Source organism: Suncus etruscus, chromosome 17 (genome assembly GCF_024139225.1).
Source record: "Suncus etruscus isolate mSunEtr1 chromosome 17, mSunEtr1.pri.cur, whole genome shotgun sequence".
In the NCBI taxonomy this organism is placed as follows: Eukaryota; Metazoa; Chordata; class Mammalia; order Eulipotyphla; family Soricidae; genus Suncus; species Suncus etruscus.
The window spans coordinates 64,173,088-64,245,176 of record NC_064864.1 but is presented as its reverse complement, the minus strand read 5'-3'; the positions used below and the strand labels follow the sequence as shown (position 1 = coordinate 64,245,176).

General features: G+C 38.6%; 1 protein-coding gene and 1 non-coding gene across 2 annotated transcripts; one reads left to right on the top strand and one right to left on the bottom strand.

The window, feature by feature from the left end:
• Positions 1–26,591: 26,591 nt before the first annotated feature.
• Positions 26,592–63,349, top strand: RAB11FIP2 (RAB11 family interacting protein 2). The gene is made up of 5 exons (XM_049764470.1): positions 26,592–26,946; positions 32,619–33,061; positions 33,760–34,228; positions 56,628–56,673; positions 62,380–63,349. The coding sequence occupies exons 1-5, from the start codon at positions 26,597–26,599 to the stop codon at positions 62,605–62,607; spliced, it is 1,536 nt and encodes a 511-aa protein (XP_049620427.1). The 5' UTR covers positions 26,592–26,596; the 3' UTR covers positions 62,608–63,349.
• LOC125995536 (small nucleolar RNA SNORA5) lies at positions 60,293–60,420 on the bottom strand. Its single transcript, XR_007491039.1, has one exon. It is a non-coding gene; the product is annotated as a small nucleolar RNA SNORA5 (small nucleolar RNA).
• Positions 63,350–72,089: the final 8,740 nt, after the last annotated feature.

Below are 72,089 nucleotides of genomic sequence, written 5' to 3'. Positions count from 1 at the left end.
GAGCTGAGAAATTTGAAAGAGCCAGTGTCATGGCTGTATGTGTTTTGCACAGTGTAAATACCAATAATCAGACTTATCATTAGTTAGGTGAGGCATTTTGTCCAATACATTTTCTGGAGTTTTAAAGTGTAATCTATTCATTTCCTCCAGTTCTAAGGGTTATTCACTTGCATTAATAATATGAAAATCATATCAATAAGAACTAGGAAAACATAACAATTTCCTAGGCAATGAAACATGGTACAGACAACACATCTTTCTATTAGAATTATTAATAGTGGAAAGAATTGATACTTTGAATTTTCTGGTCCTTATTCCTTATTTCCCAAAAAGGTGCCATGGTGTATCTCAAATGTAGCCACTAATTAACTATATTGCTATGTCTACTAGTATATATGAGGAACAGATTAAAACAATACATGCTTCTTACTTCAAAGTTGCTGTGATTTTGGAGCTTGAACATAGCTTAGTGTGTCCTCTTAACATGCTTAACAGGGTCTCATACAACTATGGGTTGTGTTCTCATCTGCAGACTCGACTGGGGGAGACTCTGCCACCACCCCTCAGGTCATTGGCAGAAATTACTTCCTTGTTCTATGGCAGAAACCCCAGTTCCTAAAGGCTGCCCATAGTTCTCTGCCACATGAACTCTCTGTAGGAACTCTCCTTAGCAAGTCAGTTAATTCCTTCCAGAGTACAAGAGAGAGCTAGAAAGGTGGAGTCTTTTGTAATGTGATACCATCTTGGGAGTGAGATCCCCTCACTTTTGTCCTATAATAAAGAGTAGAAGAGAGTCACTGGTCCTGCCCACATTCAAGAGGACGCAGATTATACACCTGAAAGCAGGCGTGGTAGGTGGGTCATTACAGAATTTATCTATACGAATACCAAAATGAATTTTTCATATTCTTGTGTATTCTTAGATACAAAAGTATGTAGTGAAAACACCACATACTTAAAAGGTGAAAATGATAATAGGGCAAAGTGTTTTCATTGCAAGGGAAAAGCTAACAGAAGAAAACTTAGAAGACACTTTTTAGGAAACTCAGAAAATTGAATAAAATTCAAGTTTGTGCTTCAGCAATGAATTAAATGATAACTACAGAGATCAAGGCACTTGCTTTGCATACTGCTGACTTTTTCAATCTCCCACTACTGCATATGGTTCCCTGAGCACTACCAGAGTGATCCTTGCAAATAGAGGCAAGATAAGCCCTGAGTACTACTAGATGTAGCCTTCCCAAAATCAAACATATTTGGTTAGTTATGTTAGTTTATATGAATAATAGTATGTAAATAAATATGCCATATAACTAATTCTTTATGATATTTGCAAGCTAGTTATACTTTTACAAACAAATAAAATTCAGAATGTGTAAGTTAAAAAATAAGCATCACACTGGGGAACATATTAGCAACATCTATAGCATATGATAATGTATAACAGAGATAATTAATGAAGATTTTATATTAGCCAATCTCTAAAGAAAAAACAATACCCCAAATGGAACAAAACTTGAATTAATTCTCAAAGAACATATATAATAAGTAAAGAGATAAATGTTCAATTGACCTTATAATTAATTAGATAAATTATCAAAACAATGGCAAAAACAATGGCAATTCAAAAGAGAGAACAAAAATTATTTGAAATTTACAAAGCTTTTAAGGATATGAGAAAATAGTGACTCATGCAGTTAGTAAAAAGATAAGCTTTTTAGAAGGCAAACTAGCAAAAACTATACAATTTTAAAAAGACTTACTATTTGACCCAGAATTATTATTTTATTTTTTATTTTATATCCTCAAAAATACTTCAACTATATAAATTATTAATATATAAGGATATTCATGGCATAATTTTGTAAGAAAAAATTACTTAACAGTAATAAAGAATATGAACAAATTGAACAACAAGATGGTGTTATATTGATAATGTGAAATTCTCTATAGCCAGTAAAAGAAAGATGCTGATTAAGTCTACTTGACTTAAAAAAGCACCATGGCATATCAACTGGTAAGGAAAAACCCTGAAAAGTTTAAGCATCTAGAAAGATAGTATGCTTGCCTTGCACAGGGCTGACCCAGGTGCAATCCCTGGCACTACTTCTGCTCTTCTGATCACTGTCAGTAGTGATCCCTGAGCACAGAACCAGGAATACGTTCTGTGCACCACAGAATGTAGCCCTCAAACAAATGAAAAGAGCATCTTATGTTTGTTAACAATGTCTAGACAAGTAAATACATGAGATAAATAGGAAGGGGTTTGAAGAAATGCACATCCAACTCCTAACCACTTTGACTCTTAACAGGGATACTGTAGTAAGACAAAAACAAGGTAATAGAGCTGTCAAACTGCAGCTTTAGAACTGTGGCTCTGCCATACCAGACTGTGCTCAGGGCTTATTCCTATCTCAATGCTCAGGGATTACTCCTGGCAGGGTGAGTGGGGGATCCTGTGGTCCTGGAAACCAAACACAGGTTGTCTGCATGCAAGGTAAACACTTTTCCCACTGTACTATATCTTCAGGCTTCTCTCTCTTTCTTTATTTTCCCAGGTCACACCCAATGTTACTTAGGGTCTTCTGTGGCTTTCCCCTAACTGGACCACGGGGTGTTAGAGACTAAACTCTGGCCTCCCACATGCACACATGTCCTTAATGTTTTGAATCAAAAACTGTCCAATGAGTTTTTTAAATTTAAATTTTTGTATAGTCACAGTGAAATTACAAATTATCCATGATTAAATTTTAGGCATACAATTCAACACTTCGATGTCAATACTGATCCCTTCTTCAATGTTCACTTCCCTCCATCAATGTCCTACCCCTATATGCCTCTCACCAATGTGCTTCTACAGTAAGTGCTTTATTTAATATATAAAAAAATATATGTTTACATAATGGTTGATAGGGTTTCATTCATTTCACTTCACCATCTCATAGCAGCATATCCTTCTCCATTGTCTTTGGGTGTTACTTATTCTACAATTGTGGGGTTTTTTCCCTTCAAACTTCACTCGGCATAATGCTCTGCAGGTCTCTTCAAGTGGCAACAAATTGCATGACTTTATCTTTCCTTATGGCCAAGTAATATTACATTGGGCATATGGACCACCATATCTTTTATTCTTGAATATGTGGGTTGTTTTCAGATGTTTGGCTATTGTGGATCATGCTGCAAGAAACATAAAGGTGTAAATAATTTTCTCCATTTTGTTTTGGAGTCCTTGGGTATATTCCAAGAAGTGGAGTTGTTGTATCAAACGGAAGCTTATATCCATGCTGTTTTCCAGAAAGACTAGATGAGTTGGCATTCCCACCAACAGTGAGAATGAGAATCTCTTTCTCCCCACATTCATGCCAGCACTAATTGTTGTTATTCTTTTTGCTGTGTGCCAGTCTTAGTGGTGTGAGATCATATCTCATTGTTGCTTTGATTTGTATCCCATGTGATTAGTGAGATGTGATTGTATGTCACTTGTGCACATATGAGTGTTTGTTGTCAAGAGTTGGTGTTATAATACCAGCTTACCAGCAACAATTAAAATTTTTGAACCCATGTTTTTATATAACAAAGCAAGTAAAGTGCTTAAAATTTAAGCCAAATATGAAAAACATATGGCTTTGGCCCTTGGCATTATATTGAGAAAATATGTATATAAATTATATTTGACCCTGGAGGTACTCATTGCCCGTTCTTCCTTTATGATTAGCTCAAGTCATTGTCATGGCTTGTAAAACTGTACCTGCACTGCAGTCATTCCATAAACTCTATGAAATAAAACACATCTTTCCGGCTCAGTGAGGTTTGGAAAATCTGGGTCTTCGCTCCTATAAATGTATCATATTGCATTTACTGGCTAATAAAGTCTCAAAGAACAAGCTTGCCCTTCTTTTCACAACTTGATCCTTTACAAATTTACAAATGTAATGCTTTAACCTACTTGAACCCAGCTCTGGCTCCCTGAGGGAAGATACTAACCAAAGCAAGTGTCTGTTCTGGGTTAGCTAGGCCCTAGCTACCAGCAGCTGATCAGGATGGGTGGCTGGGAGCTAGAGGGGTACAGCTGGCCTGCACTAGCAAGGATGTGTTGTCTGAGTTAATGAGGTTAATCAACCAAGGTCAAAACAAGAGGACCAAGAGGAGCTCGAGCACGGAGAAGGTCTGAAACAAGGGGCGGGTATCAGAAGGTGAAGTCAGGAGTCTTGTGATCAAGCTGAAAGCCAACTCCCTGAAACCCAAACAGAGCTAAGATTGAAGATGAGGTGATTGAGACTCTGAAGACTGAATGTGTTCATTTCTCTTTAGCTACCAAGTGCAGAAAGTTCTCTCCAGATAGTTTCTAGAAGTTTCTAGTTTCTAGCTTGGCTGGCTGAATGTACAGGGACTGATCCTTGATCTCCCTAAGCATTGCTTAGGAGCAAAATAAATAATAAAAATAATAACAATAGCTTCATATAAGGCTGAATAGGTCCTGAATTTTCAGCCGCTTACTGAAGAGAGTGAATTATCACAGCTGTGGGAGAAATAACATAGAATGTTTCAAACTTTAAATTCAGTATAGACATTATTTGACTAATTTCAAATCACAGCATTTGCATCTAAAATAATCACCAATTTTTTATTTCACTTTGCTTGTTGATCTTCACTGGGAAAAGACCAAGGGTGTGTGCTTATATCTTGGAGGGGGGAGTAAGAAATGAAAATATAACACATATAATTAATACACATCCAACTGTATTGAAGTTTTTAAGGGGGCAGAAGTAGTCATTCATTATTAGTTATTAAAAACCTCTTCTACCTCCTCTACCTCAAAATGCAGTCCGTGGTCAGCCTCAGAATTCTGACCCCGACTGTCTCTCTCTGCTTCTTAACACAGGTCTAACGGTCATAGGAGGCCTGGCCACCTCAATCTGGTTTGCTCCATCTTTTGCCAATTTACATTGTGGGAAAAAAGTCATTTTCATCAAAATGGTTGGAGCTCAAGCTATTGAGATTTCAGGAAATAATAGGGTGCAAGTTTTCCAATGATCTAGGTGGAAAATTAAGGGACTTGATCTTTACGACAACCTCAAGGAATCATAAGGTTAGTTTGAAGGTGGCCACTAAAAGGACAGACAAGGACATAGTGAAAGGCTATACAAGCCTTGAACAAAGTTCTCAGGAAAACAAATATTCCTATCTTTTCCATGCCCATTCAATGCCCTGAAAGGAAAAACAGGGCACTTATTGTTTTTTTTTTAATGCACCAATACAATTTTTATCTTCCATAAGTCCCTGGGAGCAAGGGATAGGAGGCTGAAACAGCCATCCTTGATGTAAAGAGCAAGATTCATGCCTTGCATTGGAGATTAAATGCCTGTTAATCACTTAGTAACACATATTTTTATATTCTTTGCTATATATATGATGAAGTTGAAACACCTTGGTTTTGTTCTCTTTTAATGTTTTGGTGTTTGATTTTAGTTTATGGAGTGATTTACTTTTTAAATTATTATCTGAGGTGGGGAATTGGGCCATATCCAGCAGTGCTCAGGGGTTATTGCTCAGAGGACCAGATGCAGAGTCTGGGATAGAACTAGTTTCCTTCCTTCCTTCCTTCCTTCCTTCGTTCCTTCCTTCCTTCCTTCGTTCCTTCCTTCCTTCCTCCTTTCTTCCTTCCTTCCTACTTCCTTCCTTCCTCCTTTCTTCCTTCCTTCTTCCTTCCTTTCTTCCTCCTTTCTTCCTTCCTTCCTTCCTTTCTTCCTTCCTTCTTCCTTCCTTCCCTCCTTCCTTCCTTCTTCCTTCCTTCTTCCTTCCTTCCTTCCTTCTTCCTTCCTTCTTCCTTCCTTCCTTCCTACCTTCCTTCCTTTCTTCCTTCCTTCCTTCCTTCTTCCTTCCTTCCTTTTTTCTTTCACTTTTTCATTCTTTGTAAGATTTTGAGCATAAAAAAAAGCTTTTCAATGAAAAATCTGTTTGCAGTTTTAATGTGCTTGTCTGAACATTTGAGGAAATATTTGCTTATTCTTCACAATCAATATTTGGAAACAACTGTGACTTAAATGGCAGCTAAAACTCTGTTGGACAGTGGTAAACATTTCAATTCTAAGTCATATTACTCAGTGCTTAGCATCCACCAGACATTAAAAGAGTCTGAAGTGGCAGAAGCACTTTCAGCCTTTTTTGTCCCCCTTGATGTTACCCAAAAGAAAAGTAAGTAAATAATAGCTATGCCAGATGGCCTGTGATTAAGTATCCTACTGTGTCATGCTAAAACTGTAGTTCTTTTTTTTTTTTTTTTTTTTTTTTTTTTGGTTTTTGGGCCACACCCGGTGACGCTCAGGGGTTACTCCTGGCTATGCGCTCAGAAGTCGCTCCTGGCTTGGGGGACCATATGGGACGCCGGGGGATCGAACCGCGGTCCGTCCTAGGCTAGCGCAGGTAAGGCAGGCACCTTACCTTTAGCGCCACCGCCCGGCCCCTAAAACTGTAGTTCTACTTGAAGTACACAAGGGGAATGTTAGGGCTAACATTTGGCTAACAAAAATGGCTTCATTCTACCTTCCTGTGGACAGTATGGAACCATGTAGGGGAAAAGACATTAAAGTCAGACAGAACAAATTCAAATCATCAGTAGGATAAACAGGGTCCTGGTCACATAAGCTATGTCTACTCTCCACTTAATCGTTTTGTGGTATTGGAGTCTGTTGGAGTTCCCAGTTCCAAATGGGGATCAGAGCATTCTCCCTTTGACTTCTAAGTCTCACAGAGGTCAAGGTATAAAGACAAAATATAGCTTTGTTTTTTCCAAACCTTGTTTTTAATCTTGCTTTTAGAAAAGTCTAGCTCTCTCATTTGGGAATGAAGATCCTTTTGATGATTGATCAAGACAGGGCTGATGTTCTTCCCTCTGTTAAATCATCCTGATACCCCAGAGCTGAGCTGGCTTAGGGCAGAGTATCATCCTTGCAGGACAACACTCTGAGTGCCAGCCCTGATTAAGAGATCCAGCATTGGAACAAGAGTACCACCTCCTAATAACCACCTGTGTGTGAGCACCATGACTGAAGGGTGCAATCTCCACCATGGCAGCTCCACCACCACCAATACAGGGAAGAACTAAGTCACATGACTCTGCTTCTTTATCTAGGAAACTATCTTTCTGGCAGGAAATTGCAGCAACCCTTTCTGGAAGAGAGGACTCAACTAAACAGCTTATCCTTCAACATTAGCAACTTGATCAATACAATTCATTTCCAAGCACTGGCCTTGCTTTGTAAGAATCCAAACGATTAGGCAACAAACTTCCCCATTTCAATCAGCGACCCACTCTACTGCTTTGCAAAGCCCTTCATAATCACCAGCCCAGTTTCTAATCCTTTTTCCCAATTTCCCCACATTGAGACAGCAATGTTGCTTTGCCTGGGTGATGGTTTCCTTAATCACAGTGACATAACAAACTTAATTTGATTAAAATTTTTCTGTATGTGTTTTTTTTCCCAGAAATTAATACATTAATCATCAACACATCCTTTGGCAAAGTCTTCAGTTCAAATTATTCTGGTCACTCTAAAATTTGCATATCTACCTCTCTCATTGGCTAACAGTGCTCAGTGCTCATCCTCTTCACAGAATTCATTCAGTCTTATCTCCTTCTTTCTCCCCAGATGTGTGAGTCAAGGAATTGGGGTGCAGAGCCAGCTTGGCTTTTTTTCAATGGGAATGAGATAGGAGGAAGTGCAAACCAGTCATGTATGGTGATACTATCCCACTTTGAGGATCTACCATTTCTGGGAGAAAGAAGGATCTTCTTGGGTAACTATCATTAATTAGTAATGAAAAGAGGTTTTCTCCCATTTTGTCACTCTGGCTAGTTCCATATTTTCACTGGTCTATCAATATGGTGGCTCCAGTGGAGATGAGGCACATGGAATTTTTGGGCACAGAAGGCTTAACCAGAGGTCCTCAAACTTTTGTTTTTGTTTGTTTTTTTTTTTTTTGGTTTTTGGGCCACACCTGGCGGTGCTCAGGGGTTACTCCTGGCTGTCTGCTCAGAAATAGCTCCTGGCAGGCACGGGGGACCATATGGGATGCCAGGATTCAAACCAACTACCTTAGGTCCTGGATCGGCTGCTTGCAAGGCAAACACTGTTGTGCTATCTCTCTGGCCCCAGGTCCTCAAACTTTTTAAACAGGGGTCCAAATCACTGTCCCTCGGACTGTTGAAGGGCGATATTATATTATATTATTATACTATACTATATTATATTATATATTTTAAAACAAAATTGTGAACAAATTTCTATGCACATTGCAACATATATTTTTTGTTTGTTTGTGTTTTGGGGCCACACCCGAAGTGCTGAGGGGTTACTCCTGGCCCTGTGCTCAGAAATCGCTCCTAGCAGGCATGGGGGACCATATAAAATATTGGGATTCCAGCCACCATTGGTCCTGGGTTAGCTGCTTGCAAGGCAAAAGCCCAATCACTGTGCTATCTCTCCAACCACAACATATCTTATTTTGAAGTAAAAACAAAACAAAAAGGAACAGACACAATATTTAAAATAAAAAACAAATAAGATAAAATCAACAACTTACCAGTATTTCAATGGGAATTACGGGCTTGCTTTTGTAGGCCATAATTTGAGGACCCCTGCCCGAGACTTGAGAGAAGGAGTCCAGAGACAGAGAGGAAGAGGGGAGGAGTAGGAGAGTGTGACACACATTCCACACATGCACACTGTTGGCTGGGACAAGCCACAGCTAAGCAGGACAGGCAGTGGTGGCAAAAACCCATAGTAGGCCAGATAAATATTCTTGGTAGGCAACATGTGTCCTGCAGGCCATAGTTTGACTACCCCTAGCTTAACCCCAACTACTCCAGTGCTGATGTTCCAATCAAAGAGAACCAGCTATGCAATCAATAGCTGTTTCCTAAAAACCTTTCTTGGTGTATCAGATATCACTGCTCTATCCTTTCTTGTGAACATCATGTCCCTTTCATTCTTTTAGAACCAAAAAGGGAAAATGTGAATAGGAAAAATAAACATCTTTAAAACAAAATAGTGGCCCCTGGACAATAACTAACAATCTTTCTTTCGTGCTATTTACAATGTACTGTTTTGATGGTACTACTTTTATAATTAAGGATGAAACATAGTAACTAGTATATGGATTTACCATTTTTAAGAATATTAGTTAAAGTGAATTGATATTTTTACTTTAGAAAGAAAAAGCAGCTTACTTTAATTTTTATCAGTGAAAGCATGTTTACTACCAATACAATTTTATTTAAAAATTTTAGTCCAAAACACAGAATGAGCTCACTTATCTGTGGTATATAGAATAATTGGATGAGAAAAAGTAATGCGGTAAAGGGGGGATGCCTAGATCACTCTTTGAACCTGAAGCTTAGGGAGGAGAAGGACAGAGAAGCAAAGAAATTAAGATAAGAAGAAAGATGATGAGAAAGGGAAGTAATGAGAGAGTAGGGATTGGGACTTGAGGTATATGAGTGATATTGGAAAACAATAGATTTGGCAGCACTGAACACATAACCTGTAAGCTGCAAACACCAAACTCTGTAACGTGCCTGTCAAAGTGGCAGGCAGGGGTGGGAGGAGTGGAAGGTGGAATACGGAAGCATGGGTGATGGGAGTTAATGCTGGTAATGAGATTGGTGTTAAAATATTAAATACTGGGGACAGAGAGATAGCATGGAGGTAAGGCATGCCTTGTATGCAGAAGGTCAATTGTTCAAATCCCGGCATTTCATATGGTCCCCTGAGCCTGCTAGGAGCGATTTCTGAGCATAGAGCCAGGAGTAACCCCTGAGTGCTGCCAGGTGTAACCCAAAAAACAAAACAAAACAAAACAAAAAAAACAAAAAACAAAAATTAAATACCTAAAAATCAACTCTCAAAAGTTTTGTAAATCATGTTTTTAATTAAGCAAAAAAGATAAGGAAACAAAAATAAAATAAACCCAACATCTACTTGCCAAAATAAATTATTAAATTATTTTCAATGAGGAGAAATACTCTTTTAATATTTTGACACTAATTTGGTTGGCTATTATTGTTATCTTTTAACAGATAATCTTTAATTCTTTGTCTTCAAAGTAGATCCTTCATTGTTGATGTGGTTCAGCTCTATTCAAGGTGTGAAATTAATATGTAATGACACAAAAGGGACCTAGTTCTCCTAATAGTATTTTCAGTGACAATCCTAGAAGACTATTGCTATTTGGGGCTGTTCCAAAAGAGCAGAGTGAAAATATTTATAGCATATGAGTGTAATAAAAAAATGTAATCATGAACAAACAATACATTAAACTGGTAGGACATTGTTTACATTAGATCACAGGAATGAATATCAAAAAATACAGGCAATGTTTTTGAAAAAACAACCAGCAGTGAAAAATTTATTTCTAATACAAACCAGACACTCCAAAATAATTTGTGGTTTACTTAATTCTTACCGTTCATCCTATATTCTTTGGAGTAAGCTGAAGGAAGGCACCCGCGTAACGACCTCAGCTGGTCTTGATTTTGATGCTGAATTTTCAGTGAGATGAAAACTCGAGTCTATATAACAAAAAGAGATGGCATGTCAGCTCTAGAAATTTAGATGATCTTACCCCTCGATGTATATAACTTAGGAAGAAGAAATGTATTACAATAAGTTACTATATTTTCAAATTGTCTCATTATTTCTGGACAAACAACAATTGCATATAAATTCTGAATAAAGGATGATTACATTGCATCTTCTGCGTTCTGTAATGTGCACTCATAGAAAATCATTACAGTACCCAAACCAGCTGCATGTAATAGAAAGCAAATGATTTACAATGTTCCTATGTGAAACTACTTTATTTCATATTATCATAAAAAGAGCAGAGCTGAGTATTTGCATGACAAACAGAAAAATCCAGGAAATTCCATATGCAACTTAGTTATTTTTAAATAGGTATTAATGTTGGAAGGTGATTTAAAAAGTGTTGTTTTTTTTTTTTACTGGAGTGGCTATTAGCAATTGTAATTTGCAGTCACTGTTGTCCAACAACTGAAACAAAAAACAAACTACAAACATTAATGGAATATAGAAATAGATATAACATCTATTAACAATGTTACAAGAGTTCACATATAGTGATTTTGAACACTTGATTTCACTTAAGCTGAGAAGAATGCACAATTTTTTGTTCCTAGGTAAGCTTGATCTTAACATTTGAACTCCATCCAAAGTCTTCAATGTCTGTGTTTTAAGATGTTTTATGTCAATAGTCTATCAACCTACCAACAGTCAATCCATGTGAATCACATTATCCACTTCTCTAATAAAAGGAAAAAACCTATAAATGGTCAGAATTCCAACTCTGCCTGCCTGCCTGCCTGCCTGCCTGCCTGCCTGTCTGTCTGTCTGTCTGTCTGTCTGTCTGTCTCTCTCAGAGATGAACTGAGCACCTAGGAGAAGACTCACCTCAAGAAAAGGTGAACTGGTCCAGTGATAGAAGCTAAGTGGTAGTTAAAGAGAACATGCCATTGCCAAGCATGAGTCAACAGACACAGCTAAGTATCCAGAGAAAGACTGTGACTCGGGGACAAGCCAAAGAAGCCAAAGAAGAAGGCAAGTCAATGTTGTAGGAACAAGGCAGAAAGATTCCCAACCCCCAAACACCAAATCTGGTCTCCAAGGACTCTTAAGGACTGGCCCCATCTGTGAAATTTTATTTCTCTAACTTCCCTTCACACAAGTTAATAAAATAAAACCATTCCAAGCAAATTAACTCAAATTAATTTGTCTCAGGTTCCTATAGACCCCCGAATCTTTAGATTATGTGAGTAATATTATATATACATTATATCATGCATGTATCATCAGCATATTATATTATATACAATATAATGATTTATTTTTATGCTTGGGACACATTACAGGGTAATATATTTACATATATTAGAGATAATATACATTATATTTAAGAAAAATATATAGCATTTATAAAATTGTAAGCTCTATATATAGATCACCAAACCAGAGAAAAGTCCCAGGTCCTAAAATAATAACGCCTAGAGTTCCAAATCCAAGGCTTATTAGTGATCTATCTAATTAGATTTATTTTAGGAATCATAGCTTTTAGAGAAACAACTTGGTCACCATATTTTTTGTGGAAGAAGAAGGCTGAACATCATTCACAATTATGTTTTAAAAATATGGGGATGGAGTGATAACACAGAGAGAGGGGTATTTGCCTTGCACACGGTCAAACTGATTTCGATCTGGCATCCCATATGATCCCCCCAAAATTACCAGGAGTAATTTCTGGACTCAAAACCAGGAGTAATTCCTGAGCACCACTTGGTGTGGCTCCCTAAATAAAATAAAATAAAATAAGATATATGTATTTTATATATTGAACCCAGAGCAAGGCAGGCATTGAGATCCATTGAGAGCCATACATGGCCCTAAAATATCTTTTTTGTTTGTTTGTATGTTTTGGAGCCACATCCAGTAGTGCTTAGGGCTTACTCCTGGCTCAGCACTCAGAAATCACCCCAGGCAGGCTTAGAGAACCATATAGGATACCAGGGCCCATCCTGGGTGGGCTGTGTGCAAGGCATACACCCTACCCACTGTGCTATTGCTTTGGCCCCTAAAATATTTTTTAAATGTAACTGAAGAAATACACTAACTGAACAATTTGGTGCTTGAATTATGTTTTTATTACTCATCAGAGGTCACAAAGACAACACACTACATCAAACACAACTGAGTGAGTAAGCCTTGCCTCTTAATCTTCAGATTCTTCTAATATGTGTTTGCTTTTGTTGCTTTATAAACAAGCATCAATCTCACCAAATGGATGGAAATCCAGGAGATTAATCTTATTAAGGGTCTTAAATTTGGTTACCTAAAATGAGATCTGAAAATTAACCCTGTCAAGACGTTAAGTGTGAAGTAGTAAAGTCAGAAATAGGATTGTGAAAAACATGAAGAGAATATGGGGGAAAGCTGGAAAATCTAAGTCTTTCTAGAAGCTTATCTCTAAAAAGAAAGAGAAGTAGGATGTAGTAGTAGGGACTGTAGGACCAAATTATTTTCCTGTACTATGAAAATTACTAAAATAACACTTTCATGTTGAAGAGATGAAAACAAGGGATAAATTTTATTTCCTTTGCAGTGACTGTTGTGAAAGAGAAGCATAGATAATACTGTCTAATAAGAGAGAATAAAGGAGAAGACTGAGGACACTTTCTCAAAGGACATTTCCATAAAGCATTTTTAAATTTGCATTTGTTTTAAATTTGTTTTAAATTTTAAATTTGCATTTGTTTTGCAAGAAAACACACTCTGACATAAATTTCTACTGAGGTTGGAATCAACCAAGACCTTATATAGTTTCCCTGTACTTGATTAGTAGGTCATTGACCTCACACAAGAGAATTTCTAGGACCAAGTTCACTAGAGTCATTGCTTCAGGTTAATACATTTGTGATATATTTTATAAACGTTAACACATTTTGGCATCCAGTTATAATTTACCACAATAAGCTAATAGAAAAAACTAACACCATCTCATAGTGTCATGAAGGGGCTTCTCAAATCCTGTCTCTGGCATTCACTCCACTTTTCTTACAATATATTGTTCCTTGTAGCAAGTTTAGTATTTCAGGCCATACACCCAGTTGATACCTGAGAAATAGAACTCTATTTTTCCCTTATTCAACTTAATCTCTTTTGATCCTCTCATTTCTTTTCATGTCAAAATTGATTCACCAAACATTATAACTGAGGCATCCAGTCATTCAGGTGTAAAACACAGGTAGGGATTTCTGTCTGCCTAGCCTTCTTCCTGAGAAGGGACTAAATTTTGACATGGATTCTTCACCAGGCAAGCTAGATTGAGTCCAAGAATGTCAGTATAGACCGCACTTCGTTATATGGAATGACATGTAACATGCTCCCTGCTGCTCAGAGCATGGACTCCATGGGTTCTTTGACTTTTCACACTTTTGGATGTGCTTAGATGAGGGAAGGCTCAAATTGGGTTATCACAGCTTCTCCTGGAGTGGTTTCTGCCCTAGTTTCCATTGCTCCATCTCCTACTCCAAGCTACTCCTAATATTGAACTGCAGAACTATAGGACTTTGCTTATTTTGAAAGTTCCTCTTGGCAAACAAGAAACATGTGATCATTGTCTTTGAATACCCAAGCTGATTGAAAGGCATTGACAACATTTTCCCCAATGTGTATGTTCAACAAAGCAAAGAAGTAGAAAGATTTAGAAACATTAAAAAAAATAGCCAACATCCACAATCTCTTTTTCTTTTCCTTCTCTCTAATGAGAAGATCTTTGTCAAGTCTAGTTTTTGTATCAGTTCCATCTTTCCAGAATTAACTTCTGCATGAATTTTGGCTTTGACTATTGCTTCCCGTATTGTCCTCTTTCAAATGGCAAAGCATTTGAATGGACTCTTCTGGTTCAGTTAATCTAGCTCTTCCATCTGCTGTGTGAAACTTTGAGAAAGATCACCCACCAGTTGGGATTACTAGGAGACAAAAACAGGCAATTCTTTCATAGAATCAACCTTACAATTACATACATTACTCAAGGCAAGTTTTTTATTCTAAAGTAAGCTTAAAATTAATCTCTTAAATTTACTTGAGTAACTAGAAGTCAATGGAGATTCTGCCATTGGTTTTGACATATCGTATTTGTTTACCTACCTAGTTATAATTTATTCATTTCTTTGCCAGGGTGATCAAATTTCACAACCTGAATGAGATCAAACTAGAATTTTGTTGCTTTTAACCCTCTGTAGTTCATATATGCAGCAATCATTGGTGTTGCAGAGAAGTGTGACTGTTAATGAGTATACATCTAGTAGACCTGAGCCTAAAACTCAGGATAAGAGTTCATATCAGGGGCCGGCGAGATGGCGCTAGAGGTAAGGAAGGAAGCCAAGGAAGGACCGAGGTTCAATCCCCCCAAGCCAGGGGCAATTTCTGAGTGCTTAGCCAGGAGTAACCCTTGAGCATCAAACGGTGTGGCCCCCTTCAAAAAAAAAAAAAAAGAGTTCATATCAGTAAATTTCCTGCAGTCTACAAAATACACTCCAGAATAATGTCTAATACATGTCACATGAAGGTTGAAAAGGTGTGTGAACTTTAGTATCCTAAATTTTTTCAAAATTTTTCACAAGAAACTGACAAGCATTAGGTTTTCTGCAGATGAAAGTTGATGAATTTGGTGGTGCCAAAAATGACTTTCTCCCAAGTGCTCCGTGTTTATGCGAACATCAAATCCCTCTGCAGTTTGTGAATGCTGAACCCCTCAGTTCTGGTCATCATATTCCTGAATGTGCCCTGAGTTACAAACAGATCAGTCTTTTGTTTATTTGTCCCTGCACTTTCACTAAAGCAGTGTTAGGCTCTGGGATTGAATCAAGGATACTGTGCTAATGCTTCAAGACAATTGAAGCACAAGAGCTATTTAAAGGAGATGAAGGACTAGTTTCCAAGGGTCCTAGTATATTATGATGTGATCAAATCTAGCAAGGAGTCGACATAGAATCGTTTTTTATTATTCTGGATGGGACAGAAAGGAAAGAAAAGGTGCTGATGCTTGCAGCTTTTCCTCTTCCAAATTAAATGAGATTGTTTAACATTAGGAGAGGACTCAGAGAATGGTAGCCATTGTTGCTTCTGTTAAAACATCCTTAGTGTGCTTAAAATGAGAGTGTTAGTCAGGAGTCGGAAAATACTACATAGTAAATCTAAAAAAATAATTTGGTTTTGAAATTCATCATGATTTTCTCCTAAATAAAAATCTAGTATATCATATGAAAATATAATTTAGCATATGAGCTGTGTCTTATATTTCACATTCAGCTACTTATGGGTAGCAAATGTATCATTTGAAATCTCTTTTCTGTAAATCTAGAATCTGAGGCAAAAAGAGGTTAAAATTATTCTTGGTTCATCTTTACATTTTAAAGGAAGATTTGAAGTGTTAGTTGAAAGGTTTCATTTCTGTTTAGGAAGTAAAGTGCCTAAAACTGTTGGGTTGGTTGGAAACAAAAATAATAGCTCATTTGCTGGCTCTCACTTTTCCAGAGCCCTAATTATTAAAAGAACATTACAATGATTAGATAAAGAAACTATGATATATAGACACAGGGACACTGCATGACTAAAAGAAAAGAAGAAATCATGTCATGTAATCTGTTGCTAAGCAATGTGGTGGCAGTGTATCATGTTGAGTGAAGTCAGTCAGCAAAGGTACAGATAGAGAATGACCTCTCTCTTATCTTAGATCTAAAGAAACATTAGTAGTACATAAATGCCCAAAGGCAGCTGAAACTGAACTGGGCTTGGCTTTAGTAGGAAACTTACCATGTAGGGAGTGGGAAAGGGGAATAGGACACTGGGAAATGATAAAGAGAAGTGGACACTGGTGGAAGTTGTGGTGCTGAAATGTTTAATGCACTAAACTTTACCACTAACAGTATTATAATCCTGATTGCTAAATACAAATAATAAAAAAGGCAAAAGAACAGCCAAGAACAACATGAAATTTAACCTTCTCTTTCAGATAGGATAAAATCAGTTAAAAGAGAAGTGGAATTTTGCCAATGGACCATCAGTGACAAACATCTCTGTAATACTTCTTACATGTACTCAAAAACCGGGTCCCCCTGGATTTTACTTACCCATTTAATTCTCCCAAAAGGTCATTTTGCAGATAAATAAACTTAGATATTTCATGTTTACATAGTTTGTCCCAGGTCACACAGAGTTTTATGCCTAAGGATTAGAAGGAGGTAAAAAGTCAAGTGAATAACTTTACTCCAGGAGATTCTGAGAAAATCTTGGTTTAGCAAATGTTGGCAACTGGTAACTTAGGTGACTCAGATTTCTCCTAGTTACTGAAATAGTTTAATCTATTTTCTTCATTCCTTTCCAATGTCCAAGTGCTAATGAGAAGGGAAAGTATCCTCACACCAAGGAGAAAAGTTCTATAGGCAAAATTTGACCTTAGAAAGTCATAGAATGCGGGGCTGGCGCGGTGGCACAAGCAGTAAGGTCATGCCTACGCTAGCCTAGGATGGACCGCAGTTTGATCCCCCGGTGTTCCATATGGTACCCCAATCCAGGAGCGATTTCTGAGCCCATAGCCAGGAGTAACCCACTGGGAGTGGCCCAAAAAAGACAAACAAAACAAAACAAAAAAGTCATAGAGTACATTACATATTTGGGACAGGTATGTTTTTAAAAATGTTTTTAACATTAGGAGAGGACTCAGAGAATGGTAGCCATTGTTGCTTCTGTTAAAACATCCTTAGTGTGCTTAAAATGAGAGTGTTAGTCAGGAGTCGGAAAATACTACATAGTAAATCTAAAAAAATAATTTGGTTTTGAAATTTAAACCCCAAGTTGTAGGAGCAACTTATATATTTATTATTTTTATTATTTATGAAATTTTATAATTATTTATGACATATTATGACATTCTATTTATGACATATATTTATTTATCTTTATTTTTATTTAAACCATTTTGATTTACAAAGTTATTCATACATTTAAACATACAGTGTTTCAGGATCAATTCCACCAACCATCAATATTCTCCCTCCATCAATATTACCAGAGTGCAGCCCATGCAACCTTTCTTTGCTCCAGCCTACCAGCATAACAGAAACCTTTTCAAGTTTAGTTGTTGAAGTTTGGGTCTCATGATTGCATTGTTGTTGACTTTGATTTGGATGTTTAGTTCCTGTCTTTTTTTTTATTTCTTTTTTCTTTTTTATATTTTTTATTTCTTTTTTTATATTTTATTTATGATATATTTATTATGTCATTTATACCACAAATGACTCAATTAATAGAGATACCTGATTCTTTTTCACAGTTATACAGTTGCTCATTGACTTGCTATATTTGAGTTCTGAGTCAGGAGATAGAGTACAAATCATTAATCAAGAACTTAGGTTGCTCAAGGTCACTCAGCCCATTATTTAGTTAGGCCAGATGACTTCCTCAGCACAGTGGGAACTTGTACTACTTACTTATGGACAGCAACCAACCTTTTATTTAATCTATTGTCAAGCTGAGTTCTACACTTAATGTTGGCTATGTAGTTCACGGTAGGATTAGCGAATAAAACTAGAATATTGATAAAATACAGATTTTTTCAATACTTTTTCTTTTATCAGAATCTATGAATAGTCTGAAGGTGACTTTTTATAGGTTCCTGAGTTAAATCCAGAGAAAACACTCAGGATGTCTAAGTCAAGCATAGTTTTATTATTAGATATTCAGATATCTATTTGAAAACTGCCTAGGAGAAATGGTTTGAAATCTGACCAAAAGTCAGGGATACAGTTCAGTGGTACAGTAATTATCATGCATGTATAAATGCCTGAGGTCTTGGGTTTGATCCCCAGCAATATATACATATAACACGCACACGAGTGTGCACACACACAATTATTTTGTTTTGGTTTTTTGGGCCACACCCATTTGATGCTCAGGGGTTACTCCTGGCTAAGCACTTAGAAATCACCCCTGGCTTGGGGGGACCATATGGGACGCCGGGGGATTGAACCGCGGGCCTTCCTTGGCTAGCGCTTGCAAGGCAGACACCTTACCTCTCGCGCCACCTCGCCAGCTCTGCACACACACAATTTGATCCTGGGTTAAGAAAAGTTGAATTTATGTGCCAAATCCCTTGTTAGCCACACAAAATTTAGCAAATACTTAAAAAAAAACATTGCTGTTTAGCAAGTTTAAATGAGTAGAAAACAGAAAAACACCTTAATAAAAAAGAAAACACAATAAGCACACATATTGCCAATGGCTTTATATTCTCTGGGTAAACAGATATATCAAAATCTAATCTCTGATTTTTGTTAAAAAATTCCATCTTGTTTTTTAATGGAACATAAATATATTAGCATAATCTACAAGAGTTTATATCACCCAGAGAAGCATTTCAGTCAGTAGAATCAAAACTATTCGTCCCATCTAAGGAACAACAGTGCTTTGAAAGTTTTCAGAGAAATCCATAAGGATGAAGCAATTGATACTGGAAACATAACCAGAGTATTTGCAAAACCTTCCAGTAACAGGAGTGCAGCAATAGCACAGTGGGGAAATCACTTGCTTTGCCTGTGGCTGACCTGGGTTCTATTCCCAGCATCCCATATGTTCCCCCTACTTGCCAGGAGTAATAACCCCTGAGTGCTGCTGCTGGGTTTGGGGGTGTGACCCCGCAAATTAACCTTCTAGTAACAAAAGTCACTGCTTTTCTTGTTTTTTAATTAATTAATTAATTTCTTATTGCTCTCACTATCATTGTCATAGTAGTTGTCAGTGTACTCATTTCTTCCACTGAACTCACGACTCTGTGGCAAGCTTCATATCATGGGCCGGACCTTCCAGGCCTCATCTCTATTGTCTGTGTATTATTACAATAATGTTTTTAACTTTTTTTAAAACCCCTAGATAAAAGAGACTATTCTGTGTCTATCTCTCTCCTTCTGACTTATTTCACTCAGCATAATAGATTCCATGTTCATCCGTATATAGGAAAATTTCATGATCTCATCTCTTCTGACGGCTGCATAGTATTCCATTCTGTATATTTTCCACAGTTTCTTTAGCCACTCATCTGTTTTTGGGCATCTGAGTTATTTCCAGATTCTGGGGGTTTTTTGTGGTTTTTTTTTGGGGGGGGGCACACCTGTTTGATGCTCAGCGGTTACTCCTGGCTAAGCGCTCAAAAATTGCCCCTGGCTTGGAGGGACCATATGGGACGCTAGGGGATCAAACCATGGTCCTTCCTTAGCTAGTGCTTGCAAGGCAGATACCTTACTTCTAGCGCCACCTCACCGGCTCCTATTTCCAGATTCTGGATATTGTAAATAGCGCTGCAATAAATATAGGTGTGCAGAAGGCATTTTTGTGTTGTGTTTCTGTGTTCCTAGGGTATATCACTAGGAGTGGAATTGCTGAATCATGTTTTTCAATAATTATATATTTTGCATAGAAATGTATTCTATATAGGAGTAAATCATTTATGGTAAGATTTTCCTCTTATAGCAGACCTTATTTTTTATGTCATGATATTTAAACAGAATTTATATAATATGACATCTAAATTATTTATATAGGGCAGAGATGAGATACAATTTCTTTATATATAAAGTACTTTGAGAACCAAGTTTGGAAAGACCTGTCAGATGTCTAGTTACTTGGTGGTAGAGTCAACTAGAACCCAGATCTTCTTATGCTTAGGCCCATGAGTTTTCGAAACTCTCATGTACTAACTAACTTCAAATAATTTCATTGTCAGAGTGTGACTACTCCTCTTCCCCCAAATTTCCTTGTTCATATAATTAGGAGACACACTGCTGTCTCTGCTGCATTATTAATGAAGGAAAACTAGAAATAATGTCCAGATTCTAGGGTGGGAGCAAACAGAATTTCTTCTACCTGGGTTCCCCAACTAGCAGTTCAAATCATTCACCTTTTATACATAAAATGTTCTGATTTCTGTTGTGGGGAAAAAATGGCAAGACATGATAGTATGATACCAGGAAGAAGAAATGAAAATATTTTCACACAAAACATTTGTATATGCAAATATGTATTCTGTTCTAGCAATTCCTCCCCTCCTTAACATGTCTTAATAGTTTCAAATATTCCACATGGAAATTTCTTTGATGGTGGGAGAGCTGCAGTAACTTTTTATTAATGTGATACTAAACTACAATTAAAAAATCAAGGAGCTGGAGGGAGAGAGAGCACATATATACCGGTATTTGCCTTGCATGGATGGATCTATCTATATAGTCCTCAGAACTGCTTAGGTTTCTCCAAGCACTGGTAGAAGTGATCTTTGAGCACAAAACCAGGAGTAAGTCTTGAGCACTGGCAAATGTGGCTCAAAAATTCCTCACCCCAATTTTTTTAAGAAGAAATTTTCCAGATAAGATGAATAGAAATTATAAGTAAAATTTTTAGTATTTTTTTCAGTCATTTACATTTATATGTAATTTTTAGCTATCACTTTATCATTTATATATAATTTTGAGCTTTTCACTACCAATTTCCTTACATAAGAACAATAAATAAAAAATTATAGTTACTTCCATTCTATTGAGGAGTGAGAGATCTCTGGACATCTTGAAAATATTTTTCTTCTATCATTAATTAGATAATCCCTCACTAATAAATTGCCTTCAAAATACATCTATTTTAATATCTAATTGTTTTAATCAAATTCAATTAGGCAATATACAACCAACTGCTTCTTAGAAATGTGGACTTACTACTTAGAATCAGTAGATGCTAGGAAATGCTTTAGTGAGTCCTATGAGACACATTTTATTGATGGTTTACAAGGACTCAAAGAAGAAGCATCAGTTCCCTAAAATGATGGCTAGTAACAGGCTGACTTGGGATTCTGAACCAGCCTGGTGATTTGAGTGCCACTCATTACTTCTTCTCCATCTCAACTAGATCCACACACTGCCCCATCCCTAATTCATCAGAAAGTGAATGAGTCACAAAGCGAACAAATCATTCCCAAGTCAGTTTGCTTGTGATTAAAAACAAACTTCAAATTATACTAGTTTACTGCCATTATAAATTTGAATCAACTTGCCAAATACTTTCTTTTCAACTACTTATATAGAGATTAATCTGATTATATACAGTTCCCAACATGACTGGGGAGTTGCCATATGTATATAAGTAAATTTTTACATACATTTTAGTTCTATAATATGTTAGTATACATATATTTATATACATATTCTTGAAGCATGTTTGTATGTGTCTGAAGATGGACTATCATAATAATGCTTTGGGAAAACTTTTCTTTTTGTCTCTGAATCTCCTTCTAAAAAATATTTAATATCTCTTACATAATGTAATTGGGAACATAGTCCATCTTGACCCAGTGGGCTATTTAAACACTAAGCAGACTATAATTGTCCTACAATACATTTGCAGTTTGTGTTTTTAGAGATGCTGATACCCAAAGGGACAGATCTTTCAAAGAGTTCAAACAAATATCCTCGGGGGACTTCCCTTAAAAATGCAGCCCTTTTGGAAAATAAATATTGACTCCTTTGACTTTCTGATTCAATCATTTTCATTTACTACAGCAGGGCATTATAACAATTTTTTTTGGAGAGGGAAAATTTCATTATTGTTTTTCTTTAAAGATATATCATTTTCACAGGCTCTGGGTCTGGGTATTATAGCAATTATTTCTAGGAATATCAATAGTCATAGGAAACTATTTTTTCTCAAAGAAACAAAACTCTTCAATTTTATATATGTTATGTTTTATATGTTACCCTGCCTGCAGGCATGCAATTCTTATTTCCCTTTAAAATCACAACTTACGTTTAAATTATTTGTTAAAATTTTTTTGTTTATTTTGGGCCATAGCCAGTAGTGTTAGGAGGGGGAACCATGTTGCACTTGGGAAACCCTGAAGTTGCCAAGGACTGAATGTAGAACCTCCATATGCAAAGCATGAGCTCCAACCCTTTGAGCTAAATTTTTCCCCGTATAAAAAGAATTTTTTAAATCGGAAGGCAATAAACATTTTGCAAAACCACTTTGATCCCAGGTCTTACATACTTTCCATTCTTTTTCATTATGAGTCAACCATGTATTTGATACAACTAACAGATTTTCACTCCCTTAATACAAATAATCAAAAAAAGAGAATGCTGTCTTCAAGGAAATTGCTTCACTTTTACACTGCAATTCTGGATTTTATTTAGCTAATTTATTTTTGTTGTTTGCTTTTATATTTATTTCCCCAGAGCTCAAACTATGCTATTGTTTTATTTTCATCAATACACATTAAGTCATCACTTAATTTTCCAGATAGTGCAATTTAACAATTTGGACTCTAACCAGGTTTTAAGAAATCTCAAAAGAAGTTCAGGCACGTTAGTAGGATGACATATTAATATAATGCTTTAAGAACATTCCCGTAATTGTGTTGGAGTATGTTACTGCTTCTCTTAACTTCTATCACCAATTCTCACCTTGAACATGGTAAGATTTAAAATGAGTGAAATACTTGTACTCAAGTTAATATTAATAAAGGGGCCGGAGTGATAGCACAGCAGTAGGGTGTTTGCCTTGCAGGCAGCCGACCTGGGAAAGACCCAGGTTCAATTCCAGCATCCCCTATGGTTCCCTGACTTTCCAGGAGCTAGGAGTAACCATATGGTACTCTGAGCACAGAGCTAGGAGTAATGCCTGAGCACCGCTGGGTGTGGTCCCAAAACAAAAAATTATTAATAAAGCTTACCAGATAACTGAAACTCTTTAGAAACATGAACCCACTATTATGATAACATAATTTTAAGAGAAATAAAGTCTTTTCAAAACCCAAATTATAAAAATTCTAAACTGAATTATATTGATTTTCATGATGCTTATTCTTTGTAAGCTTTGGCAGTCATATTATTTCTCCTGAAAATTCTAGCTGTCACTCCAAATAGTATTTCAACTTACTCTTTCAAAATTCCTGAGAACAATTTTCTTTCAAGTTGCTACACAGTATGATTTTTGTTGTTACCACACAGGGCCTTTAAATATCCTGTTTCTCAAAGATGGAAAATATTGCTTTTTGTTGTTATTCTTATTTAACTCTTGAAACTTTCATTGGAACGATCTACACTGAGGTTTTACTGTACATGTTTATCTTTCTCAGTTTTGCTTAAGCAGACCTCAGACCAAACAATACGTAAGCAACACCCTAAAGTGATTTCCAACTATAGATATAGGTAGTGCTATAGGTAGTGGTAAGTGATAAGTGCCAGTGTATCTGAATGTATGTACTAGAATCTGGTGGTCTCTGAAATTTGTAGTGCTGTCCTTCAGAGTTGAAGAAATATCTTCCTCTTTCCATGAGATGAAAAAAATCTCTAAAGCTCTTCTGATACAAATTGGGCCCTTGGGTACTTCCTTTATGAGAAATGTCGCGACCCTCCTTTTTTCTTTCTCATCTTCTATCCTGGAACCTTGGGACATTGAGAAAACTGTTCCCCAAAGAAAAGTTTTAAACCAAGTCTGAAAATAAGAAACAATACTTTAAGGTTTTATGGCCACTTTATTTAATCTTTTTTTTTGGGGGGGGTCACACCCAGTGATTGTTAGGGGTCCTCCTGCACTTAGGAATTCTTCTGATGGGGTTCAGAGGATCATATGAGATGCTAAGGATTGAGCTCATGGGCAAGGCAAGCATCCTACCCACTGTACTATTTCTCCAGCCCCCTGTATAGCTACTTGAAATTGGAAAGGTGTATGTGCATCAGTCATATTATTTCACTCTCCAAATTGGTCTAGTAAAGGTACAAAAGACATCAAGTCATTAATAAGTCGAATTCCTATTGTATGCTAAGGCACAGTGAGGGAATAACTCATTATCCACAAGGCAATTCAAAGGGCTTGAGTGTCCTTGGCAAGTGAGGGCATGAACAGAAAGAAACACAACAAAGGCACATATGCCTCTCATCATTGAAATATCAGGGGACAAAGACTTAGAATTATGCGCCACACTATGCTGAATCTCACAAAGGGCTTTTATCTGTCCTATATGGATAGGATTGATGATGCTCCCCAAATTTAAGTGCTTGTCCAAGGAAGTTCATCGTCTGTCAGGAGTTCTGGCAGAGCCTAGGAGGACTCACCAGCCAGGGCCTATATTTATTTCCCCACTAGGTAGGGGTGTGTGTGTGTGTGTGTGTGTGTGTGTGTGTGTGTGTGTGTGTATTTATTTCCCTAGGGCCTATATTTATTTCCCCACTAGGTAGGGGTGTGTGTGTGTGTGTGTGTGTGTGTGTGTGTGTATTTATTTCCCTAGGGCCTATATTTATTTCCCCACTAGGTAGGTGTGTGTGTGTGTGTGTGTGTGTGTGTATTTATTTCCCCAGTAGGTGTGTGTGTGTGTGTGTATTTATTTCCGCAGTAGGGGTGTGTGTGTGTGTGTGTATTTATTTCCGCAGTAGGGGTGTGTGTGTGTGTGTGTGTGTGTGTGTGTGTGTGTGTGTGTGTTGACCATCTTCTCCCATTTGCAAACATCTTCTCTTCTAACCCTTGTGGTTTGGTGTTAGGGGTAGGTGATGGCTGTCCTTGGGTGCAGCTGAAGTCAGTGTCAGGTGCTCATGATGAGCTAAATTGTGGGTTTTCTGTTGAACCTATGGGAATTTCAGTTATTTCTGGGGTTGCATTCCACGCTGAGGGGCGCCTGTGGGCGAATATGCAACTCTGACCTCAGAGGCCCAGGAATTAACTGGGGTGCATGGAGAGGTGCTTTATCCAAGTAGCTCAGATGGATAGGGTCAGCTAGATCCAGAGCCTCTACTGAGAAACCTTTCTCCATTCCTCTGAGTGGGGGCGGCCATTGCCCAAGGTTCCAAGCTTCCCTCTCTAAAACAGAAAAGCTTGAGAGTTGGGTCAAAGGACAAGAATTCTCCCTGCTACTCTTCCTATCGCAAAACCCGCTCCGGAGCGTGCCAGGAACCAGGCTTCCAGGAAACAGCCAAAAAAAGCAGCTTGGAAAATCTGAGTCTGGGTCTGGTCCTCGCTCCCACGGGCAGGCCAGGGATTCTTGAGGGCCTCCTCTCCAGAGCGGATCGAGCCCTCTCACAGATGGATCCCCGCTGCCTGCCCGGCCCCTGAGTCGGGGGTGCTCGGTTAGTTGGGTGCGAGCCTCAACAGACCTCCGTCCAGTTGGCTGGTGCCGCCCCAAAGAGCGAGCCACCCGGCCAGGAGGCGGCCCTAGCAACGCCGCCGGAGCCGCGCGCCCGCGGCCGGTTGCCGCGGCAACCGGGGCAGGGCTGACCTCTGACCCCGAGGCCACGCCCCTTTGCGTCGCCGTCCCCAGACGCCGCCAACCCGGAAGTGCCGCCGCCGCCGCCCTCTCGGTGCTAGGAACCTTCGGCCCGGCCCGGCCCGGCCCGGCCAGGCCGAACCCCGCGCCCGCCGCCGCCGCCCGCCGCCGCCCTGAGTGAGGCCTCTTGGCGCTGGCAGCGCCGTCCCTCCCGCCCCCTGCGCCGCCGCCGCCGCCACCGCCCGCGCGGGAGGAGGAGCCGAGGCCCGGGGGTGGAGGCGGGCGAGGCTGGAGGCCGCGAGGCCGCGCGGGCCGCGGGCGGTTCGTCTCAGCGGGGTCGGGAGGGCGCGCGCGGGCGGCGGGCGGCCCTGGGGAGGGAGCCCTTGCCCGTGCCCGTGCCCGGCGGCCTCACCTGCCGGCAGGCCCGGCCGCAGCTCCGCTGGCCTATCCCCGACGCCGGCGCCGCGCTGCGTGTAGGCGCGCCGGGTGATGCTCGGGGCCCCCCGGCCCCCCAGAGCGGCTGCGCCCGGGCTGCGACTCGACGTGGGCCCGGGGGAAGCGAGGCCGCCCGGAGCGGGGCCTGGCTGGCTCGGCTCGGCTCAGCTCAGCTCCGCGCCCCGAGGATGCGGTGGTTGAGGCGTTAGGCGTCCCCACCCCGACCCCATCCCCAGGAGGGGCTCTGCCTGCACCGGTGGACTCGGGGGCACCCCCCCCCCCCAGAAGGGATCCCAGCATGCTGTCCGAACAAGCCCAAAAGTGGTTCCCGACCCACGTGCAGGTGACCGTGCTGCAAGCCAAAGACCTGAAGCCCAAAGGCAAAAGTGGCACCAATGACACGTACACCATCATCCAGCTGGGCAAGGAGAAATACTCCACCTCGGTGGCCGAGAAAACCTTGCAGCCAGTCTGGAAGGAAGAGGCCTCCTTTGAGCTCCCCGGGATGCTCATGCAGGGGAACCCCGACAAGTACATTCTCTTCCTCATAGTGATGCACAGGTCGCTGGTCGGCCTGGATAAGTTTTTAGGGCAGGTGGCAATCAATCTCAATGACATCTTTGAGGACAAAGAAAGGAGGAAAACAGAGTAAGTCGTTTATCTACTTTTTTTTTTATTTGGGGGAGCTTCGCTGACATTTTTTTCCCCCATCTTATTTCTGGTTGTATTTCTTTCCTTTCCTTCCCCCCCCCCCGGAAATGATTTGTAAACCCCGGGGCATTGGGATTTGCACGGAAATATTACCCCCGTTAAAATCACCGTATTTGTATGAGTCTGGAGTTAAAAATAACCCTTGTGAAAAAACATTTTTAAAAATAATGGAGTCCTCAACGATCTATTTCTCACTTCTATTGAAAGTAAATGCGTGAAATAGAGGATGCTTTGCACAGGATTTGAAGTGCAGGTTTCACTTACTGTAGAGCACTGGGTCACAGCGTTGACCAGCCCAAGTCAAGTCGGTCCAGATCGAATCTTGAAACATTGTACTTGTAGTCGACATTAGGTAAGATACAGTATGTATCATGGAACACTTAGAAGTTGTTAAAGGATAAATCACCCATTTAGAACTCAGATTTCATATTAGCCTTAAAATTACAGTTAGTTGGCCTATTACTTTAACACAACTGTTTCTAGGGTCAGTACATCTTGATAGAATCTAATGTTATTAAAAGAAAAAGAATGTGCATATATTCTTTCCGTTGACCACATTGAGTTTTCCCCTGGAGTTTACAGTGTATTGTAACTGGTGTATTAGTTCAGAAATAGCTCTTCGAAGCCTGTGTTTTGGCCTTATTAAGTGCTGTCAGAATGGACACAGTGATTAAAATGTGATAAAATGATTTCATGACATCTTCAATTAAAACATGATCTTAGAAATAGGACTTTCAGGCTTAGAATAGATGCATTCTACTTTAAAAAACCATAATGCGAATTTACACTAGATTATTATGTATTACATTGAAAAATAATCTTTCGACATATTCCTTTTTAAAATTCACAGTGTTTCTAGTTGGAGAGAACTTTTCCAGTGATGGGATTTATGAGAAAATATGGGTTGCATTTATAAGAGTATTTCCAGAATAGCTTTGGTGTTTGAAGTCCCTATTGAAATTTATTTGCCCTTTGTGATACTTTCTAAGTGATAACTTTCTTGATATTCATGTTTATTTCTTCTATTTTAAAACAACCATCTTGTTTTCTGTGCATATCTTTGTGCAAACTTCTCTTTCTTGTTATGGTTACTTTTGAAAATCAGGTCTTTCCCAAAGGTTTAATATTATGTAGGGTGGAAGATTAGATGAGAAATATGAGGGCTGCCAGAGAAAACCAGTAAATACAGAAACTAGTTGAGGAAATTAAACATTTTGAGGAAAATGAGAGATTTTTTAAAGGATAAAATTGAATATATCTTAATAAATGTTTATCAAATATTGATTAAAATGTACCAAGTGACATTTGGTTTCCTCTGGGCTCTTTAGACAAATTAGAGTATAAAGTTTTACATCACATTTTTAAAAAGGGGTTTTTACTATAAGATTTGTCTCACATGGCCAGTATTGGAGACTCCATATAATATTTAAAGTTTTTTTAAATGTAAACTTTTAAGTTCACTGTGACATCAGATTTTCTGTTGCTGCATTTAATTTTAATGACAATATTTCCCGAGCCTCTGCAGTAGAACTTCACCAAGTGAAAGTAGACCCAAGTGTCAACCCAGCAGTCAGCTTGAAATAAACTTGAAAAGTTTCTTTTTTGTTCTTTTATCTTTGGCAACATAATTGCAATGAATATTGCCCTTATAATGTCCTTTCCTTATAGCAATTCTCTGTGGTTCCTAAACAGAATTGATTAAAATGTTTTTGGGGAAATGCTTATGTTTTTGATAGGACTTGTGACATTATTGCATTCAGAGTGATTTTCCTGTTATTAAATCCCTAGCCCTTTTTTCCCCTTTGTGGAGAAATAAGGACCACATATTTGATGAGATAGCTTTATTGGTAATATTTCTCGTTTTTTAATATATTTAATAGCTACCTTTCCCAGCACAGCTGTACATGTGGTACTGTAAGAGACACACTTGAGCCATTGGTATATTGCAGGAGAGATATTAATATTCTGCACATTGCTCAGCCTTGTAAGCATATTCCCAAGTGCTTTTCAGAAAACCGGTAAAAGTGATGAAGACTCCCAGCTGATTCTGTAGGTTCCTTGAAAGTGTGGGGTGTTACACTTCTGACTTTGACACTAAAGACAACTATTTAGAGCTTGTCTTCCACTTGTGTCCTGCTGGGCAAAGGAGTATGATTACTAAAATGAATATTTTACTTCTACCTTGAAATTAAATCCTCTCCCCCTTTCTATTAAGGAGGCCCTTGAGTCAGAGCCAGAACTCTAGAGTGGGGTTGGACAGGGGACTTCTGTATCTACCACTTTAATGGCTGAGTTGAGTGCATTTGGCAAAAGATTTAAGAAAATAATACAATGTTTAATAGTAGAATGGTAAAATGGTAAAATTATTTATGCTATTAGGTGATATCTATTGATATATATAACATATATGCACATATATTTTTTTTTTACTATATAAGTGGTGATGTTGGTGTTTTGTGGGTTTTTTTTTTTTAACGCTCATGAAAAGTAATAACCCTCCAAGTCCCCAGAGTTTGGAATGACTCAAACTCTGGCCGTCTTTTTTAAGACTTCTGTGTGTGTGTGTGTGTGTGTGTGTGTGTGTGTGGTTGTCATGCACCTGCGTCCTGGCCTCTGGCACCCTTGCTGCCAATCTCGTCCCATTTCTGACCACACAGCACCAATTGCTTGGGAATAGTTCCCACATGTGTGGTGGTTTGGAATATGGACCCGTGCCCACTAAAATTGAGCAGAGGCTGTATATGGTTTAAATCCAGCACTCGGGGATGGGGGTGGGGGAGGGAATAAAACCAAACACACAGCATTAATCCAATAAGCCACAAATGCTGTGCTTTCATTTTTATCTTTCTTAAGTCTGAGAAAACAAGGGCTATTTCTGGAATGATTCTTGAAGGTCTCATTAAGCCTTCCTGATTATATCGCTTTCAAATAAAGCAGCCAAAGCTACTTGTCATGTCTGTATTTTATACTGGAATATTTGCTAAAGACTATTGTGATTTTACTTTGGGGGGGGTAGATGGGAAAAGCTGTATTTTGTAGTTTGTATTCCAACACTGGTTTTTCTTTATATTTTTGAGCTGAAATCTTCAGACTTTTCTACCCAAAGTCCCCCCCCCCCCAAAACACACACAAGTTGTAGCTCAGTTATTTTATTAGTATAGTGGCAGAGGTCTAAATTCCATAAATTCTTCAGTGCAAGCCCACTGCCTTCAAGGAGCTTGCACTCTAGCAATAGCAAACTGGCATTGCATTGCCTGATGGAATCTACAGCCTGGAATATTTGCCCGCCACTGGGTTTCACCTTATTAGCACATGTGCTTTACAATATGAAAATGCCTTGTTCTCTGGCAGGTGTTACTACTCATAGGCTTGGTTTTTTCCTTATAGGCTTTAATCTGACTTCAGGAACTTTGTTATGCTCTTTTTCTCAATTTCCTCACATATAAAATAAGAACGTTAAAGTAGGTGATTTATTTGTCCTTATTTTGAAGATTCAATGAATTTTGATCACTCTCTTCTTCCCTTTCTGTTCATTGGATTCATGGTTTAAGATCTGCAGAGATTTTCTTTGATTTGTACACACTGCTTGGTGGTTCTGTTTTTGTTTGTTTTGGTAGGGTTTCTTGCAAAATGCATTAGTCTACTTTGTGCAACTTGAAATGTTACAGAGTATTTCTGAGATACTGCCAGTCAGAATTATTCCTCCCCAACTTCCCCCTCATGAAAATGGCTATTTTCCAAAATGCCAGTTAATAATTAGGTACCTGATGTCTCATTCCTAGGCTTTTGGGCTGCTTAGTCTGACATCATCACCATGACCCAAATTTGACTCTGAACAGTAGTTCTCTGATGTGAACTCGAGATATTTCAGAAACCTGACTACGGAGTTGATTGTGGTCACATCTTATTTCTGTTCCCTGCACCTTCACATTCTGTCATCTGCTCCAATAAGGGATTTTGTTAATTAGGGTCTCAGTTGTGTGCTTTCAGTTATCAAGTAGTTTACTTTGTTTTTAGTTGCTTATTATTTTGATGCCACTAGATTTTATTTGATGGAGTTTATCCACAATATCTAGACAATAATTTTTTTGTATTTGCTGCTGAGATGTAACTGGTGTACATATTATATGCCACTTCCTGTCCTGCCTTGAAGAATCTGCAGATCTGTCTCCTGTGTAATACACAGTAAATGTAAGCTGCCTTTGGCCTCTCCTGCTGGTAGTGATGAGAGAAGAAACTCAAGGAAAATGAGATCAGCGTTCCTTTGTATCTAAGGAAATTTGTTACCCTTGATTAGAGCTGTGTTTAAATATTAACCTGTCTTCAGGAATGGGTATTACGTCTCATTGTTAAGTACTGTGAAAACACTGGGGACACTCTTCTGGATATGATTGTGACTGCCTGTAAAGTGACCGTTTGTAATACCAACAAGAGGAGAATTTCTTGTGGAAACAATGACTAAATAAAACCAAAAAAAGCCTTGCTTTTCAATACATCAAAATGGAAAGTGTGATATATTAAAATGACTAAGATACAGATTGATTTTAAATAAATTTTTATTCATTATTGACCCAGATTGTAGCAGAAAGAACTTAAAGGTTTTTCTTCAAAAACTCTTATAATTTACTGCTGTATGCCACTTGCATCTACTTACTTTGCATATGTTATTTAGTAAAAGGCTTTGATTCATTTTAGGTGAATCCGTGTCATTAATTTTTATAACTAGCAAACTAGTAATTATCAACAATATTAACACTACGTTTTACAGAAGTAGTTTGGGAGGGAGCTGACCCAGCAAAATATGGCCATTGAAGCCCAGGTTGTGCCTGAGACATGCACATCTTCCAAAGAGGCCATGATTGAGGGGCCCTTCCTTTCCCACAAATATATCAAAGTCTTCCCGAATAGGCCCCACCATTCTTTGCCTCTCTGACATCCAGTAGCCTACAGCATTATTTTTCATTTGAATAAAGGAATCTGGACAAAGAAATGGTCACTGGGCCAGAGTAGGTAGTGTGCTTGCCTTGCAAATACTGAGTAAGGTTCAATCCTCAGTATTTAAGATGGTTTCTGAGCCCTGCCAAAAATGATCCTTGAGCACAGACAGAGCCAGGAGCTAGCCCTCAGTTCAGCCAGGTGTGGCTTAAAACAAACAAGGTCATTATCTATTTCTGGTGCTCACTCATAGTATGTGTTTGTGAATTTCTTGAGCATGTCAATCTCAATGTCTTTCTTACTTCGGAAGAAAGTCTTCTTAGGCCATTCCTCACTAATCTCAGATGGAAACACAGTAGCAGTTGTCAGTAAGGATTTTTGATGATGAAGAATTTTCCAGTCGTGGAAGAGAAGATTATCTGTCTCCACACCTTTCAGATTTCCTGCACCCCCACCTTGCCCTTCCACCTCTGTCAGAGCAGAGGCCAGTGACCACTTCCTTCATCAAATAGTGACTGGAAGGACCTGAAGGGCAAATTGACTGATTTTGATCCTGTCTGGAATTGCTTGATGTACATAGTAACTTTGCCTAAATAGCTATTTGACTATAACAAAGCATTTTTTTCTCTTTGTATTGTATTAAAATCCATTTTATTTTTCCTCTTTTCTTTAAGGTGGTTTAGGTTAGAATCCAAACAAGGAAAAAGAGCCAAAAACAGAGGTGAGATAAAGATCAATATTCAGTTTATGAGGAACAATATGACAGCGAGCATGTTTGACTTATCAATGAAAGACAAAACAAGATCTCCTTTTGCAAAATTAAAAGATAAGATGAAAGGTAGAAAAAATGATGGGACATTTTCTGATACATCTTCTGCAATCATTCCAAGTTCTCATATGCCTGATGCCAGTACTGAATTTTCCACTAGTGAAATGCAGATGAAATCCAAACCAAAAAAGCCTTTCCTTTTGGGGCCTCAACGACTCTCTTCAGCTCATTCAATGTCTGACTTAACTGGGGCCCATGTGTCTTCTGAGAAGCTCAAGTCCAGTGCCATTGGCCAAAGGCATCTCGTGGCCCAGCAGGTGGACGCCTTTGGAGCAGTTCCGGAAGGCGGTAAGTGATGCTTTTCCCAGCCAGCTTCAGTGTCCAGTCTTTCAGTTTCACTTTGCAAGTTAGAAAGTCAAAAACGCTGCTGCTTGGTAGTAGCTTCTATTTAGTCATCAAGAATGTACTGGGGCGGGGGGGTGGGGGGAATGTACTGATTCCCCATGTACGAAAGTGTTGAGTGTCTTGAAGGCAGAAACATTCAGTATTGTATTTTTATTGTTAGATGAAAATAAACATGAGTTCCATTTTTTTTTTCATGGCCTGATTTCTTTTGTTGTACTGCTGTTTCCCCATCTCAGAAACATAGGAATGAGCTCATCTTCTATTTTATCAGAAAGTGTCTAGGAAAAGCCTTCTTATATTCAAAAGAAAGTAAATTTCATGCTAATGATGGGGAAAAGTCTTTGATAATATATAGTGTTATGCCAAGCAGAATCTCTAGTTTTGACATTCTAATATAAGCAAGTGTTTCTTTATGAACTAAGTAGATTACTAATTGTCTTACAATTATGTATGCTAATTGCTCTTAGCTCTATACTTCAGTACCTGAGCATTTTTAGATTGTTTTCTTTGATTATTCTAAAGGTTAATGTCTTTAAATAGCTAATTGCTCTCATTCTAAAAGCAGCAGTCCACACAGAATGTGTCAAGTTGTGTGATGTAATGTGTCACTGATTATGTACTAACTACAAAATTGTTTGCAGGAAGTCTCAAATCTCCACACAGAAGAACATTAAGCTTTGATACTTCTAAAATGAACCCGCCAAACAGGAGTGTGGATGAAGGTGAACTGTCCCTCGGAAGACAAAATGACCCATTTACAAATGTGACTGCTTCATTACCCCAAAAATTTGCAACACTGCCAAGGAAGAAAAATCCATTTGAAGAGAGCAGTGAATCTTGGGACAGCAGCATGAGTTTATTTTCAAAATCAATTGAAGTAAGAAAAGAAAATAAAAGGGAAAAAAGGGAGAAAGTTAGCCTCTTTGAAAGAGTGACTGGGAAAAAAGACAGCAGAAGATCTGATAAACTTAACAATGGGGGATCCCATAGCCCCTGTGACTTGAAATCACCTAATGCATTTAGTGAAAACCGGCAGGACTATTTTGATTATGAGTCAACTAATCCGTTTACAACAAAATTCAGGGCTTCAAATATCATGCCATCTTCAAGGTAAGCCTACGATGGGGGCAGTTGTGCTGATTTGGAAAATCGTGCATTCGAAAGTATAAAATAGCATTTTAACTAAAAATATTTTAAATTTCCTTAATTGTGAGGTTCTTATCTTAATGTTTCGTAATTAATTATGGAGCCTGGCAACATCATGTGCATCTTTGGAATGTAGTTTAGAAAGATTAAAGATTATTAATCTCTACTTTAGACTGTTTTGACTTAGGTGAGCCAGAAACTCAGCAGAACTTATGGAGAAAAGGATCAATTTTTGGGAGACTTGGTGATAGTGAATCACGAGGTGGTATTAATTCAAACCAGAGAAGTTAGAAATATTTTGTTTTGTAGCTATTATTTTCCAGAGACTCATTTATGGGTTATCTGGAATGGGTTAGTACACTGATGGCAGTCCATGCGCTGGAATATCTGCATTTAAATAAAATTATGGGCCTTGTAATCGCTAAAGGTAGGAGCTTATTAAGGAAACCTCAAGCAAGAATTATATAAATTCCTTTGATTTTATACAGTCGTGGAGGAGTATAGTAGTAATGTGTAGGTGTACAGTCCTGAGTTAGAATTCTGCTTAGCAACTCTGTGACCATCTTTTAAGTGAGGAAAGTGACATCTACTTCAGTGCAGTGGGCAATGGTAGCTAATAGACCAGATTCAGCACTCATATAGGGAGCCCATAGATTGTTCTACATTATTTTTGCTTGTGTCACACACATTATGCAAAATCATTTCACTCCACTGTAAACAGATTATGTTAGCTCTGCTTGTCTTTTCTCCTGGTTTTCTGTAGTCTCTTTAATGCTGGCTTTTAAATTTTCCAGAGAGTGGTGTGTATGTGTTTATTTTTAGATCAGTAAATGGACATTTGCTATGTATTTAGGGAGTATTCAGTTTCTTTATAGATTACATACCAAAGAAGTAACTTTTATCGTAAGGTATTAATGTTTTCTTAGAGTCTATAGTTTTTATAAGTTCTTGTCAAATACGTAATTTTTGTTTTTTGCATAGTGTATATTATATGTTGCATGTTGGTTATTGATCACAGGTGGTTGACCTTCATACTTATCAATTCATTTGTGATGTGATTAAACCCCTATTTTGAAGTAACGCTTTTCCCCATCAGCAGTAAGTCTCCAAAGCAAGCATAACTTGGATGTGTGTATTGTGCCATTTTCAGCCTTTTGTTCTCAGCTTGGGCTTCTTTAATCCTCAGCTGGTTTTCCTCTGGAAATTAGAACATAAAAGGAGATGGCCTTGTTCAGCACCATATTCTTCCTGTTCCTTCTTTGAACAGGCCACAATAGATTCTCATTGGTCAAGTTCTAGCTCAGTGAAGCTACATGAACTGCTTCCAGGTCTGGTCCCAAAGATTCCTTGGGACAGCTCTGCATATGCTTCTCTTTCTCCCTTGGCCTGGGCTTGGCACCAGGCTGTGGGCCGTGTCTGGCTTGCTGCCTGTTTTTTGTACATGATATTTTATTGGAATGCAGCATGCACTTTTGTTTATGGCTGCTTTGTGCTATGGTACAATTGAGACTATGGCATGCAAAGCCAGAAATATTTATTTGGCCTTGATCCCTGTACTAGCTGGATGGGGGTTTCTGAGAGAGGCAGGATTATAAGGTGGGAGGCCTGGGGCTCTGGATGCATGCAGAGGATCACCTCAAAGTGTCTGAACCTTTTCTGAAGCATAAATCTTCAGAAGTACTGTTACTGTGGGCTTTACTTGAGTTTATTACAACACTTGGGATTTAGGGCACAAAGTCCCTTTTTGTTCTCTTCAAGGAAACTCACTGAAAATACTTAAGAACTAAGGATTTGCAATAGCAAATGGAAACTTTTCTTTCCAACTTTCAAGGGTTATTTTAAGTTTTTCATTTTTTTTTTAAATTTTTGGGCCATACCCGGTGATGCTCAGGGGTTATTCTGGCTATGCACTTAGAAATTGCTCCTGGCTCAGGAACCTTATGGGACACTAGGGATATCAAACCAAGGTCCGTCTTGGATCACCATGTGCAAGGCAAATGTCCTACCACTGTGCTATCTCTCCGGCCCCATTTTAAGCTTTTCGTAACTATTTAACTTTTCATTTATTAATCTTCATATTTTTGCTCTTGATAAACTACCTTCCCCACTGCTTCTCTCTTAGTGGAGAAGTTCTAAAACTGTTCATGGGGACCTAGCAATATTCAGCCAGCTGGGTGGGCCAAATCCAGAGATGCTTGGGGCACCCCGTGATGCGGGAATCCCATCCTCATCAGGTTTGGTGTATGTCAGACATATGCCCTGATTAACTGCCCTTGCTCTCTTTACTTTCAGGCTTTGCCAAGCCCATTCTTGGCTCATTCATGAGGGAACTCAGTTTACCTGTGAATATCCTGAACTTCCTAGCCTGGATGCTAAAAGCTCCAATTCTTTCCTGATAAATGATGTGGTGTTCCTTCTTAGGACTTCAGCAGAAAAAGAGCATAATTGTTGTATGATGCTTCTGTGTCTTAGTCTTCCTAACTAAGCAATTCCGCTGTTTCATGCTTGTTCCAAATCTTCTTTGGTGGGTCAGATCACCTACATTAATGTGTATTCTTGGTTCTAATCCTCAAAGCTCCTAGGGATTTTTTTTTTTTTTTATTATAGTTGGCCCACCTCACACTGAATGAAAATTGACAGTGAATGGACTCAGAAATAAACTTCTCAGTATTCCTCTGGTGTAGTGATTGCTGAACTAAGGCTTGGATTTTATTTTTTTGTTTGTTTGTTTTGGGGCCATATCTGGGTGCTCAGGAGTAACTCTTTTTTCTGTGCTCAGAAGTTACTCCTGGCATGTTCAGGGGACCAACCATATGGGATGCCAAGGAACAAACCCGGGTTGGCCGTGTGCAAGGTAAATGCCCTGCCTGCTATGCTATTACTCTGGCCCTGAATTGGAGCTTGGCAATTATGGCATATGCAAAACAGTTAACCCCATTTCCACCCCTATACTACATGGGTCCCCAGATACTTTTAGGTGTGGCTCGGTGCTACTGCAGGATCTGAGCTATATACCTCATCCTTGGGCCTTGTACTCAAGCATTCACCCAGTTGGCCTAGAATCACTAGGAGTGGCTCTTGAACTCTAGGATCACTGCCCTGGGACACTATCCCCCCACCCCCAGCTAATCTAAATTATATAAACGACAACTTTCATAAACACTCAGACTTATTGATGAGTAGGATTAGAGACTTTGGCTGGTTAACTTGTTTTTAAATAGACAATTCAGGCACATTAGTTTGCCTTACGAATGCTCAGTAAGGAGATCAGCTTGATTATGAAGAGCAAGAGAGTTGATGGATTAGCTAAGAGACATCTAAATTATTGTAGGCATTGAAGACTAGGTAGAAATGTTTGGCTGTTTAATATTTATGTCATCTGTGGGTGGATTGTTTTTCAGGGTTCAGGTAAAGCAGGCACTGGTAATGATTAATTGCATGTAAATACCATGCTGTATTTGTATTTCTATTAAAGGGTAGCTCTGTGTTACACACTTTTTAAGGTTCTGTGAAAAGATTCCAGACAGAAAAACTCTAGCTAAGGAAATTTATTCTTCTAAGGAGAAAATTGGTTGTATGTCTTCTCTGGAATTAAAAAGCAGTTGTAATACAGGCCTACTCTGATGAGCTGAGTTTAGTGTTACAAGGTCAGCTTATCAGAGAACAAGAATTGAGAGAGAAATTTTAGCTGAGAATTTTGTTTGTGGCTCATATAAAGATGATGCCTTTTCTTTTGCATACTGAGCCATGGGTGTCATGCTCTTGGCTCTCAGCACCCCTGGGAATTGAAGTCTCTATTATATATTCTGGTCATGTTGATTTAATTAGAGTATACATATATATGCAAATGTATAAATACATTTGCAGCATTTGCTGTGGAAGAACCTACTTAGGTCAAATAGTTATTTTTTTAACTTTAAAAGAACTGTGATTTACAATTATTGATATTTGAGTTTAGGCATATAATATTTCATACCTCTCCCACCACCAGTGTCTACGCCCCCACAGTACTCGCACCCCCCTCACCCCCTACCTGCCACCCTGACAGGCACATTACATGATTTCATGTAGTTTAGAGCTCATGTTCTTAGTGTTGGTGAGTTTATACTTTGACATAAAGCAATACCTCTCCCACACATCACCAAATAGTTATTTTTAAGGACGCTCAGAATATCATCTAAAATGAACAGCTTATACATGTCTCTGTTTTTTAGTTTTACATGCTAATATATCTTTGGGGGTCCAGTGGACCTACTTCCTTTGACTCCCCCCCCCCCCACCTGCTTTCTTTCCTTTTTAGTCAATCTCTGCCTGTGGCTATTTTATAGTTTTCTTGGAAGATATAAAAATCTGGTTATCGAGAATATATACTTTGTCTTTGTAAATCAAGATAAGCAAATGTTCATTATTATTAAGTTATAGACTTGTCTAAAAAAAAGACTGTTTACTGTAGGCTCACATTTTGATTTTAAAAGTTAAATAAATGATCCTAAAGAAATTTCTCATTTTTTAGTGCCCATATGGACATTCTATTTCCTGGAGAAGTTTTTTTTTATCATTTGTTGACATTCTTATTTGAATAGCATTATTTTTCTTATTTATATTTTGTCATATTAAAGATAATATGCCATGTTCTTGGCAGGCTATAAATCTTTTATGCAACTGAAAATTTGTAGTCTCATTTATGAGTCAGAAAACAAAAACTTTTGAGATGAGTTTTAAGCCATTAATCCATTAGTGTTCAGGGACTTACAGAATGTAGCCAATGGAACAGTGGTTGGGAACACGAAGTATGCACTGTGATTAGTTCCCTTAACACTAACTACAACTTTCATGCTCAACTCCCCAGATACTACTTGAAACTTTTTTACCCTTTGTCATCCTAATACTCATTATAATAGCTCATTAATCAGTGCCTATCCCAATGGGTTAATTTGCAGATACCAACCATGCCATCCTTTCGCTAACTCACTAATGCAAATTGATATTTATAGACTTCAAAATTGAAAACAAAAAAAGCTCTGTAACAAAAAAAGACAAACTTTGGAGAGTTGTTATTATTATTTCGAGCTGAGAGATTGAGATACAGAGAAATTCTGTTGAAAGAGGAAAACAAGCTTCCCCCCACGAAATCCACAAAAACTACTGTAGGCTAATAAACTGATGTGAAAATTTCTCAATTTACAGCACTTGACAGGTGCTAAAAGAAAAGCATCTTTAATTTTAATGTGTTGTTAGGACCTCTTTAGAGAGACTGTACAAGTTATTAACAAGGTCCTCTGAGACAGGAGACGGGTAATTAACAAGACCTATGGAGATATAGTTTAGGTAATTAATGAGCTCTTAGGCACTGGACACAGGATAACACAGGGAGTCCATAGTTAAAGAGAACAGGTTGTTAGGATCTGATCAACGTCAAGATATACTATGGACGTCCTCTTGAGCCTTCGGATAGCAAAGTAGGAAGATTATATTCCAGTGATCCCAGCATACTAATTTTCTAAACCAATATGTAAATGTCTGTTTTAATTTTTAAGAGATTTAAGATTTTTTTCTAGAAACAAGCAGCAAGTACACTTGTTTAATGTTGATTATTCTTTGTTAATTGATATTAATGAACTTATATATTGGAAAGACATAAGTTATGTGATTCTAAATGGTTTCCGACATTTTTATTCATTTGTTTTTAGCCTTATGATTATAATAAAATTGCCTTTTCCAAATTAACCTTATTCTGTTTCACTCACGTAAAATCTGTAGGATTAGACCAGAGAAGAGACTATTAACCAATTGGTTTGGCATTTTATTATTTTCCTTCAGTAATACTCATATTTAAGTTAGAGATTTAATATTCTCACTTTCAAATGTTTGCTCCAAGTAGTTTCCTACATAAATTGGAAATTGTTAGAGTATAAATCAAATTTTGGCTCAAAAGCTCACACATTCAGCAAACTCTATTTATAGTGTTATACTCTGAAGATTGGGAATGTTAAGGTTTTTAGTTCTCTTAAATTATTCTATTGCTTTTATTATTACATTCCATTAAAATGATTTTTTTCCAGATTTCAGATTCGTTTAAATGATATTTTATCTTTATTAATAAATATCCTATATGCAAAGAATGTTTACTATATACAAAGAAATCAGGTTAATTAAGATAAAAATCTAGGTGAACAAAGTAATGTCTAGATATCTCTGCTGCTTTGGTATCTGTTGGGCTCCGGAATGAGGTAGAAGGGAGAGGACCTGGAGCAGGAAATCGGGAAATTATTATAATTGTTTTATTTATTTCCATGTACTTTGATTTGGGGCCACACCCAGTGGCGCTCAAGGATTGGTTACTCCTGGCTCTGTGCTTAGAAATCACTCCTGGGCCGGGCGGTGGCGCTGAAGGTAAGGTGCCTGCCTTACCTGCGCTAGCCTAGGAGACGGACCGCGGTTCGATCCCCCGGCGTCCCATATGGCCCCCCAAGCCAGGAGCGACTTCTGAGCGCATAGCCAGGAGTAACCCCTGAGCGTTACCGGGTGTGGCCCGAAAAACCAAAAAAAAAAAAAAAAAAAAAGAAATCACTCCTGGCAGCTGTCGGGGACCATATGGGATGCCAGGAATTAAACGTAGGTCAGCCACATGCACTGCTGTGCTATTGCTCCTGCCCCATATTATTGTTTAGATGAGGATTGATGGAAGTGGTAATGGCAGCGGGAATGTAAAAGAAGGAAAAGACACTGAGAAATATTTCTGAGCTTTATGTGTAGGAACAGAATTAAGTAAAATGAGGATTGTTCCAATGATGAGCCTTCAACTGCTGTCTTAAATTTAATGAAAGACAGCAGCACTGTGAAAATGATTCCAGTGTCAGATCTGGAGTCTTAGCCATATCTGGCATTTAGCATTGATACTTTCGATTTTTGTTTCTCACATGACTTACTTTAGATTTTTGTATTATCAAATAGAAAGAAACTTTTTTCATTTTAAAGCATGCTAGTATCAGAACTAAGTTTTTGTTTATTTTTTATTATTGAAATACACTTTGGTTTCTCGAAATGCAAGATTGTGAACATCCAAGTCCTTATGGATTAACTCAATTATTGGGGTATGACAGTAATCTCTGTATGTTTTTCTATCCAGTGGCTTTACCAAATTTCCACTCTTTTGGACTTCTTTTGCTGGGTTCTTTTTAAGGGTACTGCTTCTATATTTTTTTTACTACTGTTTACCTTGGCCTTGTGTATTGATGTGTATCAGTGCATAATTCATATTCCATTACTTTTGATCTAGCATCCTCTCATATGGGCTACTATAGTCACATCTCATATCTGGTGGGCATGTTCTCTGTGGCTGCAATGTTTTAAATGGCTGCTGGCAATAGAAAAGGAAGCAACTGATTGGATTGTGAAACACTGATTGTAAAATATGATTGTGAAAATCTTTTTATAATTTCCCCTAGTTTCCAAAAATGATAAGTATTTGACATTTGTCTCTTTGAATTTATCCTTTAAAGAATATTTACTTCTCAGAATTACACTAAAAATAATAAAGTAATATATGCACTATATTCTATAACATGCACATGTATTCATGAGTATGTTATGTTGTTTATGATATTACCTTGTAATAAAATTTTAAAGTACTTCCTATAGTGTTTGTACTATAAATGCTCATAAATTGTCCTGCTAAAAATGCTAATAACACCACTTAAATAGCAATGGCATGAATTAATTAGACTCTCTTTGAATAAAATTGCATTCAGATTCCATTTTGTTTCAGGTAGTTTGTGGGCTTCTCAAGCTGTGGTCTTGGCAGCCACATCACATCCAACCAGACGCTTCAGTGCCAGGGCCTGAGGATGCGGCACTGTTGGGGGATTTCCTGAACCACTCAACCCTAGTTCTTGGGGACTTCCAGGACCACATCCAGGAGTATTCAGGGGCCCCAGGTTTGCACCCAGTGATGCTAAGGGTACCTTTTGATGCAGTTGATTGAATTGGTCTCAGATGGGAGCAAAGCTTTTGCCATAACCCTTTAATTCTCTCCAGCTCCTCAAATTTAGATTGGGCGGGGGGGGACTTCCCTGGCAGTGCTCATGGGTTATTCCTGGCTCTTTGCTCAGAAATTGCTCCTGGCAGCCTCGGGGGACCATATGGGATGCCGGGAATCGAACGTGGGCTTGTCCCAGGTTAGCAGCTTGCAAGGCAAACACCCTACTGCTGTGCTATTACTCCGGTCCCTAGATTTTTTTTTTTTAAGGTTGTTTGAATGAACATGTATATTGTTGTTTACTGGGATTTAAGGGCCTAAGTCTTTAAATTTAGGAAGGACTAGATTCTTAGTAATTCTGAACTAGGGAGAGTTATGTAAGCACTGACCTCCATCAGATCTATCTGAACCTTGCTGGAGATGAAGGTGATTCTGGACCTGTAGAATGGCCGTCTCCAGTACACTAAGAAGTTCTTATAGGATAAGACCTGTTAGCTTGCTCTCCACTAGGAATATGATTTATAAGTCAGGGAATGAATAATTAGGCCATTAATTAGTAATTAGTCAGTAGCAAGAAAACTCATGAAAAGCTTTTGAAGAAATAACAGTGGTTGCTGTATACTATTATGTCATCAGCTCAATCATTTAGTAACCTAACCACTTATTTTCTATTTTGCTCTGGTCACTTCCTGAAGAAGGAAGTTTCTTACTGTATGGCTGTGACTTACTGTAGGCTAAGAGGGAACCAATGAAGGGGCACTCTTAGTGACTGGGGGTGCCTTGTGTCGACTGGGAGTGCCCTGAAGTGACTGCCTGCACTGGTGGAAGCACCTCCTCCTTAGAGAATTTGGTGGCATGGGGACATTCAGGTACATCACTTGCATTTGTGGGCTTGAGGAGCAGAATGTCTTTGTTTTTTACTGATTTTTTTTTCAAAAATATTTTGTGCCCAAAGGAAATTTTACATACACAGCATTTATTGTGAATGAAATTTAACATTTGATTTCTTCCAAGGATTTTTATGGTCTAACATGAAAATGAGAATAGTGTAATATTAATAGTAATAGAATATTTTGTAGGGAGTAGAAGTTATTTTTTTAAGAGTTCATGTTTAGAAATTCAAAGTCTAGATCTTTGAGCTGTAAAATGGAGATAAAGACCTTGGTGTTGTGGCGGGGATGAAGTGATATGGAAACAAGTTAAGATGCCAGGAGAGTGTCACAGTGAGACTCTTGCTTCCTTTCGTCTTTTCATACCACATCTGCTGAGTATGTCATAGTTGCTTTAAGTAAGCTTGGTGAAATTTCTTCTAAGTAATGATGTCATCTCAACTGAAAAAAAAATGGTATGTAGATGTCAAATTTAGGAGCTCTGTTGACCTTGCGCTGACAAAGATGATACAGTTGTAAAAAAGAAATAAAATTAAGAGCTTTTTTAGTTTTTTTTTTTCTTTTGATTTTGCGGCTATACCTGGTGGTGCTCAGGTCTTACTCCTAACTCTCAACTCAGGGATCACTTTTGGCAGGGCTTCTTGATCATATGTGGTGCTGGGGATTGAACCCAAGCCAACTTTATGCAGTACAAGCACCAACAGTATTATCACTCTGACTCAGTTTTTCTAGCTGTTTTCAAGAAATAGTTCAAAAATAACCTAATGAAATAAGCTGACACTAAGATTAAGTATCCTGAATATTAATTAGAAAATAAATGCTGTTGCCCTACAAGGCAAAGCATTTATAATTACTATAAAATCTAAAGGAATGATCTTTTTTAAGAATGATTTTTAAGGACTGCAGTTGTTTTTGCTCTTCCTTGATTATTCATTGCTTTTCTTGTACATGAACAGTTTCATATTATGATACAAACGATGCATATGGCAATATCTCTTTAAGACCATACATAAGTAGATATAACACTTCGTTCTAATTGTGACAGTTAAGGAATGCTGATGGAGATAAAAATTTTAAAGAGTTAAGTGTTTTGAGATTACAGAAGGAGATGATTTAACAGAATCTCTAAGACTAGGATTGTGGAAAGTGAAAGGAAAGAACTTTTATGAATGGTAGTTAAAACATGGAAAGACAGGTAGAAAGGAGCGATTTAATTTCAGTGCCTCTCAGATCCACCTTACCCAAACCTGTGTAGGTTGGAAATCATAGTTGAGATGGGATATGTTACTAGAATGAAGACTTTTTTGCATCTAATTCTCCAGAAAATACCAAGATTTTTCAGCATATAAATGTTGTGATTGAAATATGGTCCAGGGAAACTCTGGATAAGTATGTTTTTGCCTCCACATTATGGACCTGGATAGGATGAGATACTCATGAATCAAAACCAGACGCTAGTAAGGCCTTATTTCTAGTAAGACTTCTGGTTTAGAGCAAAACACTTTTGCAATGAAAAGTAATTTTAATTTGTAGCATATAGGACTATGGGGCCCGGAGAGATAGCACAGCAGCGTTTGCCTTGCAAGCAGCCGATCCAGGACCAAAGGTGGTTGGTTTGAATCCCGGTGTCCCATAGGGTCCCACTTGCCTGCCAGGAGCTATTTCTGAGCAGACAGCCGGGAGTGACCCCTGAGCAACGCTGGGTGTGGCCCAAAAACCAAAATAAATAAATTAAATAAAGTAGCATATAGGAATAAAACAAGTGGGGAAATTGTATCATAAGAAATTTGTAAACATTACAAGATCTAGCCTAATAAGAGTAGATATCTGTTCTTTCAAATCTTGAGTAGTTTTTTCCTAGTCTGATAAAGAACGTTTCAGAAAGAGTTGGCTAGTTGAATAGTACGTCATTATATTGAATAGTATGTGATTTGCAATAAAATCATGTATTTATCTACCTTTGCTGGTGTATATTTTCATACTAAGGAATATATTTTGTTTTAGCAAAAATTTGTAATTTGGTAGATTTGTAGACTTTCGAGTATTGAGAGTGTTTGAAGGCTGCATGTCTCAGTGACCAGCGGTGCCCTAATCATACATCTGCCCTGCTTCCCAGGACTGTGTTCAGGAGGCCAGGCTAGTGGCAGCAGTGGAGGGACCCTGGGAAGTGTGTATGTCTCTAAAGGTATCACAGTGGATGACAAGGCTCAGAGTGGTCAAGGCTGCTGTGAATCTTCTCTGGTTTGTACCTAGTGTAGAGGAAGCCAGATCAGCTTGACTTCCCCTCCGATGTTTCCAATGGAAGTGTCACGTTTGCCTTGCATGTCCTAAGTCTGTCCCCATGGGGAAGATTGATCACTGATGCTAGATCAGCCTGGAGCATATGAGCAGACAGATCCTGTGCTGCATCTTCCCCATCCAGTGGCCAGGTGCCTTACCTTAGCACTCCAGTCCACTTCTTTTTTTTTCATTCCTAAATGAGATTGAACTTAGTTCTGCTGGTTTCCACCTCCCAAAGAGACCTGGATGTGTGGAAAGAGGCAGGTTGGCCAGTTTCTACTTAGTTCCAGGGTACATGCAACTTGCCAATTTTCCAAAAGAAAAAGAGTTTCTCTTTTTGGGGTGGGATGGTGGTGGTGGTTGTGGTGGAGTGGGAGCCACATCTGGCAGTGCTCAGGGCTTACTCCTGGCTCTGTGCTCAGGGATCAATCCTGGTGGTTCTTGGGGGACCATATTATGGGGCTGGAGATTGAGCCCTGATGAGCTGTATGCAAGGCAAGTGCTGTATCACTGTGACATCTTTGCAGCCCTGAGTTTATCAAAAGAAACATGATTATAATATAAAGTAAAAGGTAAAATTTTGACTTTTTTTTTTTTTTCTTTTCGGGCCACAGCTGTCTGCTTCCGCACTCAAGAATTACTGTTAGCCATGCACTGGAGACCATCTGGGATGCTGGGGATCGAACCTGGGTTGGTCATGTGTATGGCAAACACCCTGCTTTTACTCCAGTCCTTACCTGAATTTTTTTAATTAGATTTGAGATGCCCCAGAAATGCTATATATGCTGCTGGATTTAATTCTCATAAGTTAAAATTGTGAAAGAGAATAAAAAGAGAAACTTAGTATTTCACCTTTTTGGGGGGCTATATATGGCTTGGTACTTGGAGATTGCTCTTAGCTCTATAGAGGTGGGTAATCATCCTCTCAGAAGGTTTGGTCCTTCTGTATGAAAAACTTGTACTCCAGACTGTGAGCTCTCTCTCTCTGGCCTAGAACCTGTTTTGTCTTAGATGGATAAAGAACTTAAAGAATCCGGGATGTACTTAGTTGGGAGCTTTGTGGATTCTGGAACTTCCAGAGTTTGGAAATATCTGGATTCTGATTCACTATCTTGAAATATTTTCTTTACCAGGAGAAGATGGAAGTTAAATATAATTGAATATTACATTCTTGATAAAACATGCCTTAATTTCCTGGACACCTTTAAACTTTCAAGCATTTAGACTTCTTCATAAACATATTCATTATGATGTAATGAAAAGCAACTGACCCTCAGATTGCTGTCCGTGAGTTTTGGTGTCATTGACCCCATATTTAATTGTTTGGCCTATGAGATCTCAATAAAAAAATTTCCTATGAGAATATTAATAGGTAAATTACTGTTAGTCCCCATAGACATTTTTGTATGAGGTTTTCTTTTTGCCATCCAGCAATTTGTTGTACATGCCCAGTCCCAGGGGAAAGAGCATAGTATTTTAATTTATTATCTATTAATTTGATTTGGTGCTGAGTTAATTTGCTTTTAGTAAAAAGAAAGAGCAGGCCCAACCTTGATTTGCATCTGGCCCCTGAACTGTGTCTGCGTGTGTAGGAAGCAGGACAGACATGTAGGGATGTTTACTTCAGTGTTTAGGTCTGTACAGAGGCCCATAAGGAACATTTCCTTAAGCTCCTTTAATGCGAGTCTCTTTGAATACATTGATTATTTATTTATGGATTTATCAGAAAAATAAATCAATCTGAAAATTATATTGTCAATGTGAGTTTAGGAATAAGTCTACTTATCGTTTTTTTTCCTTTCTTTGTGAGTCTTGCCAGTGGTTTGTCTATCTTCTTTTCTGAGACCTGAAAAACCTTTTACTAATATAGTATTAACTCTGATTTAAGTAATCTTTGTTATTCAGAAAAAGATGATTTCCTTTGCTCTTCTGAATTTAGTGTCCTGATTTTGTTGTTAAATCTCATATTAATACTGTCCATTGATTATATAGTCAACAATTAGCCTACATTTTTCCTAATTGATTTAACTCACAGGTTACTAATGTTCTGGATGGTTTTTAAGCATCTGCTAATGTCTTGACAGTACACAAAATGCTATAAGTAATAAGTTTAATGACATATACTTCCTTTAGTAGCTTACAGTAGAAACAAATAGAAAGTCTGGATAGATAGAAAGATAAGTCTGGATAAGAGAAAAACCATAGGCAAACTTTATTCATTTTTTTTATCTGTATATAGATTCTATGTATATATTAATAGACTGTTTTTAGAGGACTTTTAGGTTACAGCAGTTGGATAGAAAGAAGAGGAGTTCGCCCCTATTCTCCCCACCCCCACCTGCTTGGTCTCACCATGACTCAAGTCCCTATTAGAGTGGTAGGTTATACTTCCTGCAGTGGATATCCATAGGGATGCCCATCTCTCTCTCAAAGCCCATTGTTTACATAAGGGCTCTCTCCAGGGGTCGCACCTTCTACGGGCTTTGATGACCTGTGTCTACCATTACAGTGTTAGGCAGAGAATTTGTACTTCCTGTAAAATCCCCCAGGCCTGGCTGTGTGTCTCCTCTTTCCCCAGCTGCCACTGATTATTTGACTCTCTTCATATTTTTACCTTTCATAGAATAATGTTATGTAGTTGGTCTCCACTGTATGTGGCCTTCTGAGGTTGGCTGCTTTCACTTAGTCAAGTATTCATTGAAGTTTTCTCGATATCTTTTCATGGCTTTCTAGTTCATTTCTAGATTAGTATTGACCAGTCTTTTAATGTCAGTGTCTGAATCCTAAATTCTTATGACCTCATAGGAGACCATGTAACTGAATTGGGGGGTGGTTACAAATTTTATTTAAAAATGAATTTGTGATTTACTATCATTAAGTGACTTAGATATCTGTTTTATATAGCCAGGGTCATGTAGCATTTTCTCAGATGAAAAGGGATCATAAATAGAAAAGAGGAACATTGTTTTCTACCTGTTTACCTAGTTAATGGGGTTTGGGGAGATAGTACAGGGGTTAGGGTCCTTAATTTGCACATGGCCCATTCTTGTTTGATCTCTGATAAGTCCTCAGTGCCAAGTCCCCCACTTCCAGTGTCACATGATGTATCCCTGGAGGCTCCCATACTGTTGAGATGCTGTAGTGGTCCCTAGCACCTAGCACCTTGGTCCTTTCTACCTATTTCAACTACATGGCCCAGTAGGGCTCTGGACCCCCAATAATCACACTTGGGAAAGCCTTCCCCAAATTTTATACCCCCCCCAATATAAAATACTCTAGTTGTTTCTAAATTTGTTCAGCTTTGAATAAAGCTTATATAGACATTTGCAGATTTTGTGTGGACATAAGCTTTCAACACCTTTGGGTAAATAACCAAGGAGTATGAATGCTGGATTCAGTGGTAAAAGTATGTTTAATTTCTTAAGAACCTTACAAGCTGACTTTCAGAGTGACTGTTTTGTTTCCCATCAGCAGTGAATGTAAGTTTGCGCTGCTTCCTTTCCTCACAGACATTGGAGGTGTCTGTGTTCTCTGGCCTTTGTCCATTCTTACAGATTTGCAGTTTGAATTTGACTTTCTTGATGAATAGGATGTGAAGCATCTTCTCATACACCTGTTTGTTAATGTCTGTTTTGGTAGTAAGTTGTTGTTGAGCTCTTTGACTATTTTTCTATTGGTGGTGTTTTCCATGGCTGAGAAGATTTTGTATATTTTAGATAACATTCCTTGATCGGGTATGTCTTTTGCAAATATTTTCTTTTTCTCAGTAATTTGTCTTTTCTGCTTTTTAGCACAGTTTCTTTCTGTAAGGGAGGAAAAATTCATTTAATTAAGCCCAGATTATCTTTTCTTTCGTGTATCATGACATATCTAAGATATTTTCAAACTTGAAGTCATCAAGGTTATTCTCGTGTTATGTTCCCAGTTTCTTAGTTTTGCATTTTATATTAGGTCTGTGGTTAATTTTGACTTAATTTTCATGAAAGGTATGAAGTCTGGTTGTTTGAGTAGATTTCTTTTTTTTTTGGGGGGGGGGGGGGTTTTCACACCCGGCAGCCATCAGGGATTACTCCTGACTCTATGCTCAGAAATCGCTCCTGGCAGGCTCGGGAGGCGATATAGGATGCCGGATTTCAAACCACTGTCCTTCTGCATGCAAGGCAAACACCCTACCTCCATGCTATCTCTCTGGCCCCTTGAATAGATTCTTTGTATCTGTATAGTACATTGTCATATAAGACATTATATACATTTCATGTAACTTTTTCTTTTAATAAAAAGCCAGTTCTTATACTGGGTGGTGGACTTTTTACTTAATTAAAAAAAACTAAGTTATAGGGCCCAGAGAGATAGCACAGCAGCATTTGCCTTGCAAGCAGCCGATCCAGGACCAAAGGTGGTTGGTTTGAATTCCGGTGTCCCATATGGTCCCCCGTGCCTGCCAGGAGCTATTTCTGAACACAGCGAGGAGTAACCCCTGAGCACCGCCGGGTGTGGCCCAAAAACAAAAACAAAAACAAAAAAAACTAAGTTATCAAATGTAAAGCTTATACATAGGTTGTTCCTGGGTACTAGGCCATGGGTAATATATCTACAAAGATAAAGAAGCCAAGTCTAATTGACTTTGGAAGCCAGGAAATGTTGGCCAAATGTTTTTTGACAGGTGAATGATAAGGTTAGACTGACATTTGCCAACTCCATATGGGTCACAGGTGTGGGTCCAATTTGACATGGACCTGAAACCGCTCAGGGCCAGTGGCAGTCTGGGAAGGAGCCAGGTGGTGGTCAAGAGAGTAAAGTCATGATGTGGAAACTGAGACTCAGATAGAGGTGAGTGAGGAGAATCTTGAGACTGCTAGCTGAGGGTTGGAGCTGTGAGTGTCTCTAAGACTTCACCTTAAGGGACCAGAGCACCTTTTGGAGCAGATGGAGGGGAATCAGGCAGCTGATAAAAAGAATGGGATGAGACCCAGTAACTTTGAGCTACAGCCCAAATAACTAATCCAAGATTTTTACTGCTTTTATAAAGGTGGTCTTTGAAAGGAGAAAGAAATTATGATTGAAGATCAAAGACTTGGCAATCATCGGTTCATATAGTAATGGGGCAGTGGAAAATTGCCCATGTAGAGTAGAGAAAGGAGTCCGAAAAGAGGATTGTAAGGAAAACCTTGTCTTTTCCACCTCCCAGAGAAAAGAGAAAGAAAAGGAGAAGGAGCACTGGGAAACAGGAGAAATTGGGCTCCCTGCTATGCAGAGGGGAAAGTCAAGGCCAGTCTCTGGTGTCCTCTGAGGTGCAAAAATAATTTGTCAGTGACCTTCTCAGAGAAGAAAGGAGTTTGGGGGGGCAGGGATGGTGTTCAGGTTAGAGACAGTAAATGAACAAAGTAACTCAGGCGGCAAGCATTACTTGGGAGGAAGCATCAGAGATTGGCAAAATTGAAAGGCTTTTTTTGGTGGGGAAATGTTTGAGGGATAGAGGGCTGTAAAAGACTGGAGAGAAGTGAGAAAAATCCCAATAGATTAGGAGACAAGGGGGTCTCCCTTTGAGGGTCTACTACGCTGGTTCTCTGAGAGGGAAGGAGAGATCCGAGCTGAGATGGCTGAGATCCTGATCTGATTTGGAGGAAGAGCTTGTCAGAGTAATGGCGCCCACCTCAGTAGTTGCTGTTCCTTTGGGAGCATCTCTAGAGAAATTCTGATCCATGTATCCTCAGTTGTAAGGCAGTATGTGAACATGAGATGGCATCTTTCCAGTCCACATCACTGAGGTAGAACTGAAGGAAGAACCAACCCTTAATAATGTAGCCCTAAACTAAGAGTGAATTTAAACATAACAGACCCCAGCTCTGTGAATGTGAGAAGTTTTAAAGGAAGGCCAGGCATTATTTTATGGTGAGTAGTGAATTGTCATGTACAAAGCAGGAGAGGATGTATATTTTGAGAAGACAAAAAAAATCATATTAAACTAACATGATTTATGTTACGGAGCCCAGAAAAGTAGATACTTCACATGAATAATCAGGCTCACATTGTTTACTTTGGATCTTTCTTCCCAAAGAGAAATAGAAAAAACCTTTGTCCTCAACCATTTTAAATTACACAGTGAATTGTTTATGACATTTATTGTATTTTCATAGATTAGAATCCCAGCAGGAAACAGATGCCAGAGAACAAGCAAATGTAGGAAGATTCTGATGAGATGAGGGCAGCAGGGTGGTAGGGGGTTCAGGATCCCTGAGAAGGCTGGGAGAGCACTAGGGATAGCTGAGCCTGACAGTTAGGACTATGCTCGGGTGCCCTGGGTGAAGGCACAGCTGGGCTGTTGTTAGTGGAACTTAGGCTGGGCCCGGGGATCAAGAGCCACTTCTCAGTCAGAGCTGTAGGACAAGGAGAGCAAGGAGAGTAGCTAGGGCAAACTGGCAGAGGGTCGAGAGAAAATCGGCAACAGCTCTTGTTCCAGGAAGTTCTGATGGGAAGATGCCATAGATTGTGCTGGAGGCCTAGAGCCCAGCAGAGCACTCATTGTGGGAGACAGAGAGAAACTTTGTAGGAGGTGGCATACTAGAGGTTCACAAACCGAGACTGAGTGGGGTATCTCATCATGACTGACTGACTGACTGACTGACCGACCGACCGACCGACCGACCGACCGACCGACCGACCAACCAACCAACCAACATTTAGTGGCTGGTACCACAAACAGCTTCAGCACCCTCGAGGCCTATTTCCTCTTCTGTGGCTGGAGAGATAGGAATGGTGCTCATGGGCTGAGAGATAGCACAGCAATAGGCGTTTCATAGCCAACTTGAGTCTGACTCGGGTTCAGTCCTTGGCATCCCATATGGTCCCCCGTGCCTGCCAGGAGCGATTTCTGAGCACAGAGTGAGGAAAAATCCCTGAGCACTGCCGGGTGTGGCCCCAAAACCAAAACAAACAAACAAACAAAAAGGAATGGTGCTCAGTGGGGTTTCTCTGAGGATGAACTGAGTGACCCCCTTACCATACCAGTGTCCCAGATGAGGGTTTCGGCCCTGTCCACATCACTGGTGGTTAGACTGGTGTCCTGCATCCTGGCTGTACTGGAAGTGGGGCCTTTTCTGTTTCCCTTTTCAGGCTTGTTGAAGGTTTCAGAGTTCAGGCTCTACTAACAGCCTCTGTCACCCCTGCAACTCCATGTGTTACCAAAGTGAGGCTGCCAGGTTTCAAATCCACTCATTCTCTTCTGTTGAAAATAATTTGTCAGAAGTTCGTTTATGATGAAATGTGTATTTTTTTTGTGCATGACAGAAGTAATCTAGTGGTGTTCTGTTCACCCCCATTCTCCTCTGTCCCCTCCAGTTGAATGGGTTACCTCTAGATTCTGCACAGAGCAGAATTGGTACTCACTGAACAAAGTGGGTTTGGTTGTGACCAAAATGGATCTAACTTTATAACTTCAGCAGTAATGGGATCATGAGGCTTAGAGAGAGAGATATTGTGGAAATTACCATAATACTTGCTTTTAACTGCTTTCTAAAGAGTTTCAGGTATTGTTGTGTGACTTCTCATTGAAAGACTGGAAATCCTAGAGCCAGGAATTTACACAGTTTTCATTATATTGTACTAACAAGACAGCTAATCAGTTGTACTAGATCTTTGTTCTTTTGTGTGTTTTTGTCTTGACCAACACTTTGTACTTTTTCACTTTTGATAAAAGAAAAGAGACTCAATAGTCTTGTCCCTTTCTTTAGGATTCTCCTGGAAAAGTTGGATGCATGGAAAAGAAAGCACAAAGATTAAATGTTGGACCAGTGTCAGGTTTTTACTGGTTGACTTATTTCCTCACTCATTATTTCTTCTAACTTCAAAAACTATGGATAATTGATTATTTAAGAAGCAGTATTAATGGTTCCTAAAAGTAAAATATTTGAATGCTATTCTTTTTAAAAATTGAAATTAGCATTTGCTAGAAAAATTGTTTTAATGGGGAAAGGTCACAAAATGAAAATATTCAGTCTTTTAACTTGTTTTAAAATGTAAAGCATTTTATTAACTATAAACTGTTCTAAGTATAAATTTACAATATTTTTAAATGCTGTTACCCTTTAAATTAAACTTCTGGAGTTTAAATTTGGATAAACTTGTTGAATGTCAGCATGTCTCAGTTTATACCTCATTAAAAATACTGTTTTAAGACAAAACAAAAACTTGTCAGCCATTCAGCTGAGCAGTAAAACTCTGTCATTCAGTATCTTGTCTGACTGAGGACAGTAGTCCAAGGAGAAAGATATCACAAATTGGTGCCACACTTTGATAAAAAGAGACATTTTATTTTTCACCAGCTAATTTAATCCAGTTCAGTTAACTCTTCCCCCCCCCCCCCCCAAGAACCCTTCAGAAAAGGCAGCTGTGAATGACTGAGCTTGTCATGTGGTTGACATATCAGTGTGTGACTCTAAAGGTGCTGGGCGGGAAGGGCACAGCTTTTAGATTCCAGACAATGCCCAGTGCTAGAGCCCCTGCCCTCACACCCACTGCCAATTCTCTCACTTGACACCCAGGTACAGTGGGGTGGTTGGGGCTTGGTGCTTGCGACCCTTCTTTCAAAGGCTTGTTTTTAGTTCTCAGACCCTCTTTTCCAGGTTGTCACTGAGATTCATTTTAGTGCCAGAGGCTGGCACCACTGGGTAGAACAGTTGCTAGTTGAGTGATTTGGATAAAACTCACCTCCTTATTGCACTAAATAGTTTGCAGGTATATCTGGATCCTAGTTTAGATTCTGGTGGTGGCAATACAGTCCTACATGACTTTTTTTTTTAACCCCAAAGACAGTATTATTTGGAAGAGAAGAGGCAAATGGTTGGAAACTGCTCGTGGCTCTTGCCCAGGACCTTCATATTTTGTTTTGGACCCTCCTAGGCTTCTTCCCTCCCTGCTTCCCTTGCTTTCAGGGTCTTTGCTATCTTGCATTCCCTCTGCATGTGGCCATGCTGGATGCTTTCAGGCTCACCTCTCTGGTTTTGTGTCATTTTCAGTTCTGCTTTCCCTTGAATTCCACGTGCCTTGGCCCATTGCTGCTTTTCTCTGTGTGTAAAAGTTTGACCCCAGGGACCTACTTACCTCTTCCCTATTCTTCAGAATAAGACGTTTGTTTTCTGCTCAGAACATGTGGCGGGTGTGTTAGGGACCTCTCCCGCAGTGTCCCTGTATTGTGCCACACGGTTGGGTCAGATGTTGGAGCCACACAATTAGCAACCTCCTACCCCCTTGCCAGCCACTTTGACTTGTTTCCTTATTTTGAAAAATGAACATTAGACATTCCATATGTGCTGTGAAGATTGAAGAGGGACATTAGGGACATTATTAGGGACATGCTTAGAAAAGTGTCTAGTTCAGACTATGTGATCTGTACGTGTTTATTAAGAGTAGTTTATTGGCCACATTTTCTTCACTAGCCCCATACTAAATGAACCTGCCCCAGGAGTTTCAGATAGGAGATAGTGTTGTTCTGTTTTGCAGATGAGAGGGTTGCAAGCAGAGATTCCAGACACTTCCTAGATGGCACACAGCAAGGAGAAGCAGAATCTTGGTGACCATGCCCTGCGCCACTTTTCTGCTTTTACTCATCCTTGTAGAGTAGCAAAGCAAGCCCAAATTAGCCAGTTGACAGCAGTAATGGGCTGAGGTGCCCTTTCTTTCGGGCCCTTGTGTTGGGCACCTTGGACAGGAACCAAGGAGAGTGGCAAGCCCATGTTTGCAGCTGCTACCATGACACTCACTCCAGGCTAAGTTGGGCTCAGTGACAAGGTCACTTTCAGATTTTGTTCTGGGGTTTTCTGTTTCCTTAGACTCATGCGGTTGGTATCATAGGATGGTAGGAGAATGGGAGAGAAGACATGCACATTAGTTGTGCCTGTCTAACTGGCACATTGCAGGTAGATAAAATGCCTGTCTTTTTTTCCATCACCCAACTCTACTGGAGTGCCACATCTGTGCCCATGAGTCCCAAGAGGGCAGTGTATAGTGCCAGGAGCTGGGAGGGCAAAACTTCTGAGGGAACAAGTAATGCTAAATCATGCTGACCATTTTCCCCATGGCGCTGTGCATGTGTGGGTCGGAAAGTTCAAGTCCGAGACACACACCTTTAATATAGGAAACTTTACAAACTGATTTTATTGTGGCCAGTGTTCAGATTTTCATACACAGTCAGAAGTTTTAAAAAATTAATTTTAGAAAATATTTCAACTATTCAGTAATGCACAGAGAGTGAAACAAGTATAAATAAATATATATATATTGTTTTATGATTTAGTGGGGTGGGGTCTGGGGGAGGTTTGAGTCGTACCCTCCTGCAATGCGCAGTCCACTCTCAACTCTGCTTGGGATCCCATGCTGCACTGAATAGTGTCAGCTGGATGGAAAACAAGTACCTTAACTGTCTCTGCAGTTGTGATTTTAAATAAAAGGATTGCTAGGATGGTAATGCTTCGCAGAAGTTCTAATGGTCAGTCATCTTAAGTGCTGGGCAAAAATGAGACATGAATAGGAACGATGAAATATTTACTCATCAGGTGGCTTTGAAGTTTCGCTTCGTTTTGGTTGGAGCCCCCTTAATGGACAGCGTTCAAAGAAGAAAAGGATTCTGGTGTTCAGCTGTGATGTTTTCTCACTCTGCGTGTGGAAGAAAACCGTTTTGTTTTGGTTCATTTGGGTATTTAACTTTTGAAATCACAATAACAAATGTGCTTCATATGACTTGGAATTTATTCTCACGGAGATAATAACATTTAGAAGTGAATGTTGTAGTACGTGTAGAATTTTTAATATATTAGTGTAACTTAATATGAATTCCATCCAGCCTTCTTTGCTTAATTCTCCACTGTCCTGTTTAGAAAGCCCCAATTAAGTCACCTGTGAAAATAAAATGAATAGCTTGTTATGCAGAATTTGATTTTAGGGAATATCTCACTGCATAGAGTCCCTTATGTTTTAGAAGCTACATTTTTCATAGTATATTTTCAGGTTTGTTAATATCCTTCGAAGTTTAAAATGTGTACGTAAATAAATTTAAAATGTTTTGTAAATAGTGACCTTCTATATTCAGGATTAAATTTCATCAGACTGATTCAGGACATTAGAAATTGTTACTGCAGTGTTGGTTAAAAATGTCTTTTTTATGTTTGCTCCCACATGGACTATCATATCCTTGAGAGGTTTATGTTTGTCTTTTTCTCAGTTTTCATGTGAATCCGACAAGCAATGAAGACCTCAGGAAAATTCCGGTGAGTTTCCCCGAGAGCTATAGAAATACAAGAGGCTAGTCACAGGCCTCAGCCTCTCCTAGGCCTGTGTCTGGTGCAGCCTTCGCCTGTAGATTGGGGTGGGGGAATTGGGGTTTACCGAGGGCCTCTGGGGAAAAGGAGGGACAGATAGTACCAGGCTTGGTTTTGATCTGCCTGTGATGCGTCTGCTTTGTGATCTCGAGAAGCTGTGGCCGAACCGCTGTAGGCGGAACTGAAACCTGCTTTGATTGCATATACAAGACGTCTATTTGCAAGTTAATCTGAAAGCTGAAAGTCAGGGTCAGTGTTAAGAGTTGCACACGGGGGCAAACGGACTGTTGTTGCTGTCATGACAAAGACCGAAGTAAGAGAAAACCTGAAGCTCACATTCTGCAAGAGCAAAAGCATCCTAGCCTGGAGACCAGCACAGTATTAGGAGCGAGTTGGGAAGGTTCCTTCCCAGTCAGCGCAACCAAACGCCTTAGCTTGGCTGCTATTGACCAGCTGAATTAACTTACACATTTTGCAAGATGATGCAGGTATCTGTACTTTGTTGTGTGATTTATAGTTCTGCTTGGCATCTCAGTTCAGTGTGCTATTGCTCGTTTCATCAAAATATATATAAGCCTTAGAAAATAAATTGTTTTACAAAATTATGGGCACATGTTTTTGGTAGAAAACGAAATTCTCACTGAATAACAGAAATAGAGCCTTTATTCCAAGAGACTGACGGTTGCTTTTTCAACCATCTGTCCTTAATGTGTGTGATCCAGATGTATTATAAGATTTTTTTAAACAATAACATGTCACAGTTTTCTGTGATGTGATATGCCTAAAAGATATCATGGTGCTGTGTAAACCATTCTAAATGGAGTTATTTGTCTTTAAAATTGTAGAAAGCAATTTGGAAGTGGAGGGTTTTCTACCATGTTTTTGCTGCTTTATGTAAATGACATGTAAGTTTTGATATTTCATAAATGCTCAAACCTTTATAATATGGCAGACTGGTGAGATATGTCAGAATATATGAAGTTAGCCTTTGATCAGATAATAAAATGAATTCTATCAGGCGGTTACTTAATCTCAAACAAAATGCAACATCAAAAAATCGATTTAATGTGCAGCTATTGTTTATTAAGTAACCTTAATTACAATTTCTCTGTGCTTGTAAATGTACTTTTCCAAATCTTGTAATTTATTGCTGTAAAAGCATCCTTAGAATTCTTTAAAGAAATAAAATGTGAAAATTGTTTTAGTTAAAGGATTTAAAGGTGATAAAAGAATCCTTGATGTGTGATTATTTTCCTCTGGAATACTAACTATTCTAAATGACAGTTAAAGGATTACTAGGTGTTGCTAATTCACTGCAAGATACAATTAAGAGGAGAAAGCTCATCCTCATACTGATCATTATTGAGGAGAAGTATTTGAACAATTTTTATGTTGAAGATTATAAGATGTTTGAAGTAATTTACATTAAGTTCTCCAGTAATAGCCCTCCACCAAGTTATTTTTTCCCCTTCTGGACATAGTATTTTATAATTAAGTTTGTATGTCTTATATGCTAGTGCCAACACCTGTCGGTGAAAGCACAGTGTTTAAACAGGAGCAGTAGCCAGTTGAAAGGGCAGTGTGAGCTCTTTAAGGCCTAATTAAGAGCTGAAAGGGAGATGAAGGGAGTAGGACAAAAGATGTGAAAGTAGCTGAGATGATATTCCCAGAGCAAAGTTCCTCATTAGAACAATAATGAGATGATCGGAGAATGCCAAGCCGTCATCTTATCTCTCTCTCTCTCCCCCCTAGAAGCCTTGGATGTCATTTTGTACCCCACCAATATTTGGTTACCAGGACAACCTTTCTTTAAATCTTCAGTTATTTTGAATCCTGATAATTTGCTTTTGTTTAAATTTAACTATTGTTAAAAAAAATACATTTTCTAGTTTAAAAGGCTAGATAGACTATGTGTAAAGTAAAAATAGTTCACTATTAATTCTCAAAGTCTTTTGTCCAACTATATTTAAAAATTTGTAATCTAAAACACCATAGAATAATCCTGTTACTCTCTCACCCAGTCCCTGTCTTTCTTTATTTGCATATGAAGATTTTTAGTAGAGGTTGGGTAGGAATGAGAAAGGATCGATTGAGAAAAAGGGAAGAGAAAAGTTGTCCATTATTCTCGTAGAAGAAGAGTATCTCCAAAGCATGTGTGCTGCTTGGAGTTGATGAAATAAGTTTAGGTTCCAAGTTTGGGGTCGTAGGTTCTTTATCAGACTGGGAAGCTCTTCATATTATACATCTTCCCCCAAGAGGAACATCAGAAGTATTTTTTGAGAAATCAACTTTATATTTCAGATATTTTTTAAAACGTATATTGTAGCTGGAGCGGTAGTGCAGCGGTAAGGCGTTTGCCTTGCTTGCGGCTGACCTAGGATAGACCTTGGTTCGATCCCTGGTGTTCCATATGGTCCCCCAAGCCAGGAGTGATTTCTGAGCGAATAGCCAGGAGTAACCCCTGAGCATCACCAGGTGTGGCCCAAAAAAACAAACAAAAAAACAACATAGATTGCTAACGAAAATTAGTTAATTTCCTATTAGTTAATACTAATTTTTATTATTTTATTTAAATATTAATAGTATATATAAACACACACAGCAATGAGAGACAGTTTATCAATTACTGTAAGCATTTTATGCCTAAAAATCGAAAGGTTAACATGTTTTTCAAATATAGGATAAAATCTGGAACTGAACATAAAACTGTTTTTAATTATTGTATATTCTTTTCCAGAATATCGTTTGTAGTACATGTGTTTCTAAGATGTTTTCCTGCCTAGAAAGTTGATGCAGAAATTTAGGGTAAAGTTTTCACATAAAAGGACAAATGGAAAATGTATCAAAAGGTCAGAAATATATTGCCAGGAAGTCTGTGTATATAGTATTTGAGTGTGAGGACTCACCGTCTGAAATTGTGGCTGGAAGCATGTTGGACTGAATGTAATGATCTAGGATAAGAACTTGTGATTTTGAAAAACTCAACTTTTGGATTGGTTTATATCGCAGCACTAAGGGACTTACATCAAAATAGAATTTTCTGACATGTTTTAAGAAAAATGTTTCAAAAAATTATGTTATTTTGTAAAACTGGAGTAGCGTTAACTTTACAGCAATATAAATGTGCCAACTGCATCACTTAGTTTGAAAAAAATCAGTTTATATATATATATATATATAATTTGATGAAAAAAAGTAAAATAAGCAACTAATTAGTTATGAATCACATTTGTTTAATTTTATTAATCCCTGTAATTCTCATGTACGCTTATATATATATATATATATATATATATATATATATATATTTTTTTTTTTTTTTAGTAAATTTGTTATTCAAAGTCACCTTAGTTGGACATTATTACTTTTTTTAAAAGCTGCTCCAGAAACTCACTTTGTAGACCAGACCTTTTAGAGTTTAAAAGGCCTTGGAGAACTTCTCATTTATCAGAAAAGATACACTTAAGTTGGTTTCTTCTCAGATATCTGCAGAATTATTTAGGTTAAAATAAGAAATGTTTGCTTATTTAAAAAAAAATTATCCCTATAGTTTTGTTCTTTTTTTTTTTAATGTCTAACCAAATTTATCCCCAAGGCCTGGGAAGAGGACCAGGGCCCTGGAGTAACAATGTGTGGCAGCCTTGTGGGCCAGTGTCTGTCAGTTGGGAGGCAGTCACTAAATTAAGCACAACTGCAGGATAACTGCAGGATTTATTTTGTTTCACAGAATAAATCATAAAAAAAAAATGTGGTTAGGATATTCTAAATCTCACATTACTTAACTCACCAATTAAACATGCTATCAAATAGGACAGGGTTCTCAAATATCTATCTGAGGGAGAGGAGAATAAAAAGTAAACCAACTCTTCAACTTGCCATGTAGTTTTGTAGAGAGATTTGTTTTAGGCACACAAGTATTGCAACTCCCAAAGCTGCTTCTGTTCTCAGTTTTTAATAAGTTGTCTTACAGAATAATAAGGATATAATGCTTATATAATAATAATAAGTCATACAGAACTCAAATTCTTTCCCTTTAGTATCTTTTCTGTTTTGTTAATTCATACAGAGTCTGCTACTAGCTCAAGTCCTTAGATATTTTGGCTATTAGGTATTTTATAGCTAATCTTAATGGCTCAAAATAACCTTGCTCATTACTGCTATTTTCATTTACAAGTGCTTAGCTGTCATTTTCCCCTTAGATTGGAGAATTTTCTTAGTTCGGTGTTCTTAGTTCCATCACTGTTAGTATAAAAGTCCTTCATAGCATGCAGCATCCTTCAGGAGCTCTTTGGAATCTACCAGATTGGCCTCTCTTCTCTCCCTCACCTGAACCCTTTTTCCCTATTCATCCATTGCTGGTTGAAGGTTCCTGACCATTGGATCTCAACTCCTATTTCCTTCTAAGAACAAGCAGAGCCCATTGCACACTTCTGCCTGGCTGACTTTCAGAGACTTGCTCCTAACTCTATTTGCCCTCCTGTCCTGAGCAGTCCTGTGGCTTATATGTTTCTCAGTCTTGATATTCCTTTCTCCTGGTACCTGAGCATCAGCTTGGTATTTACATTTCAGTGCCTGCAAGATCAGGGTCTCTGGAGGAGGAGATAACAAGTTACTCTTCTGGGACTAGAGCCTAGTTCAGTAGGTACAGGTGTTTGTTTTGCATGTGATTGACCTGAGTGAGATCCCTGGCACCCTGTGGTTCTCTGAACCCCTCCAGAAGTGATTTTAAACCTCAGACCTAGGAGTAAACCCTGAGCAGTGCTTGGTATGGTCCAAACTCATTCTTCAGCCCACCCCCAACCCCAATAAAGGGCAAACTTCTCCATTACTGACAAAAACTCTTAGACTCAGAAGATCCTGAAAATGAGTAAGACAAAATGTATTAACCATTTGAGGAAAAACAAGAAGTAAAGGCCTTTCTTAATTCCCATTGCTCAACTCCACTGAGCATCAGAAGTAGAGACCAGAAGTACTTAGGAAAGACCCAGTTGGAAACCAAGGCAAATAAGGGAATTAAGACAAATCATGTAGGATTTGTTAGGAGGAAGTAGATGAGGAAGTGGGGGAGGAAAAGGAGGAAATAGACTTAAGGGAGAAAAATTTGTGCTTCTAATTTAAGACAAGTGACTGTAGGGATTTCATACTGGGATACCCATTGATTTCATTCTGATTGCCTCAATTTCCTAGTAAATTGAAGAAGCAGATTAGATAGTGCTTCTTTATATAATGATCTTCAGTAAAAAGCCAAAGACATATAGTTCAAAAACTATTCAGTGGTAGTGGCTTCATGAAAACTTATAGAGACCTTCAGTATTTATGTATTTTAGTTGTATTTATTGTAGAGCACTTATCCTTTATTCCTATGTTCCATTTCCTAATTTATGACCATATTTGCTGTGTAAAAAGTAAAAAAAGAATTGAGAATCAAATCAAATCTTCATCCACTTTTTATCCTAAAAGAAAGAGTACCTACATCTGGAAACTGAAGCCTCTAAAGCCTCATCCATTCTGCACATTTTACACTAATTCTAGCCAAGAGCAGGGGAAATAGTAAATTTGGGTTTGAAAAGACAAAAATTGAAGTTCAAAAGAAAAATGTATTTTTTTCCCCTGACGTCATGTCTACACAAGTGACTGTCTTTTCTTCTGTTGCAGGACAGCAACCCTTTTGATGCTACTGCAGGGTACCGGAGTCTGACCTATGAGGAAGTGTTGCAGGAGTTGGTAAAACAAAAAGAGCTTCTTCGAAGAAAAGACACGCATATCCGAGAGCTGGAAGACTACATCGACAACCTCCTGGTGCGGGTGATGGAAGAGACGCCCAGCATTCTCCGAGTGCCATATGAACCTTCCAGGAAAGCAGGCAAATTTGCCAATAGCTAATGGTTGGTGGTGTTGATAATTGGGGCAAAGAAAGAGGTGGAGGAAGGAGGGGAAAAAGAAGACTGCAGCCCTTCGAGAACACTATCTCTGTCACATTTCATTACCTGCTCCCCTAAATTGTGAAAACTCTCCTGTAAATATTAGCAGGGCCTCTTCAGTTCAGCCCTGCAAGTGAAAATGGGCCCCCTTTTCTCAATGAATGAGAAGTTCTCTAGGATTCACCTAGGTGCTGGTGCTGGTTCACTAATCTGCCATAAGCCTAGAAGAAGCTTCAGAAATGTCTGGAATATTTCTCAGGAACAGATTTCTCATAAAGCAGAAATGATTCTGTTACTGGTTTCTGAGAAGTCGATTTATAGACATAGTTAGAGACAGGAATTCCAACCCTAAACACTACTAAAATAGTTCATATTTTATATGTAGGCATACATGGTTGTAAATTTATGTATCACTGTATATCAAATACATGCATATACCTCATATATACATGTGTTTCTAGAATATTTAGAAGCAACTGGTTGCCTCTGAAATTAAGGTACCAATTTCTACATGGGAAATGGGAGTGTTCTCTATGGATACCCAAGGAATTGTCACCACTACTCTTAGGGCTTATTTGAGAGAAGATGCTTCAAATCAACCCGGACTAGGTGACCCTGGGTTTCAGAATGAGCTGTTCTTATCCAGCGTTTTCGGAATGATACAATCCCAAATTGTCCTTGAAGGCTAACCTGTTTTAGGAAACTTCCTTCAATCTCTTAATAGCATGTCTTTCTTGAATTTTTTTAAGTCTTAACATTTGAGTTTTGTGTAAGCTTTAAGCAGAAGATAAGTGAATGCAGTTTTTGTTGTTGTTGTTGTTGTTGGGGTTTTTTTTTTTTTTGAGCTTCTGCATGCCTTTAAGTACCTAGCAAAGAGCATATTAGGAAGTTGTAGTTGAAGGTAATTTGGTGGGGATGGTATGTTGGGGGAAGGGAACTAGGCAGATAGTAGGAATGAAGAAGTAGGCTTGGCTTCAAGTTTCATAAATAATAGGACCGACAGATGGTTGCATTTGGGTCTGAATCAAAATAAGAGGTACTGAAGGAGGAAGATGAGTGTATAAACCAGACCTTGACTGGCGTGGCATCATTCATGATTCTACACCTACCTTCTGGGATAGGTTTGTTACAAAGCCATTTAGTTGACTTTTTAAGTTTGCTGCCAAAATGCTGATGATTTCTGAGAATTTTCTTAGATACGTGTATGAAATTTACTATTTAAAGTGAAACAGTGGTATAAAAATGTTGCTCATCGCTGCTTTTTTTCTTTTATCCTTGCACATCTAAAATACTGTGAAACTTTTAATCTCTGTTTTCTGGATTTAAAATGTAAAGCTGTATATGGAGACTTGTATTTCCCTGTCTTTAATGAGTTGCATTTTTGTCTAATATTTATCGCTTCCAAGACTCAATTGGTTGTGTAATATAATACAGATATAATATTGCTCCTTTTAATACTTTGAATGTTACTACTTGTTCAAGTTTATATTCATAAACTAAAATCCCATTTTTTATTTATAGGTTTGTATAGTTTTCCTAAGAGAACATTTTGAAATTATAAAAAAATTTTTCCCCATAAAACAGTTTTTAAACTGAAAAAATGAAGGAAAAATACAACTTTTGCCAACTTTTCTCCCACTTAGAAATTTCTGTTGTAAACAGCAAAATCTAGTGAAGAACTTTATTTTCAAGTAAAGATCTTGTTAATTTAACCGGTACCATTTATTTAAATAGCATTTATGCAGTATTACAAAATTCTTAGCACTTTTTTTCCTGCTGTTATATAATTCACACTGATTAAATTTTTATAAAACACCCAATTCATGTTTTCAGTATTATGATCATTCCATTACCTACATATATTTTAATATGTTTTGGCCAAGTTTGTTCTTTAGAGTGAAGCAAGGTGTCACTTTTATATTGGGGATATGTTTTATGTAATAGAAGTCATGAAATATATGGTTCAACACCTACTGTCCTTTTTATGAAGAATTCACTTTTGAGAAGATTTTCTTTTCCTGTGAAAATCGGTGGAGGATTAGAAACCCATCTATCTGCCAGTGATTTAACTTTAATTTTAATCTAAATATTTGGGGCTCAGAATTGTTTTGAAATTTGAAAATGTTTTTATCTCTTCCTGAAAATATTCAGATATTATACCTTTTTACTTATGAACTGGAGTAAAGCTGATGATATATTTTTATAATTGGTCCATGTGCTAGACTACAAACAAATAGTGAAAATGAGTTGCCAAGCGAACAGATCGGTGTGCCAGGTGTTGGTCAGCAGTGCAGACAGTAGTTTTAATCTCTGGCATTGAGGTTAAAAAAGCCACAAAGATCACTTTAATTCATTTTTCCAAAATAGCCACTGTTAAGTATTTTAGTGGCAAATTTTGTTAGTAATTTACTTAGAGGTGGAAATAAAATATTTATATGTATTTGATCATTCTGGTACCTAGCCTTTAAACAGATTTTACTTGGTTTTCCCGCTCAAACATATTTCTACCAATAAAAGGATTTCTTCAAATCAAAGAATTAAATTCATTTACCTCAAAATGGTCTTAAATTTTCTTCAGCTAATCTGTCTTCCTTAATTTCTGCTATTGTTTTCAAAACAGTGTTGTCTTCCAACTAGTTCCCCTTCCAGTCCTAAAATTCAGTATTTTGGCACGAAACATCCTGTCCTAATTCTTAGGGATGTTTCTAGTTTCATTGAGTCATGGGATCCTAGGATTGTGCAAAAAATATCACCACCACCACCCCCCACCTCCGATGAAAAAGGTCCAAGTATTTCTTTGTGCTGCTGTATCCTGCATTTACACTAGTTTTGTCATTCTCCAGTGAATGTAGTATTAGCCACAGGACTGCACCCATTGCTTTGGGCAGTAAATAAAGACTCTATTACCATTTTCCTGCTGTGAAAATGTTGCCTTGTATTTAAAAGGGTTCGGTGCCGTGGAGACCTAATGACAGTAAGGCTTTCACTCACAGCCCCTCTTCATCAGCACCTCCACCTGGCACACCCGAGCCTGCCACCCACCAGGGGCCTGACCTGAGCTGGAATCATCTTCACGAACAAAGGAGTTGCTGGCTCATGTATCGAGGAATCCTTACACTCAAGATTATCCCCACCCCTACCCCCTGGAGCTTTGTAGGAAAAGCAGTTTGCCTTGGATTTGCCAACCAAGGGAAGACTTTAGATGTTCTTATACTGAGTGTCTGGAGCCAGTCTGGATGTCACTACATGGAGGTGAAGTAAGAAGTGCACTCTTTTGCTTGGGCCCTAGAATTGCAGGATCGCAGCCATGTGCGGCTTCACTTTAGTGGACAGGAAGGCCTGTCAGTGCACGTGGAGAGCTCCTGTTTTCACGGATTTTGAACTCTTCTAATCAGATGCAATCATTGGAAGTATTTAATATGCAATAGGTAGCACCTTAACTAATTAATCCGCGGATGAAGGGTTTTCTGGTGTATTTAATAAGTGCAGAAGCTCTTCAAGCATTAAACTAGAGTTGACGTTTGTATTCCGTTTATTTTCTATGTCCCCCAAAAATCCACTCTTGGGATGGAATTGAAGTCTGTATAATAAATGATCCACTGGGCCAGTTCATCTTTGATACATCCTGGAGATGTGACTATTTTGAGTTACAAAAAAATGCTGCAGTTCTCAAAGTGTATATCTATTTAGGAAGTATTTGATATTGGCATTATTTATAAACAAAGAGTATTCTACTTAGGAAGTAAAATACTCTGGCAATGTGTATATATTGTTTCAGGTACATATTCTTGAGTCTGTAAGTTTTGTATAATGTGATATTGTGTAATCTGTGTACCATTGCATGAATCAGAATTTTTATGAATATTGATTTGTTATAGTTGATTAAAGTGTTGAATCTTACTTCACTTGTCATAGTTTCTTACTGCAGGTGAAGCACATGCATTTGTACACGAGTCTTTGAATAAATACTTGCAATGCCTTTCATCTGATGTCCTGTGGCTGGCTTCTTGAAGGTCCACCAACACACTCGATGAAAATTTTTCTGAACTTCCTTCCTGTGCAAATGGCCCATATATACTCATATACTCGTGCTTTTTTCTCTTTGAGGTTTGAACTGAGGGTTTTCAGTGTACATAGTATTGCTTTTTTTTTTTATTTTATTTCTCAGAACCAGCCTGGCCTGGTAGGTATAATTGGTGCCAGTTTCCTGAAGGAACGTTAGATAATTAAGGAAACAACTAAAATTTGCAGAGAGGGGACCAAGTGGGCAGGACCAGGTAAACGTATTGTGTAGCTCAAAAGAGGCATCACTAGTCTACAGGGTGGGCTAGGTCCTGCCTGTGCTTCCCAGTTGCTTTCAGAGAAACGGGGACTGTGAGACCATGACAGTATGTGGGAGACACTGTCACTCCAAAATGATGTACCTTTGGAACAGAAGATTTAGCTTTAACGTGTTTTTCTTTTCTTTTTCTTTTTTCTTTTTTTTTGAGTCTCTATCCTCTTTACTTACATGGCTATTAATTACTCCTCTTTCTGCCCATTTTAAGTGAAAAGATATATTTGGTTTCCTTAGATGCTGAAATAAAGACATTTGGGAGTACAGAGTTTGTTAAAGTGTCTGTTTCTCACACGGGATTTATTTGAATGCAGTAGCTTTTTGCAGAGAAGTTTCCATTCACTCTTCTACAGTAATGGGCACGAGGCTGGGATGTCCAGATTCCTGTATTTTCTTCCAGCTAATATTAGTGATCATACAAATGTTATGTTTTCATGTTGTCATGTCATGTTTGTTAAGATTGTTCAATATATGTATAATCAATATATATAGAAGATGAAGGTGCTCAAATTCTGATGGCCTTCTGCCTTTTCAGGAAAAAAATATTCACCCAGTTCCTCCTAGTTATAAAGTCTCCCCACCAAGAAGCCACCCGCTTCTCCCATTCCTTGTATTATCTTTAGGAAACACTGGCCTAAGAGACAGGAAACGAAAGTGCTAGGTTCTGTCATATACTACTCCAGCTCTGAATTTGATCATTATAGTCTTGGTACTTTTTATCAGTTGCTAAGCATTTGCAATAACTGGGCATTAAATTGGACAGTCAGAAATCACATTTTCCCATCATGTTTCCCAGTCCAGGTACTGGAGTCTGACAATGAAGATGACTCAGGGTTGGAGTGATAGCACAGCAAGTAAGGTGCCTGCCTGCACATACATGGTTGGCCTGGGTTCAATCCCCGGCGTCCTATATGGTCCCCTGAGCACCCCCAGGAGTAATTTGAATACAGAGTCATCACTGGGTAAAGTCCCAAAATGAACTAAAGATGGCCCAGTTTGCTACTAATCAATATTAGTACCAAAGTATGTGTTTTAAAACTAAATTATGGATTACTGATACCAGGATCAAGTTCTGTTATGCTGTTGAGCGACAGAAAGTTCGCCAGGCCAAAATCCCTGCAGGTTTTCTGCAATTCTTTGTATTCCTGCAATGCCCTGGTGCAGAAACCACAATTTAGACTTCGAGAACCAAGTCAGTATGGTGGAGAAGAGGCAAACCAGGTAAGACAGGCCAGGCAACCGTGGCATATTGGAAAGCTCATCTCTTCCATTGTCTCCCGTTCCTCTCCTTCCCCAGTTTCAGCTCATTGTGCCAACAGGGCAATGAATTTAATGCCATATTTGCTAAAATTTCTCTTTCTGGAGAAACTGGAAATTCAGAATATTCTAAAAAGTGTACTTTCCCATGTTAGCAACTTAAAACTGAGATCTATGAATTTGCAATCACTGAGTTCCTATTTCTCATGTCACTATTAGCTCTATTACCACCAGGTTAAAACAGTCCAGAGTTTGGTCGTTGGCTTTCCTCCACAGTTGATTCTTTTTCTTTTCTGCAAAGAATTGTCTCCAAGGTTCTCATGAAGTACGTGTACAAGGCACAAGCCTCAGAAACACCAAGGAGTCTGTTCGCTCTCTGCAGTCCTTACCGCCTGGGTCTCACAACTCAGAGAACAGGGTACTCAACTGTATTCCACAATTGATTCTGTTTTATCAAAAGCTGAATTGGCTGAGGGGCATGTGTAAGACTCTCAGCTCTAGGCTTTCTTGGAGATGCCATTGCTGGAGAAGGGGTATGTGAAATTTCAGGTATGGGCAAGATGAGTTAAGTTTCAGGGGTTTGATGTACCATTCTGCCTATAGATAACAACACTCCTGTGTCCTTAAAACTTTGTTAAGAGAGTAGATCTTGTATTTGGTGTTTCTGACTGTGGTTGGGAAAAGTCCAGTGTGCTGATCCCTCTTGATCATGCTGTTGATTCTAGGTGGGGCAATAGAACAAAGACTCCATGACAGTGGTGAAGGCCACATACTACAGTTCTATGTTGTCCCCAGATTTACTCTCTGCCTTTGGTGCAGGACAGGATGGTTTTTCCAAATTACTGGTCTTGCCTTTGGATAAAAACTAGACGGAAACCATTGATGTCTCAAAGATTGACTTAGACCACAATATTTTGTTGTGTTAAGATCAGCACAGAGGTAGACCATAATTTTTGCTAATGAGAACTTAAGTTATTTTCATGGAGCTGTTGTCCTAAGTTTGTGCTGGTTCAAATCAGTTCACACACGGGACTCTTCTCTGCCTGTGGTCTCCTTTGTTTAGTCTTTGTTGCACCCCATTTGGCTAAGGAGGGCATCTTAGCTGACCAGAGTCCTCCCCCTAAGGTAGGAGATAATTAGTGTGGAAAAGGAAATAGAGAAGGCAGCCACATATAGAATGTGGTAGAATAAAGTTTTGAATATATGTGTGAAACTGAGTAATGAACCTTAATATAACAAATGAAACCAATTTGTGACTTTAGGTGAGAGGTTTTACTTAACAGGCACTTTGTAACTTTGCTAGTTACACTCATTTTTAGTCAAATAGTTCATTAAAGACTTACATTTTTTTCACACTCAAAAGTGGGTCAAGTTCTCATTGTTAGGGGAATCTAGAATGAAATGTTAAAGTCCTGTTAGATCATGCCCAGATATTAAAAACATCAAATAATTAGGCAAAGGAATTAAGCATTGGATTAAGTAAGTTTTAAATAATGTTGATAGGAGAGCAACCATCAAAGAGAAAGGAAGTGGATTTGATTACAGAGCTGAAGCAGTGGAAGAATATTAACTGTACAGTGGATTCAAAGATGTGTGGATACTGGCAAAAGTTGTGGCTATGGGCTTTTGTTTTGGTTTCATTTATTTTTTTGTGTTTTTTAAAATTTTTTATTAATATCTTTAAACACCTTGATTACAAATATGATTGTAGTTGGGTTTCAGTCATGTAAAGAACACCCCCCTTCACCGGTACAACATTCCCACCACCAATGTCCCAAATCTCCCTCCTCCCCCCCACCTCCCTCCGCCTGTACTCTAGACAGGCTTTCCACTTCCCTCATTCATTCACATTGTTATGTTAGTTCTCAGTGTAGTTATTTCTCTAACTGCACTCACCATTCTTTGTGGTGAGCTTCATGTCGTGAGCTGGACCTTCCAGCCTTCCTCTCCTTGTCTCAGGATTATTGCAAAAATGTCTTTTATTTTTCTTAAAACTCATAGATGAGTTAGACTATTCTCACTCATGACTTCATCTCTCTTGACAGCTGCAAAATATTCCATTGTGTATATTTACCACAGTTTCTTTAGCCATTCATCTGTTGAAGGGCATCTTGGTTGTTTGCAGGTTGTTTCTGGCTATTGTAAATAGTGTGGCAATGAATATAGGTGTGAGGAAAGGATTTTTTATTGTATTTTTGTGTTCCTAGGGTATATCCCTAGGAGTGATATAGCTGGATCATATGGGAGCTCAATTTCCAGGTTTTGGAGGAATCTCCATATCGCTTCCCATAAAGGTTGAACTAGACGACATTCCCACCAGCAGTGGATAAGAGTTCCTTTCTCTTCACATCCCCACCAGTACTGCTTGTTCTCATTCTTTGTGATGTGTGCCAATCTCTGTGGCGTGATATGGTACCTCATCGTTGTTTTGATTTGCATCTCCCTGATGATTAGTGACGTGGAGCATTTTTTCATGTGTCTTTTGGCCATTTGTATTTCTTTATCAAAGCATCTGTTCATTTCTTCTCTTCATTTTTTGATGGGGTTAGATGTTTTTTTTCTTGTAAAATTCTGTCAGTGCCTTGTATATTTTGGATATTAGCCCCTTACCTGATAGGTATTGGGTGAATAGTTTCTCCCACTCAGTGGGTGGCTCTTGTATCCTTGGCACTGTTTCCTTTGAGGTGCAGAAGCTTCTCAGCTTAATATATTCCCATCTGTTCATCTCTGCTTCCACTTGTTTGGAGAGTGCAGTTTCCTTCTTGAAGATGCCTTTAGTCTCAATATCATGGAGTGTTTTACCTACATGTTGCTCTATATACCTTATGGTTTCAGGTCTGATATCAGCTCTGATATCAAGGTCCTTAATCCATTTGGATTTTACCTTTGTACATGATGTTAGCTGGGGGTCTAAGTTTGCTTTTTTGCAAGTGGCTAATCAGTTGTGCCAACACCACTTGTTGAAGAGGCTTTCCCTGCTCCATTTAGGATTTCTTGCTCCTTTATCAAAAGTTAGGTGATTGTATGTCTGCGGAACATTCTCTGAGTACTCAAGCCTATTCCACTGACCCATGACATTCTTCAAAGAAGTGGATCAAACACTTTTTAAATTCATTTGGAACAATAAACATCCTTGAATAGCTAAAGCAATCCTTGGGAAAAGGAATATGGGAGAAATTACTTTCCCTAACTTTAAACTATTACAAAGCAATAGTTATCAAGACAGCATGGTACTGGAATAAAGGTTTCATTTGTTTTAATCTCACCAACCCCCTAAAAAACCATCTCATGTGGTCAACACCAACCCATAATGAATGGAAATATCCTTCCATCACAGTTGATTCAGAATTCTCCATTGAACTTGTTGTTTCAGTTTATTTTGGAAGGAAAAAAAAAACTGTAAAGATAGTCTGAAGGGCAACAAAATTGACTTTTCTTTGCTCCATCTTTCTTAGCTAGGAAGGAATCTAGTCTTATCTAGAGGGGAAATGACTAAGGAAGCCCTAGAGTTGGATAGAGTAGGCAGCTGTAGGCAAGACATTCAGGTAACTAATATCCCAAACTCACTGATGTAGTTTATAAGCTCCCCAACTTATCTTTGAAGGCACTTTTGTTAAGAATTCTTAGGACAAGGAAGGTAGGTTTTGTGTCAAGGGCATGTGCCTGGCATGTGCAGTGCCTCAAATTTAGTCTCCAGCACTGTGTGACCCCTGAATACCAGTGGATGTGACCTTGATGGATCTCAACACCCCTGGGCCTTAACAACACCGCATCTCTAGGCTATCACCTTAAACTATCAACTAGATTGAGAGAGGACTTCCAGGAGTGGTCTGGTCCACAGAGTACTGTTT

What these genes read in the sequence shown, in the direction of transcription:
- RAB11FIP2 (XM_049764470.1), top strand. Translation starts at nt 26,597, where the DNA reads ATGCTGTCCGAACAAGCCCAAAAGTGGTTCCCGACCCACGTGCAGGTG. An exon ending in TGGAGCAGTTCCGGAAGGCG is followed by an intron (nt 33,062 to 33,759) that starts GTAAGTGATGCT and finishes AATTGTTTGCAG; the next exon opens with GAAGTCTCAAATCTCCACAC. An exon ending in AATATCATGCCATCTTCAAG is followed by an intron (nt 34,229 to 56,627) that starts GTAAGCCTACGA and finishes TCTTTTTCTCAG; the next exon opens with TTTTCATGTGAATCCGACAA.